Source organism: Vicugna pacos, unplaced genomic scaffold (assembly GCF_048564905.1).
Source record: "Vicugna pacos unplaced genomic scaffold, VicPac4 scaffold_13, whole genome shotgun sequence".
In the NCBI taxonomy this organism is placed as follows: domain Eukaryota; kingdom Metazoa; phylum Chordata; class Mammalia; order Artiodactyla; family Camelidae; genus Vicugna; species Vicugna pacos.
Window position 1 is genome coordinate 4,426,632 of NW_027328734.1, and position 71,893 is coordinate 4,498,524.

Below are 71,893 nucleotides of genomic sequence, written 5' to 3' on the forward strand. Positions count from 1 at the left end.
TCCTCCAACTGACGGCAGCACCTGGGATCTAATAGAATCTCTTGGATTGACATCCCTGATTGTTTCCTTTGGCCGCGATATGAGTTAAGGTGGGGTTGGGCACTAAACCAAAGTAATAGCGAGCGCCTCTCTATGAGCAGTGGAAGTGTTTACCTACATCCCCAACCTGGGAACATCTGTGATCCAATAAATAAACGTGGACTTTGTTTCCCCACCTCCAGGACACACATGAAGAACTTTTCTGGTATCGTGAGTGAGGGGAGGCTCCTCCAACTGTCAGCAGAAGCTGGGATCTAATAGAAACACTTGGCTTGACTTCCCTGAGTGTTTCCATAGGCCGGGCTGTGAGCGAAGGTGTGGTTGAACACTAAACCAAAGTAATAGCGAGTGCCTCTCTATGAGCAGTGGAAGTGTTTAACTACATCCCCAACCTGGGAACACCTGTGCCCCCAGAAAGATGCGTGGACTCTGTTTCCCTCCTCCAGCACACACACGGCATTGGGTTCAGATGTCTTGAGTGTGGCGAGGTTCTTCCCACTAACAGCAGCGCCTGGGTTCTAATACAATACCTTAACTTGTCTTCCATGATGGATTGAAAAGGCCGGTGTGTGGGGGAAATTTGGGATTTGGCTCTAAACCAAGTATTAGCAAGAGCTTATCCATGGGATGAGGGTGTCTGACCTACAACCCACAACCGTGGAATAACTGTGCCCCCTGAAAAATGCGTGTGCTATGTTTCCCCACCTCCAGCACACACAGGAAGAAGTGTTCTGGGGTTCTGAGTGTGGGGAGGTTCCTCCAACAGACAGCAGCACCTGGCTTTTTATAGAATCCCTTAGTTTGACTTCCCTAAGTGTTTTCTTAGGCCTAGCAGTAAGCGATGGTGGAGGAAGGGCTCTAAAGCCAAGTATTAGCGAGTGCATCTCTGTGGGCTGTGGAGGGTTTTAAAATACTTCCCCAACCTTGGAACACATGTGCCCCATAAAGATGCGTGGAATCTGTTTCCCCACCTCCAGCACACACACGGAGACGTGCTCAGGTATCCTGATTGTGGGGAGGCTCCTCCAAATGACAGCAGCGCCTGGGTTCTAATAGAATCCATTAGCTTGGCTTCCCTGATGGCATGCCTAAGCTGGAGAGAGTGGGAAAGAGGGGGTTGGGCTCTACACCAAGAATTAGCGAGAGCCTATCCATGGGATGTGGGTTTTTAACCTGCAACCGACAACCATGGTATAAATGTGCCCCCTTAAAGATGCTTTGACTCTTTCCCTACATCCAGCACACACTCGAAGAAATGTTCTGGTATTCTGAGTGTGGGGAGGTTCCTCAAACTGACAGCAGCACCTGGGTTGTATTAGTACCCCTTAGCTTCTGTTCCCTGAGTGTTCCTTTAGGCCAGGCCATGAGGGAAAGCTGGGGGTTGGGCTTGGAGACCAAGTAGCAATGAGTGCCCCCTGATCCACTGAGGAAGTACTTAGAGGACTTCTCCCTAAACGGAACACCTTTTCCTCCATTCATCTGGGTGGAGTGGGGCTGCACATCTCTCCCACACCTAAGAATGTGTTCTGGAATTCTGAGTGCAGGGAAGTTCCTCCAACTGACAGCAGCGCCTGGGTTCTAATTGAATCCCTTTGCTTGTCTTCCCTGATGGAAAGCCTAGGCGGGAGTGCGGGGGATAGTGTGGTTTGGGCTCCGAAACCAAGTATTTGCGATGACCTCTCTATGGTTTGTGGAGGTGTTTAAACTACATCCCTAACCTGGGAACACCTGTGCCCCCATATAGATCCGTGGAGTCTGTTTCCACACCTCCATCACACACACGAACACTTGCACAGTTATCCTGAGAGTGGGCAGCCTCCTCCAACTGAGAGCAGGGCCTTGGTTCTTATATAATCGCTTAACTTGTCTACCCTGTTTGGTTGCCTGATACGGAGTGCTGGGGAAAGGGTGGGTTGGGCTCTAAATCCAAGTATTAGCGAGTGCTTCTCCATGGGATTTGGAGTTTATTAACCAAAAACCCACAACATGGGAATACCTGTGCTCCTTGAAAATAGCATTGACTCGGTATCCCCACCACCAGAACACACATGAAGAAGTTTTCTGCTATCCTGAGTGTGGGCTGGCAATTTCAGGTGACAGAAGCGGCTGGGTTCTAATAGAATCCCTTAGCTTGTAATCCCTGAGTGTTTCCCTAGGACTGACTCTGAGAGAAACCTGGGGGTTGGGCTTTGAGGCCAAATAGTAGCGAGTGTCCCCGATGGACTGAGGAAGTATTTAGATGAATTCTCCATAAAGGGAAACACCTGAGCACCCATTCATCTGCGTGGAGTGGGGCTTCAAATCTCCCCACCACACAAGGTTGGGTTCCAGTATCCTGAAGGTGGGGTAGTTCCTCCAACTGACATCAGCGTCTTGGTTTTAATAGAATCCCTTTGCTTGTCTTCCCTGATGGTTGGCCTAGGCCAGTGTGTGGTTGAAAGTGGGATTTGGAATCTAAAACTAAGTATCAGCGTGTGCCTCTCCATGGGTAGTGGAGATGTTTAAACTACAACCCACAACTTGGGAATTACTGTGACCCCTGAAAAATGCGTGTGCTCTGTTTCCCCACGTCCAGCCCACACAGGAAGAAGTGTTCTGGGGTTCTGAGTGTGGGGAGGTTCCTCCAACAGACAGCAGCACCTGGGTTTTAATAGAATCCCTTAGCTTGACTTCCCTATGTGTTTTCCTAAGCCTAGCAGAAAGCGATGGTGGGGGATGGGCTCTAAAGCCAAGTATTAGCGAGTGCATCTCCGTGGGTAGAGGAGGGTTTTATACTACATCCACAACCTTGGAACACCCGTGCCCCATAAAGATGCGTGGAATCTGTTTCCCCACTTCCAGCACACACACGGAGACGTGCTCAGGTATCCTGATTGTGGGGAGGCTCCTCCAAATGACAGCAGCACCTGGGTTCTTAAAGTATCCCTTAGCTTGTAGTCCCTGATGGCATACCTACGCTGGAGAGTGGGGGAAAGTGGGGGTTGGGCCCTAAACCAAGTATTAGCGAGAGCCTATCAATGGGTTGTGGGATTTTAACCTACAACCCAAAACCATGAAGTAAATGTGCCGCCTGAAAGATGCTTTGACTGTTTCCCTACAACCAGCACACACACGAAGATGTGTTCTGGTATTCTGAGTGTGGGGAAGTTCCTCAAACTGACAGCAGCACCTGGATTCTATTAGTATCCCTTAGCTTCTGTTCCCTGAGTGTTCTTTTAGGCCAGGCCATGAGGGAAACCTGGGGGTTGGGCTTGGAGGCCACGTAGCAGTGATTGCCCCCCTGATCCATTGAGGAAGTACTTAGAGGACTTCTCCCTAAACGGAAAACCTTTTCCTCCATTCATCTGGGTGCAGTGGGGCTGCACATCTCTCCCACACCTAAGAATGTGTTCTGGAATTCTGAGTGCAGGGAAGTTCCTCCAACTGACAGCAGCGCCTGGGTTCTAATTGAATCCCTCTGCTTGTCTTCCCTGATGGAAAGCCTAGGCGGGAGTGCGCGGGACAGTGTGGTTTGGGCTCCGAAACCAAGTATTTGCGATGACCTCTCGATGGTTTGTGGAGGTGTTTAAACTACATCCCTAACCTGGGAACACCTGTGCCCCCATAAATATCCGTGGAGTCTGTTTCCACACCTCAAGCACACACAAGATCACTTGCACAGTTATCCTGAGAGTGGGCAGCATCCTCCAACTGAGAGCTGGGCCTTGGTTCTTATAAAATCGCTTAACTTGTCTACCCTTTTTGGTTGCCTGATACGGAGTGCTGGGGAAAGGGTGGGTTGGGCTCTAAATCCAAGTATTAGCGAGTGCTTCTCCATGAGATTTGGAGGTTATTAACCAAAAACCCACAACATAGGAATACCTGTGCTCCTTGAAAAAAGCGTGGACTCTGTATCCCCACCACCAGAACACACATGAAGAAGTTTTCTGCTATCCTGGGTGTGGGCTGGCAATTTCAGGTGACAGAAGCGGCTGGGTTCTAATAGACTCCCTTAGATTGTAATCCCTGAGTGTTTCCCTAGGACTGACTCTGAGAGAAACCTGGGGGTTGGGCTTTGAGGCCAAATAGAAGCGAGTGTCCCCGATGGACTGAGGAAGTATTTAGATGAATTCTCCATAAAGGGAAACACCTGAGCACCCATTCATCTGCGTGGAGTAGGGCTTCAAACCACCCCACCACACAAGGTTGGGTTCCAGTATCCTGAGGGTGGGGTAGTTCCTCCGACTGACATCAGCGTCTTGGTTTTTATAGAATCCCTTTGCTTGTCTTCCCTGATGGTTTGCCTAGGCCAGTGTGTGGTTGAAAGTGGGATTTCGGCTGTATAACTAAGTACTAGCGTGTGCCTCTCCATGGGTAGTGGAGATGTTTAAACTACAACCCACAACTTGGGAATTACTGTGACCCCTGAAAAATGCGTGTGCTCTGTTTCCCCACATCAAGCACACACACGAAGAAGTGTTCTGGGGTTCTGAGTGTGCGGAGGTTCCTCCAACAGTCAGCAGCACCTGGGTTTTAATAGAATCCTTTAGCTTGACTTCCCTAAGTGTATTCCTAGGCCTAGCAGTAAGCGATGGTGGGGGATGGGCTCTAAAGCCAAGTATTAGCGAGTGCATCTCCGTGGGTAGTGGAGGGTTTTAAACTACATCCCCAAACTTGGAACACCCGTGCCCCATAAATATGCGTGGAATCTGTTTCCCCACCTCCAGCACACACGGAGACGTGCTCAGGTATCCTGATTGTGGGGAGGCTCCTCCAAATTACAGCAGCACCTGGGTTCTAAAAGAATCCCTTAGCTTGTATTCCCTGATGGCATGCCTAGGCTGGAGAGTGGGGGAAAGTGGGGGTTGGACCCTAAACCAAGTATTAGCGAGAGCCTATCCATGGGATGTGGGTTTTTAACCTACAACCCACAACCATGGAGTAAATGTGCCGCCTGAAATATGCTTTGACTGTTTCCCTACATCCAGCACACACACGAAGATGTTTTCTGGTATTCTGAGTGTGGGGAAGTTCCTCAAACTGACAGCAGCACCTGGATTCTATTAGTATCCCTTAGCTTCTGTTCCCTGAGTGTTCTTTAAGGCCAGGACATGAGGGAAACCTGGGGGTTGGGCTTGGAGGCCACGTAGCAGTGATTGCCCCCTGATCCATTGAGGAAGTACTTAGAGGACTTCTCCCTAAACGGAACACATTTTCCTCCATTCTTCTGGGTGCAGTGGGGCTGCACAACTCTCCCACACCTAAGAATGTGTTCTGGAATTCTGAGTGCAGGGAAGTTCCTCCAACTGACTGCAGCGCCTGGGTTCTAATTGAATCCCTCTGCTTGTCTTCCCTGATGGAAAGCCTAGGCGGGAGTGCACGGGACAGTGTGGTTTGGGCTCCGAAACCAAGTATTTGCGATGACCTCTCTATGGTTTGTTGAGATGTTTAAACTACATCCCTAACCTGGGAACACCTGTGCCCCCATATAGATCCGTGGAGTCTGTTTCCACACCTCCAGCACACACACGAACACTTGCACAGTTATCCTGAGTGTGGGCAGCCTCCTCCAACTGAGAGCAGGGCCTTAGTTCTTATAAAGTCGCTTATCTTGTCTACACTGTTTGGTTGCCTGTTACGGAATGCTGGGGAAAGGGTGGGTTGTGCTCTAAATCCAAGTATTAGCGAGTGCATTTCCATGGGATTTGGAGGTTATTAACCAAAAACCCACAACATGGGAATACCTCTGCTCCTTGAAAAAAGCGTGGACTCTGTATCCCCACCACCAGAACACACATGAAGAAGTTTTCTGCTATCCTGAGTGTGGGCTGGCAATTTCAGGTGACAGACGCTGCTGCGTTCTAATAGAATCCCTTAGCTTGTAATCCCTGAGTGTTTCCCTAGGACTGACTCTGAGAGAAACCTGGGGGTTGGGCTTGGAGGCCAAATAGTAGCGAGTGTCCCCGATGGACTGAGGAAGTATTTAGATGAATTCTCCATAAAGGGAAACACCTGAGCCCCCATTCATCTGCGTGGAATGGGGCTACAAATCTCCCCACCACACAAGGTTGGGTTCCAGGATCCTGAGGGTGGGGTAGTTCCTCCAACTGACATCAGCGTCTTGGTTTTAATAGAATCCCTTTGCTTGTCTTCCCTGATGGTTTGCATAGGCCAGTTTGTGGTTGAAAGTGGGATTTGGGGTCTAAAACTCAGTATTAGCATGTGCCTCTCCATGGGCATTGGAGATGTTTAAACTACAACCCACAACTTGGGAATTACTGTGACCCCTGAAAAATGCGTGTGCTATGTTTCCCCACGTCCAGCACACACAGGAAGAAGTGTTCTGGGGTTCTGAGTGTGGGGAGGTTCCTCCAACAGACAGCAGCACCTGGGTTTTAATAGAATCCCTTAGCTTGACTTCCCTAAGTGTTTTCCTAGGCCTAGCAGAAAGCGATGGTGGGGGATGGGCTCTAAAGCCAAGTATTAGCGAGTGCCTCTTTGTGGGTAGTGGAGGTTATAAACTACTTCCCCAAACTTGGAACACCTGTGCCCCATAAAGATGCGTGGAATCTGTTTCCCCACCTCCAGCACACACATGGAGACTTGCTCAGATATCCTGATTGTGGGGAGGCTCCTCCAAATGACAGCAGCGCCTGGGTTCTAAAAGAATCACTTAGCTTGTCTTCCCTGATGGCATGCTTAGGCTGGAGATTTGGGGAAAGTGGGGGTTGGGCTCTAAACCATGTATTAGCGAGAGCCTATCCATGGGATGTGGGTTTTTAACCTACAACCCAAATACATGGAATAAATGTGCCCCCTGAAAGATGCTTTGACTGTTTCCCTACATCCAACACACACACGAAAAAGTTTTCTGGTATTCTGAGTGTGGGGAAGTTACTCAAACTAACAGCAGCACATGGATTCTATTAGTATCCCTATGCTTCTGTTCCCTGAGTGTCCCTTTAGGCCAGGCCATGAGGGAAAACTGGGGGTTGCGCTTGGAAGCCAAGTAGCAGTGATTGCCCCCTGATCCACTGAGGAAGTACTTAGAGGACTTCTCCCTAAACGGAACACCTTTTCCTCCATTCATCTGGGTGCAGTGGGGCTGCACATCTCTCCCACACCTAAGAATGTGTTCTGGATTTCTGAGTGCAGGGAAGTTCCTCCAACTGACAGCTGCGCCTGGGTTCTAATTGAATCCCTCTGCTTGTCTTCCCTGATGGAAAGACTAGGCGGGAGTGCGCGGGACAGTGTGGTTTGGGCTCCGAATCCAAGTATTTGCGATGGCCTCTCTATGTTTTGTGAAGTTGTTTAAACTACATCCCTAACCTGGGAACACCTGTACCCCCATAAAGAACCGTGGAGTCTGTTTCCACACCTCCAGCACACACACGAACACTTGCACAGTTATCCTGAGAGTGGGCAGCCTCCTCCAACTGAGAGCAGGGCCTTGTTTCTTATAAAATCGCTTAAATTGTCTACCCTGTTTGGTTGCCTAATACGGAGTGCTGGGGAAAGGGTGGGTTGGGCTCTAAATCCAAGTATTAGCGAGTGCTTCTCCATGGGATTTGTAGGTTATTAACCAAAAACCCACAACATGGGAATACCTGTGCTCCTTGAAAAAAGCGTGGACTCTGTATCACCACCACCAGTACACACATGAAGAAGTTTACTGCTATCCTGAGTGTGGGCTGGCACTTTCAGGTGACAGAAGCAGCTCGGTTCTCATAGAATCCCTTAGCTTGTAATCCCTGAGTATTTCCCAAGGACTGACTCTGAGAGAAACCTGGGGGTTGGGCTTTGAGGCCAAATAGTAGCGAGTGTCCCCGATGGACTGAGGAAGTATTTAGATGAATTCTCCATAAAGTGAAACACCTGAGCACCCATTCGTCTGCGTGGACTGGGGTTTAAAATCTCCCCATCACACAAGGTTGGGTTCCAGTATCCTGAGGGTGGGGTAGTTCCTCCAACTGACATCAGCGTCTTGGTTTAATAGAATCCCTTTGCTTGTCTTCCCTGATGGTTTGCCTAGGCCAGTGTGTGGTAGAAAGTGGGATTTTGGATCTAAAACTTAGTATTAGCGTGTGCCTCTCCATGGGTAGTGGAGATGTTTAAACTACAACCCACATCTTGGGAATTACTGTGACCCCTGAAAAATGCGTGTGCTATGTTTCCCCATGTCCAGCACACACAGGAAGTAGTGTTCTGGGTTTCTGAGTGTGGGGAGGTTCCTTCAACAGACAGCAGCACCTGGGTTTTAATAGAATCACTTAGCTTGAATTCCCTAAGTGTTTTCCAAGGCCTAGCAGTAAGCGATGGTGGGGGATGGGCTCTAAAGCCAAGTATTAGCGATTGCATCTCTGTGGGTAGTGGAGAGTTTTAAACTACTTCCCCAAACTTGGAACACCTGTGCCCCATAACGATGCGTGGAATCTGTTTCCCACCTCCAGCACACACACGGAGACGTGCTCAGGTATCCTGATTTTGGGGAGGCTCCTCCAAATGACAGCAGCGCCTGAGTTCTAATAGAATCCGTTAGCTTGCCTTCCCTGATGGCATGCCTCGGCTGGAGAGTGGGGGAAAGTGGGGGTTGGGCTCTAAACCAAGTATTAGCGAGTGCCTATCCATGGGATGTGGGTTTTTAACCTACAACCCACAACCATGGAATATATGTGCCCCCTGAAAGATGCTTTGACACTTTCCCTACATCCAGCAAACACGCGAAGAAGTGTTCTGTTATTCTGAGTGTGGGGAGTTTCCTCAAACTGGCAGCAGCACCTGGGTTGTATTAGTATCCCTTAGCTTCTGTTCCCTGAGTGTTCTTTTAGGCTAGGCCATGAGGGAAAGCTGGGGGTTGGGCTTGGAAGCCAAGTAGCAGTGAGTGCCCCCTGATCCACTGAGGAAGTTGTTAGAGGACTTCTCCCTAAACGGAACACTTTTCCTCCATTCATCTGGGTGCAGTGGGGCTGCACATCTCTCCCACACCTAAGAATGTGTTCTGGAATTCTGAGTGCAGGGAAGTTCCTCCAACTGACAGCAGCGCCTGGGTTCTAATTGAATCCCTTTGCTTGTCTTCCCTGATGGAAAGCCTAGGCGGGAGTGCGGGGACAGTGTAGTTTGGGCTCCGAAAACAAGTATTTGCGATGACCTCTCTATTGTGTGTGGAGGTGTTTAAACTACATCCCTAACCTGGGAACACCTGTGCTCACATAAAGATCCGTGGAGTCTGTTTCCACACCTCCAGCACACACAAGAACACTTGCACAGATATCCTGAGAGTTGGCAGCCTCCTCCAACTGAGAGCAGGGCCTTGGTTCTTATAAAATCGCTTAACTTGTCTACCCTTTTTGGTTGCCTGATACGGAGTGCTGGGGAAAGTGTGGGTTGGGCTCTAAATCCAAGTATTAGCGAGTGCTTCTCCATGGGATTTGGAGGTTATTAACCAAAAACCCACAACATGGGAATACCTGTGCTACTTGAAAAAAGCGTGGACTCTGTATCCCCACCACCAGAAAACACATGAAGAAATTTTCTGCTATCCTTAGTGTAGGCTGGCAATTTCAGGTGACAGAAGTGGCTGGGTTCTAATAGAATCCCTTAGCTTGTAATCCCTGAGTGTTTCCCTAGGACTGAATCTGAGAGAAATCTGGGGGTTGGGCTTTGAGGCCAAATAGTAGCGAGTGTCCCCGATGGACTGAGGAAGTATTTAGATGAATTCTCCATAAAGGGAAACACCTGAGCATCTATTCATCTGCGTGGAGTGGGGCTTCAAATCTCCCCACCACACAAGGTTGGGTTCCAGTATCCTGAGGGTGGGGTAGTTCCTCCAACTGACATCAGCGTCTTGGTTTTAATAGAATCACTTTGCTTGTCTTCCCTGATGGTTTGCCTAGGCCAGTGTGTGGTTGAAAGTGGGATTTGGGATCTAAAACTAAGTATTAGCGTGTGCCTCTCCATGGGCAGTGGAGATGTTTAAACTACAACCCACAACTTGGGAATTACTGTGACTGCTGAAAAATGCGTGTGCTCTTTCCCCACGCCCAGCACTCACAGGAAGAAGTGTTCTGGGGTTCTGAGTGTGGGGATGTTCCTCCAACAGACAGCAGCACCTGGGTTTTAATAGAATCCCTTACCTTGACTTCCCTAAGTGTATTCCTAGGCCTAGCAGTAAGCGATGGTGGGGGATGGGCTCTAAAGCCAAGTATTAGGGAGTGCATCTCTGTGGGCAGTGGAGGGTTTTAAACTACTTCCCCAACCTTGGAACACCTGTGCCCCATAAAGATGCATGGAATCTGTTTCCCCACCTCCAGCACACACACGGAGACGTGCTCAGGTATCCTGATTGTGGGGAGGCTCCTCCAAATGACAGCAGCGCCTGGGTTCTAATAGAATCCCTTAGCTTGTCTTCCCTGATTGCATGCCTAGGCTGGAGAGTGGGGGAAAGTGGGGGTTGGGCTCTAAACCATGTATTAGCGAGAGCCTATCCATGGGATATGGGTTTTTAACATACAACCCACAACCATGGAATAACTGTGCCCCCTGAAAGATGCTTTGACTGTTTCCCTACATTCAGCACACACATGAAGAAGTGTTCTGGTATTCTGAGTGTGGGGATGTTCCTCAAACTGACAGCAGCACCTGGATTCTATTAGTATCCCTTAGCTTCTGTTCCCTGAGTCTCCCTTTAGGCCAGGTCAATAGGGAAAGCTGGGGGTAGGGCTTGGAGTCCAAGAAGCAGTTAGTGCCCCCTGATCCATTGAGGAAATACTTAGAGGACTTCTCCCTAAACGGAACACATTTTCCTCCATTCATCTCGGTGCAGTGGGGCTGCACATCTCTCCCACACCTAAGAATGTGCTCTGGAATTCTGAGTGCAGGGAAGTTCCTCCAACTGACAGCAGCGCCTGGGTTCTAATTGAATCCTTTTGCTTGTCTTCCCTGATGGAAAGCCTAGGCGGGAGTGCGGGGGACAGTGTGGTTTGGACTCCGAAACCAAGTATTTGCGATGACCTCTCAATGGTGTGTGGAGGTGTTTAAACTACATCCCTAACCTGGGAACACCTGTGCCCCATAAAGATCCGTGGAGTCTGTTTCCACACCTCCAGCACACACACGAACACTTGCAGAGTTATCCTGAATGTGGGCAGCCTCCTCCAACTGAGAGCAGGGCCATGGTTCTTATAAAATCGCTTAAGTTGTCTACCCTGTTTGGTTGCCTGATACGGAGTGCTGGGGAAAGTGTGGCTTGGGTTCTAAATCCAAGTATTAGCGAGTGCTTCACCATGGGATTTGGAGGTTATTAACCAAAAACCCACAACATGGGAATACCTGTGCTCCTTGAAAATAGCGTGGACCCTGAATCCCCACCACCAGAACAAACATGAGGAAGTTTTCTGCTATCCTGAGTGTAGGCTGGCAATTTCAGGTGACAGAATCGGCTGGGTTCTAATAGAATCACTTAGCTTGTAATCCCTGAGTGTTTCCCTAGGACTGACTCTGAGACAATCCTGGGGGTTGGGCTTTGAAGGCAAATAGTAGCGAGTGTCCCTGATGGACTGAGGAAGTATTTAGATGAATTCCCCATAAAGGGAAACACCTGAGCACCCATTCATCTGCGCGGAGTGGGGCTTCAAATCTCCCCACCACACAAGGTTGGGTTCCAGTATCCTGAGGGTGGGGTAGTTCCTCCAACTGAAATCAGCTTCTTGGTTTTAATAGAATCCCTTTGCTTGTCTTCCCTGATGGTTTGCCTAGGCCAGTGTGTGGTTGAAAGTGGGATTTGGGATCTAAAACTAAGTATTAGCGTGTGTCTCTCCATGGGCAGTGGAGAAGTTTAAACAACAACCCACAACTTGGGAATTACTGTGACCCCTGAAAAATGCGTGTGCTCTTTCCCCACGCACAGCACACACAGGAAGAAATGTTCTGGGGTTCTGAGTGTGGGGAGGTTCCTCCAACAGACAGCAGCACCTGGGTTTTAATAGAATCCCTTAGCTTGACTTCCCTAAGTGTTTTCCTAGGCCTAGCAGTAAGCGATGGTGGGGGATGGGCTCTAAAGCCAAGTATTAGCGAGTGCATCTCTGTGGTTAGTGGAGGGTTTTAAAATTCTTCCCCAACCTTGGAACACCTGTGCCCCATAAAGATGCGCGGAATCTGTTTCCCCACCTCCAGCACACACACGGAGACGTGCTCAGGGATCCTGACTGTGGGGAGGCTCCTCCAAATGACAGTAGCGCCTGGGTTCTAATAGAATCCCTTAGCTTGTCTTCCCTGATTGTATGCCTAGGCTGGAGTGTGGGGGAAAGTGGGGGTTGGGCTCTAAACCAAGTATTAAAGAGAGCCTATCCATGGGATGCGGGTTTTTAAGCTTCAACCCACAACAATGGAATAAATGTGCCCCCTGAAAGATGCTTTGACTGTTTCCCTACATCCAGAACACACGCGAAGAAGTGTTCTGGTATTCTGAGTGTGGGGAGGTTCCTCAAACTGACAGCAGCACCTGGGTTCTATTAGTATCCCTTAGCTTCTCTTCCCTGACTGTTCGTTTAGGCCAGGCCATGAGGGAAAGCTGGGGGTTGGGCTTGGAGGCAAAGTAGCAGTGAGTGCCCCCTGATCCACTGAGGAAGTACTTATAGGAATTCTCCCTAAACGGAACACTTTTTCCTCCATTCATCTGGGTGCAGTCGGGCTGCACAACTCTCCCACACCTAACAATGTGCTCTGGAATTCTGAGTGCAGGGAAGTTCCTCCAACTGACAGCAGCGCCTGGGTTCTAATTGAATCCCTTTGCTTGTCTTCCCTGATGGAATGCCTAGGCGGGAGTGCGAGGGACAGTGTGGTTTGGGCTCCGAAACCAAGTATTTGCGATGACCTCTCTATGGTGTGTGGAGGTGTTTAAACTACATCCCTAACCTGGGAACACCTGTGCCCCCATAAAGATCCGTGGAGTCTGTTTCCACACCTCCAGCACACACACGAACACTTGCACAGTTATCCTGAGAGTGGGCAGCCTCCTCCAACTGAGAGCAGGGCCATGATTCTTATAAAATCGCTTAACGTGTCTACATTTTATGGTTGCCTGATACGAAGTGCTGGGGAAAGTGTGGCTTGGGCTCCAAATCCAAGTATTAGCGAGTGCTTCTCCATGGGATTTGGAGGTTATTAACCAAAAACCCACAACATGGGAATACCTGTGCTCCTTGAAAATGGCGTGGACCCTGAATCCCGACCACCAGAACAAACATGAAGAAGTTTTCTGCTATCCTGAGTGTAGACTGGCAATTTCAGGTGACAGAATCGGCTGGGTTCTAATAGAATCCCTCAGCTTTTAATCCCTGAGTGTTTCCCTAGGACTGATTCTGAGAGAAACCTGGGGGTTGGGCTTTGAGGCCAAATAGTAGCGAGTGTCCCCGATGGACTGAGGAAGTATTCAGTTGAATTCCCCATAAAGGGAAACACCTGAGCACCCATTCATCTGCGCGGAGTGGGGCTTCAAATCTCCCCACCACACAAGGTTGTGTTCCAGTATCCTGAGGGTGGGGAAGTTCCTCCAACTGACATCAGCGTCTTGGTTTTAATAGAATCCATTTGCTTGTCTTCCCTGATGGTTTGCCTAGGCCAGTGTGTGGTTGAAAGTGGGATTTGGGATCTAAAACTAATTATTAGCGTGTGCCTCTCCATGGGCAGTGGAGATGTTTAAACTACAACCCACAACTTAGGAATTACTGTGACCCCTGAAAAATGCGTGTGCTCTTTCCCCACGCCCAACACGCACAGGAAGAATTGTTCTGGGGTTCTGAGTGTGGGGAGGTTCTTCCAACAGACAGCAGCACCTGGGTTTTAATAGAATCCCTTAGCTTAACTTCCCTAAGTGTTTTCCTAGGCCTCAAGGTAAGCGATGGTGGGGGATGGGCTCTAAAGCCAAGTATTAGCGAGTGCATCTCTGTGGGTAGTGGAGGGTTTTAAAATACTTCCCCAACTTTGGAACACCTGTGCCCCATAAAGATGCGTGGAATCTGTTTCCCCACCTCCAGCACACACCCGGAGACGTGCTCAGGGATCCTGATTGTGGGGAGGCTCCTCCAAATGACAGCAGCGCCTGGGTTCTAATAGAATCCCTTAGCTTGTCTTCCCTGATGGCATGCCTAGGCTGAAGATTGGGGGAAAGTGGGGGTTGGGCTCTAAACCAAGTATTAGCGAGAGCCTATCCATGGGATGTGTGTTTTTAACTTACAACCCACAACCATGGAATAAATGTGCCCCCTGAAAGATGCTTTGACTGTTTCCTTACATCCAGCACACACGCGAAGAAGTGTTCTGGTATTCTGAGTGTTTTTATGTTCCTCAAACTGACAGCAGCACCTGGATTCTATTATTATCCCTTAGCTTCTGTTCCCTGAGTGTTCCTTTAGGCCAGGCCATGAGGGAAATCTGGGGGTAGGTCTTGGAGGCCAAGTAGCAGTCAGTGCCCCCTGATCAATTGAGGAATTACTTAGAGGACTTCTCCCTAAACGGAACACCTTTTCCTCCATTCATCTGGGTGCAGTGGGGCTGCACATCTCTCCCACACCTAAGAATGTGTTCTGGAATTCTGAGTGCAGGGAAGATCCTCCAACTGACAGCAGCGCCTGGGTTCTAATTCAATCTCTTTGCTTGTCTTCCGTGATGGAAAGCCTCGGTTGGGAGTGCGGGGGAAATTGTGGTTTGGGCACCGAAACCAAGTAATTGCGATGACCTCTCTATGGTTTGTGGGGGTGTTTAAACTACATCCCTAACCTGGGAACACCTGTGCCCCCATAAAGATCCGTGGAGTCTGTTTCCACACCTCCAGGACACACACAAACACTTGCACAGTTATCCTGAATGTGGGCAGCCTCCTCCAACTGAGAGCAGGGCCTTGGTTCTTATAAAATCGTTTAACTTGTCTACACTGTTTGGTTGCCTGATACGGAGTGCTGGAGAAAGTGTTGGTTGGGCTCTAAATCCAAGTATTAGCGAGTGCTTCTCCATGGGATTTGGAGTTTATTAACCAAAAACCCACAACATGGGAATAGCTGTGCTCCTTGAAAAAAGCGTGGACTCTGTATCCCCACCACCAGAACACACATGAAGAAGTTTTCTGCTATCCTGAGTGTGGGCTGGCAATTTCAGGTGACAGAAGCGGCTGGGTTCTAATAGAATCCCTTAGCTTGTAATCCATGTGTGTTTCCCTAGGACTGACTCTGAGAGAAACCTGGGGGTGGGGCTTTGAGGCCAAATAGTAGCGAGTGTCCCCAATGGAATGAGGAAGTTTTAAGATGAATTCTCCATAAAGGGAAACACCTGAGTACTCATTCATCTGCATAGAGTGGGGCTTCAAATCTCCCCAACACACAAAAATGGTTTCCAGTATCCTGAGGGTGGGGTAGTTCCTCCAACTGACATCAGAGTCTTGGTTTTAATAGAATACCTTTGCTTGTCTTCCCTGATGGTTTGCCAAGGCCAGTGTGTGGTTGAAAGTGGGATTTGGGATCTAAAACTAAGTATTAGCGTGTGCCTCTCCATGGGCAGTGGAGAGGTTTAAATTACAACCCACAACTTGGGAATTACTGTGACCCCTGAAAAATGCGTGTGCTCTTTCCCCACGCACAGCACACACAAGAAGAAGTGTTCTGGGGTTCTGAGTGTGGGGAGGTTCCTCCAACAGACAGCAGCACCTGGGTTTTAATAGAATCCCTTAGCTTGACTTCCCTAAGTGTTTTCCTAGGCCTGAAGGTAAGCGATGGTGGGGGATGGGCTCTAAAGCCAAGTATTAGCGAGTGCATCTCTGTGGGTAGTGGAGGGCTTTGAAATAATTCCCCAACATTGGAACACCTGTGCCCCATAAAGATGCGTGGAATCTGTTTCCCCACCTCCAGCACACACACGGAGACGTACTCAGGTATCCTGATTGTGGGGAGGCTCCTCCAAATGACAGCAGCGCCTGGGTTATAAAAGAATCCCTTAGCTTGTATTCCCTGATGGCATGCCTATGCTGGAGAGTGGGGGAAAGTGGGGGTTGGGCTCTAAACCAAGTATTAGCGACAGCCTATATATGGGATGTGGGTTTTTAACCTACAACCCACAACCATGGTATAAATGTGCCCCCTGAAAGATGCTTTGACGGTTTCCCTACATCCAGCACACACGCGAAGAAGTGTTCTGGTATTCTGAGTGTGGGGAGGTTCCTCAAACTGACAGCAGCACCTGGGTTCCATTATTATCCCTTAGCTTCTGTTCCCTGAGTGTTCCTTAAGGCCAGGCCATGAGGGAAAGCTGGGGGTTGGGCTTGGAGGCCAAGTAGCAGTGAGTGCCCTCTGATCCACTGAGGAAGTACTTAGAGGACTTCTCTCAAAAAGGAACACCTTTTCCTCCATTCATCTGGGTGGAGTGGGGCTGCACATCTCTCCCACACCTAAGAATGTGTTCTGGAATTCTGAGTGCAGGGAAGTTCCTCCAACTGACAGCAGCGCCTGGGTTCTAATTGAATCCCTTTGCTTGTCTTCCCTGATGGAAAGCCTAGGCGGGAGTGCGGGGGACAGTGTGGTTTGGGCTCTGAAACCAAGTATTTGCGATGACCTCTCTATGGTTTCTGGAGGTGTTTAAACTACATCCCTAACCTGGGAACACCTGTGCCTCCATAAAGATCCGTGGAGTCTTTTTCCACACCTCCAGCACACACACGAACACTTGCACAGTTATCCTGTGAGTGGACAGCCTCCTCCAACTGAGAGCAGGGTCTTGGTTTTTATATTATCCCTTAACTTGTTTAAACTCTTTGGTTGCCTGATTCGGAGTGCTGGAGAAAGGTGGGTTGGGTTCTTATTCCAAGTATTAGCGAGTGATTCTCAATGGGATTTGGAGGTTATTAATCAAAAACCCACAAAATGGGAATACCTGTGCTCCTTGAAAAAATCGTGGACTCTGTATTCCCACCACCAGAACACACATGAAGAAGTTTTCTGTTATACTGAGTGTGGGCTGGCAATTTTAGGTGACCGAAGCGGCTGGGTTCTAATATAATCACTTAGCTTGTAATACCTGAGTGATTCCCTAAGACTGACTCTGAGAGAAACCTGGGGGTTCGGCTTTGAGGCCAAATATTAGCGAGTGTCCCCGATGGACTGAGGAAGTATTTAGATGAATTATCCATAAAGGGAAACACCTGAGCACCCATTCATCTGCGTGGAGTGGGGCTTCAAATCTCCCCACCACACAAGGTTGGGTTCCAGTATCCTGAGGGTGGGGTAGTTCCTCCAACTGACATCAGCGTCTTGGATTTAATGGAATCCCTTTGCTTGTCTTCCCTGATGGTTTGCCTAGGCCACTGTGTGGTTGAAATTGGGATTTGGGATCTAAAACTAAGTATTAGCGTGTGCCTCTCCATGGGTAGTGGAGATGTTTAACTAAAACCCACAACTTGGGAATTACTGTGACTCCTGAAAAATGCGTGTGCTAGGTTTCCACACGTCCAGCACACACAGGAAGGATTGTTCTCGGGTTCTGAGTGTGTTGAAGTTCCTCCAACAGACAGCAGCATCTGGGTTTTAATAGAATCCCTTAGCTTGACTTCCCTATGTGTTTTCCTAGGCCTAGCAGTAAGCGATGGTGGGGGATGGGCTCTAAAGCCAAGTATTAGCGAGTGCATCTCTGTGGGTAGTGGAGGATTTTAAACAACTTCCCCAACCTTGGAACACCTGTGCCCCATAAAGATGCGTGGAATCTGTTTCCCCACCTCCAGCACACACACGGAGACGTGCTCAGGTATCCTGATTGTGGGGAGGCTCCTCCAAATGACAGCAGCGCCTGGGTTCTAATAGAATCCCTTAGCTTGTCTTCCCTGATGGCATGCCTAGGCTGGAGAGTGGGGGAAAGTGGGGGTTGGGCTCTAAACCAAGTATTAGCGAGAGCCTATCCATGGGATATGGGATTTAACCTACAACCCACAACCATGGAATATATGTGCCCCCTGAAAAATGCTTTGACTGTTTCCCTACATCCAGCACACACGCGAATAAGTGTTCTGGTATTCTGAGTGTGGGGAGGTTCCTCAAACTGACAGCAGCACCTGGGTTCTATTAGTATCCCTTAGCTTCTGTTCCCTGAGTGTTCCTTTAGGCCAGGCCATGAGGGAAAGATGGGGGTTGGGCTTGGAGGCCAAGTAGCAGTGAGTGCCCCCTGATCCACTGAGGAATTACTTAGAGGACTTCTCCCAAAACGGAACACCTTTTCCTCCATTCATCTGGGTGGAGTGGGGCTGCACATCTCTCCCACACCTAAGAATGTGTTCTGGAATTCTGAGTGAAGGGAAGTTCCTCCAACTGACAACAGAGCCTGGGTTCTAATTGAATCCCTTTGCTTGTCTTCCCTGATGGAAAGCCTAGGCGGGAGTACGGGGGACAGTGTGGTTTGGGCTCCGAAACCAAGTATTTGCGATGACCTCTCTATGGTTTGTGGAGGTATTTAAACTACATCCCTAACCTGGGAACACCTGTGCCCACATAAAGATCCGTGGAGTCTGTTTCCACACCTCCAGCACACACACGAACACTTGCACAGTTATCCTGAGAGTGGGCAGCCTCCTCCAACTGAGAGCGGGGCCTTGGTTCTTATAAAATCGCTTTACTTGTCTACCCTGTTTGGTTGCCTGATACGGAGTGCTGGAGAAAGGGTGGTTGGGCTCTAAATCCAAGTATTAGCGAGTGCTTCTCCATGGGATTTGGAGGTTATTAACCAAAACCCCACAACATGGGAATACCTCTGCTCCTTGAAAAAAGCGTGGACTCTGTATCCCCACCACCAGAACACACATGAAGAAGTTTTCTGCTATCCTGAGTGTGGGCTGGCAATTTCAGGTGACAGAAGCGGCTGGGTTCTAATAGAATCCCTTAGCTTGTAATCCCTGAGTGTTTCATTAGGAATGACTCTGAGAGAAACCTGGGGGTTGGGCTTTGAGGCCAAATAGTAGCGAGTGTCCCCGATGGACTGAGGAAGTATTTAGATGAATTCTCCATAAAGGGAAACACCTGAGCACCCATTCATCGGCGTGGAGTGGGGCTTCAAATCTCCCCACCACACAAGGTTGGGTTCCAGTATCCTGAGGGTGGGGTAGTTCCTCCAACTGACATCAGCGTCTTGGTTTTAATAGAATTACTTTGCTTGTCTTCCCTGATGGTTTGCCTAGGCCAGTGTGTGGTTGAAAGTGGAATTTGGGATCTAAAACTAAGTATTAGCGTGTGCCTCTCCATGGGTAGTGGAGATGTTTAAACTACAACCCACAACTTGGGAATTACTGTGACCCCTGAAAAATGCGTGTGCTATGTTTCCCCATGTCCAGCACACACAGGGAGAAGTTTTCTGGGGTTCTGAGTGTGGGGAGGTTCCTCCAACAGACAGCAGCACCTGGGTTTTAATAGAATCCCTTAGCTTGACTTCCCTAAGTGTTTTCCTAGGCCTAGCAGTAAGCGATGGTGGGGGATGGGCTCTAAAGCCACGTATTAGCGAGTGCATCTCTGTGGGTAGTGGAGGGTTTTAAACTACTTCCCCAAACTTGGAACACCTGTGCCCCATAAAGATGCGTGGAATCTATTTCCCACCTCCAGCACACACACGGAGACGTGCTCAGGTATCCTGATTGTGGGGAGGCTCCTCCAAATGACAGCAGCGCCTGGATACTAATAGAATCCCTTAGCTTGTCTTCCCTGATGGCATGCCTAGGCTGGAGAGTGGGGGAAAGTGGGGGTTGGTCTCTAAACCAAGTATTAGCGAGAGCCTATCGATGGGATATGGGTTTTTAACCTACAACCCACAACCATGGAATAAATGTGCCCCCTGAAAAATGCTTTGATTATTTCCCTACATCCAGCACACACGCGAAGAAGTGTTCTGGTATTCTGAGTGTGGGGAGGTTCCTCAAACTGACAGCAGCAACTGGGTTCTATTAGTATCCCTTAGCATCTGTTCCCTGAGTGTTCCTTTAGGCCAGGCCATGAGGGAAAGCTGGGGGTTGGGCTTAGAGCACAAGTAGCTGTGAGTGCCCCCTGATCCATTGAGGAATTACTTAGAGGACTTCTCCCTAAACGGAACACCTTTTCCTCCATTCATCTGGGTGGAGTGGGGCTGCACATCTCTCCCACACCTAAGAATGTGTTCTGGAATTCTGAGTGCAGGGAAGTTCCTCCAACTGACAGCAGCGCCTGGGTTCTAATTGAATCCCTTTGCTTGTCTTCCCTGATGGAAAGCCTAGGCGGGAGTGCGGGGGAAGTGTGGTTTGGGCTCCGAAAACAAGTATTTGCGATGACCTCTCTATGGCTTGTTGAGGTGTTTAACTACATCACTAACCTGGGAACACCTGTGCCCCCATAAATATCCTTGGAGTCTGTTTCCACACCTCCAGCACACACACGAACACTTGCACAGTTATCCTGAGAGTGGGCAGCATCCTCCAACTGAGAACAGGGCCTTGGTTCTCATAAAATCGCTTAACTTGTCTACCCTGTTTGGTTGCCTGAAACGGAATGCTGGAGAAAGGGTGGGTTGGGCTCTAAAACCAAGTATTAGCGAGTGCTTCTCCATGGGATTTGGAGGTTATTAACCAAAACCCCACAACATGGGAATACCTGTGCTCCTTCAAAAAAGCATTGTCTCTGTATCCCCACCACCAGAACACACATGAAGAAGTTTTCTGCTATCCTGAGTGTGGGCTGGCAATTTCAGGTGACAGAAGCTGCTGGGTTCTAATATAATCACTTAGCTTGTAATCCCTGAGTGTTTCCCTAGGACTGACTCTGAGAGAACCCTGGGGGTTGGGCTTTGAGGCCAAAGAGTAGCGAGTGTCCCCGATGGACTGAGAAAGTATTTAGATGAATTCTCCATAAAGGGAAACACCTGAGCACCCATTTATCTGCGTGGAGTGGGGCTTCAAAGCTCCCCAACACACAAGGTTTGGTTCCAGTGTCCTGAGGGTGGGGTAGCTCCTCCAACTGACATCAGCGTCTTGGTTTTAATAGAATCCCTTTGCTTGTCTTCCCTGATGGTTTGCGTAGGCCAGTGTGTGGTTGAAAGTGGGATTTGGGATGTAAAACAAAGTATTAGAGTGTGCCTCTCCATGGTCAGTGGAGAGGTTTAAACTACAACCCACAACTTGGGAATTACTGTGACCCCAGAAAAATGCATGTGCTATGTTTCCCCACGTCCAGCACACACAGGAAGAAGTGTTCTGCTGTTCTGAGTGTGGGGAGGTTCCTCCAACAGACAGCAGCACCTGGGTTTTAATAGAATCCCTTAGCTTGACTTCCCTAAGTGTTTTCCTAGGCCTCAAGGTAAGCGATGGTGGGGGATGGGCTCTAAAGCCAAGTATTAGCGAGTGCAACTCTGGGGGTAGTGGAGGGTTTTAAACTACTTCCCCAACCTTGGAACACCTGTGCCCCATAAAGATGCGTGGAATCTGTTTCCCCACCTCCAGCACACACACGGAGACGTGCTCAGGTATCCTGATTGTGGGGAGGCTCCTCCAAATGACAGCAGCTCCTGGGTTCTAATAGAATCCCTTAGCTTGTCTTCCCTGATGGCATGCCTAGGCTGGAGAGTTGGGGAAAGAGGGGGTTGGGCTCTAAACCAAGTTTTAGCAAGAGCCTTTCCATGGGATGTGGGTTTTTAACCTACAACCCACAACCATGGAATAAATGTGCCCCCTGAAAAATGCTTTGACTGTTTCCCTACATCCAGCACACACACGAAGAAATGTTCTGGTATTCTGAGTGTGGGGAGGTTCCTCAAACTGACAGAAGTACCTGGGTTCTAGTAGTATCCCTTAGCTTCTGTTCCCTGAGTGTTCCTTTCGGCCAGGCCATGAGGGAAATCTTGGGTTAGGCTTAGAAGCCAAGTAGCTGTGAGTGCCCCCTGATCCATTGAGGAAGTACTTTGACGGCTTCTCCCTAAACGGAACACCTTTTCCTCCATTCATCTGGGTGGAGTGGGGCTGCACATCTCTCCCACACCTAAGAATGTGTTCTGGAATTCTGAGTGCAGGGAAATTCCTCCAACTGACAGCAGCGCCTGGGTTGTAATTGAATCCCTTTGCTTGTCTTCCCTGATGGAAAGCCTAGGCGGGAGTGCGGGGGAAAGTGTGGTTTTGGCTCCGAAACCAAGTATTTGTGATGACCTCTCTATGCTTTGTTGAGGTGTTTAACTACATCCCTAACCTGGGAACACTTATGCCCCCATAAAGATCCGTGGAGTCTGCTTCCACACCTCCAGGACACACACGAACACTTGCACAGTTATCCTGAGAGTGGGCAGCCTCCTCCAACTGAGAGCAGGGCCTTGGTTCTTATAAAATCGCTTAACTTGTCTACGCTGTTTGGTTGCCTGATACGGAGTGCTGGAGAAAGGGTGGGTTGGGCTCTAAATCCAAGTATTAGCGAGTGCTTCTCCATGGGATTTGGAGGTTATTAACCAAAAACCCACAACATGGGAATACCTGTGCTCCTTGAAAAAAGCATGGACTCTGTATCCCCACCACCAGAACACATATGAAGAAATTTTCTGCTATCCTGAGTGTGGGCTGGCAATTTCAGGTGACAGATGCGGCTGGGTTCTAATAGAATCCCTTAGCTTGTAATCCCTGAGTGTTTCCCTAGGACTGACTCTGAGAGGACAGTGGGGGTTGGGCTTTGAAGACAAATAGTAGCGAGTGTCCCCGATGGACTGAGGAAGTATTTAGATGAATTCTCCGTAAAGGGAAACACCTGAGCACCCATTCATCTGCGTGGAGTGGGGCTTCAAATCTCCCCACCACACAAGGTTTGGTTCCAGTATCCTGAGGGTGGGGTAGTTCCTCCAACTGATATCAGCGTCTTAGTTTTAATAGTATTCTTTGCTTGTCTTCCCTGATGGTTTGCCTAGGCCAGTGTGTGGTTGAAAGTGGGATTTGGGATCTAAAACTAAGTATTAGCGTGTGCCTCTCCATGGGTAGTGGAGATGTTTAAACTACAACCCACATCTTGGGAATTACTGTGACCCCTGAAAAATGCATGTGCTATGTTTCCCCACGTCCAGCACACACAGGAAGAAGTGTTCTGGGGTTCTGAGTGTGGGGAGGTTCCTCCAACAGACAGCAGCACCTGGGTTTTAATAGAATCCCTTAGCTTGACTTCCCTAAGTGTTTTCCTAGGCCTAGCAGTAAGCGATGGTGGGGGATGGGCTCTAAAGCCAAGTATTAGTGAGTGCAACTCTGTGGGTAGTGGAGGGTTTTAAACTACTTCCCCAACCGTGGAACACCTGTGCCCCATAAAGATGCGTGGAATCTGTTTCCCCACCTCCAGCACACACACGGAGACGTGCTCAGGTATCCTGATTGTGGGGAGGCTCCTCCAAATGACAGCAGCGCCTGGGTTCTAATAGAATCTCTTTGCTTGTCTTCCCTGATGGAAAGCCTAGGCGGGAGTGCGGGGGAAAGTGTGTTTTGGGCTCCGAAAACAAGTATTTACAATGACCTCTCTATGGTTTGTTGAGGTGTTTAACTACATCCCTAACCTGGGAACACCTGTGCCCGCATAATGATCCGTGGAGTCTGTTTCCACACCTCCAGCACACACACGAACACTTGCACAGTTATCCTGAGAGTGGGCAGCCTCCTCCAACTGAGAGCGGGGCCTTGGTTCTTATAAAATCGCTTTACTTGTCTACCCTGTTTGGTTGCCTGATACGGAGTGCTGGAGAAAGGGTGGTTGGGCTCTAAATCCAAGTATACGCGAGTGCTTCTCCATGGGATTTGGAGGTTATTAACCAAAACCCCACAACATGGGAATACCTGTGCTCCTTGAAAAAAGCGTGGACTCTGTATCCCCACAACCAGAACACACATGAAGAAGTTTTCTGCTATCCTGAGTGTGGGATGGCAATTTCAGGTGACAGAAGCGGCTGGCTTCTAATAGAATCCCTTAGCTTGTAATCCCTGAGTGTTTCCCTAGACTGACTCTGAGAGAAACCTGGGGGTTGGGCTTGGAGGCCAAATAGTAGCGAGTGTCCCCGATGGACTGAGGAAGTGTTTAGATGTATTCTCCATAAAGTGAAACACCTGAGCACCCATTCATCTGCGTGGACTGAGGTTCAAATCTCCCCACCACACAAGGTTGGGTTCCAGTATCCTGAGGGTGGGGTAGTTCCTCCAACTGACATCAGCGTCTTGGTTTTAATAGAATCCCTTTGCTTGTCTTCCCTGATGGTTTGCCTAGGCCAGTGTGTGGTTGAATGTGGGATTTGGGATGTAAAACTAAGTATTAGCGTGTGCCTCTCCATGGGCAGTGGAGAGGTTTAAACTACAACCCACAACTTGGGAATTACTGTGACCCCTGAAAATTGCGTGTGCTATGTTTCCCCACGTCCAGCACACACAGGAAGAAGTGTTCTGGGGTTCTGAGTGTGGGGAGGTTCCTCCAACAGACAGCAGCACCTGGGTTTTAATAGAATCCCTTAGCTTGACTTCCCTAAGTGTTTTCCTAGGCCTAGCAGTAAGCGATGGTGGGGGATGGGCTCTAAAGCCAAGTATTAGCGAGTGCATCTCTGTGGGTAGTGGAGGGTTTTAAACTACTTCCCCAACCTTGGAACACCTGTGCCCCATAAAGATGCGTGGAATCTGTTTCCCCACCTCCAACACACACACGGAGACGTGCTCAGGTATCCTGATTGTGGGGAGGCTCCTCCAAATGACAGCAGCGCCTGGGTTCTAATAGAATCCCTTAGCTTGTCTTCCCTGATGGCATGCCTAGGCTGGAGAGTGGGGGAAAGTGGGGGTTGGGCTCTAAACCAAGTATTAGCGAGAGCCTATCCATGGGATGTGGGTTTTTAACCTACAACCCACAACCATGGAATATATGTGCCCCCTGAAAGATGCTTTGACTGTTTCCCTACATCCAGCACACACGCGAAGAATTGTTCTGGTATTCTGAGTGTGGGGAGGTTCCTCAAACTGACAGAAGCAACTGGGATCTATTAGTATCCCTTAGCATCTGTTCCCTGAGTGTTCCTTTAGGCCAGGCCATGATGGAAAGCTTGGGGTTGGGCTTAGAGGCCAAGTAGCTGTGAGTGCCCCCTGATCTATTGAGGAATTACTTAGAGGAATTCTCCCTAAACGGAACACCTTTTCCTCCATTCATCTGGGTGGAGTGGGGCTGCACATCTCTCCCACACCTAAGAATGTTTTCTGGAATTCTGAGTGCAGGGAAGTTCCTCCAACTGACAGCAGCGCCTGGGTTCTAATTGAATCCCTTTGCTTGTCTTCCCTGATGGAAAGCCTAGGCGGGAGTGCGGGGGAAAGTGTGGTTTGGGCTCCGAAACCAAGTATTTGTGATGATCTCTCTATGGTTTGTTGAGGTGTTTAACTACATCCCTAACCTGGGAACACTTGTGCCCCCATAAAGATCCGTGGAGTCTGCTTCCACACCTCCAGCACACACACGAACACTTGCACAGTTATCCTGAGAGTGGGCAGCCTCCTCCAACTGAGAGCAGGGACTTGGTTCTTATAAAATCGCTTAACTTGTCTACCTTGTTTGGTTGCCTGATACGGAGTGCTGGAGAAAGGGTGGGTTGGGCTGTATATCCAAGTATTAGCGAGTGCTTCTCCATGGGATTTAGAGGTTATTAACCAAAACCCCACAACATGGGAATACCTGTGCTCCTTGAAAAAAGCATGGACTCTGTATCCCCACCACCAGAACACACATGAAGAAGTTTTCTGCTATCCTGAGTGTGGGCTGGCAATATCAGGTGACAGAAGCGGCTGGGTTCTAATAGAATCCCTTAGCTTGTAATCCCTGAGTGTTTCCCTAGGACTGACTCTGAGAGAAACCTGGGGGTTGGGCTTTGAGTCCAAATAGTAGCGAGTGTCCCCGATGGACTGAGGAAGTGTTTAGATGTATTCTCCATAAAGGGAAACACCTGAGCACCCATTCATCTGCATGGAGTGGGGCTTCAAATCTCCCCACCACACAAGGTTGGTTTCAAGTATCCTGAGGGTGGGGTAGTTCCTCCAACTGACATCAGCGTCTTGGTTTTAATAGAATCCCTTTGCTTGTCTTCCCTGATGGTTTGCCTAGGCCAGTGTGTGTTTGAATGTGGGATTTGGGATGTAAAACTAAGTATTAGCGTGTGCCACTCCATGGGCAGTGGAGAGGTTTAAACTACAACCCACAATTTGGGAATTACTGTGACCCCTGAAAATTGCCTGTGCTATGTTTCCCCACGTCCAGCACACACAGGAAGAAGTGTTCTGGGGTTCTGAGTGTGGGGAGGTCCCTCCAACAGACAGCAGCACCTGGGTTTTAATAGAATCCCTTAGCTTGACTTCCCTAAGTGATTCCCTAGGCCTAGCAGTAAGCGATGGTGGGGGATGGGCTCTAAAGCCAAGTATTAGCGAGTGCATCTCTGTGGGTAGTGGAGGGTTTTAAGCAACTTCCCCAACCTTGGAACACCTGTGCCCCATAAAGATGCGTGGAATCTGTTTCCCCACCTCCAGCACACACACGGAGACATGCTCAGGTATCCTGATTGTGGGGAGGCTCCTCCTAATGACAGCAGGGCCTGGGATCTAATAGAATCCCTTAGCTTGTCTTCCCTGATGGCATGCCTAGGCTGGAGAATGGGGAAAAGTGGGGGTTGGGCTCTAAACCAAGTATTAGCGAGAGCCTATCCATGGGATGTGGGTTTTTAACCTACAACCAACAACCGTGGAATAAATGTGCCCTCTGAAAGATGCTTTGACTGTTTCCCTACATTAAGCACACACACGAAGATGTGTTCTGGTATTCTGAGTGTGGGGAAGTTCCTCAAACTAACAGCAGCAACTTGATTCTTTTAGAATCCCTTAGCTTCTGTTCCCTGAGTGTTCTTTTAGGCCAGGGCATGAGGGAAAGCTGGGGGTTGGGCTTGGAGGCCACGAAGCAGTGAGTGCCCCCTGATCCATTGAGGAAGTACTTAGAGGACTTCTCCCTAAACGGAACACCTTTTCCTCCATTCATCTGGGTGGAGTGGGGCTGCACATCTCTCCCACACCTAAGAATGTGTTCTGGAATTCTGAGTGCAGGGAAGTTCCTCCAACTGACAGCAGCGCCTGGGTTCTAATTGAATCCCTTTGCTTGTCTTCCCTGATGGAAAGCCTAGGCGGGAGTGCGGGGGAAAGTGTGGTTTGGGCTCCGAAACCAAGTATTTGCAATGACCTCTCTATGGTGTGTGGAGATGTTTAAACTACATCCCTAACCTGGGAACACCTGTGCCCCCATAAAGAACCGTGGAGTCTGTTTCTACACCTCCAGCACACACACGAACACTTGCACAGTTATCCTGAGAGTGGGCAGCCTCCTCCAACTGAGAGCAGGGCCTTGGTTCTTATAAAATCGCTTAACTTGTCTACCCTATTTGGTTGCCTGATACGGAGTGCTGGAGAAAGGGTGGGTTGGGCTCTAAATCCAAGTATTAGCGAGTGCTTCTCCATGGGATTTGGAGGTTATTAACCAAAACCCCACAACATGGGAATACCTGTGCTCCTTGAAAAAAGCATGGACTCTGTATCCCCACCACCAGAACACACATGAAGAAGTTTTCTGCTATCCTGGTGTGGGCTGGCAATTTCAGGTGACAGAAGCGGCTGGGTTCTAATAGAATCCCTTAGCTTGTAATCCCTGAGTGTTTCCCTAGGACTGACTCTGAGAGAATCCTGGGGGTTGGGCTTTGAGGCCAAATAGTAGCGAGTGTCCCCGATGGACTGAGGAAGTATTTAGATGAATTCTCCATAAAGGGAAACACCTGAGCACCCATTCATCTGCGTGGAGTGGGGCTTCAAATCTCCCCACCACACAAGGTTGGGTTCCAGTATCCTGAGGGTGGGGTAGTTCCTCCAACTGACATCAGCGTCTTGGTTTTAATAGAATCCCTTTGCTTGTCTTCCCTGATGGTTTGCCTAGGCCACTGTGTGGTTGAAAGTGGGATTTGGGATCTAAAACTAAGTATTAGCGTGTGCCTCTCCATGGGCAGTGAAGAGGTTTAAACTACAACCCACAACTTGGGAATTACTGTGACCCCTGAAAAATGCGTGTGCTATGTTTCCCCACGTCCAGCACACACAGGAAGAAGTTTTCTGGGGTTCTGAGTGTGGGGAGGTTCCCCCAACACACAGCAGCACCTGGGTTTTAATAGAATCCCTTAGCTTGACTTCCCTAAGTGTTTTCCTAGGCCTAGCAGTAAGAGATGGTGGGGGATGGGCTCTAAAGCCAAGTATTAGCGAGTGCATCTCTGTGGGTAGTGGAGGGTTTTAAACTACTTCCCCAACCTTGGAACACCTGTGCCCCATAAGGATGCGTGGAATCTGTTTCCCCACCACCAGCACACACACGGAGTCGTGCTCAGGTATCCTGATTGTGGGGAGGCTCCTCCAAATGACAGCAGCGCCTGGGTTTAAAAGAATCCCTTAGCTTGTCTTCCTTGATGGCATGCCTAGGCTGGAGAGTGGCGTAAAGTGGGGGTTGGGCTCTAAACCAAGTATTAGCCAGAACCTATCCATGGGATTTGGGTTTTTAACCTACAACCCACAACCATGGAATAAATGTGCCCCCTGAAAGATGCTTTGACTGTTTCCCAACATCCAGCACACACACGAAGAAATGTTCTGGTATTCTGAGTGTGGGGAGGTTCCTCAAACTGACAAAAGCACCTGGGTTCTAGTAGTATCCCTTAGCTTCTGTTCCCTGAGTGTTCCTTTAGGCCAGGCCATGAGGGAAAGCTGGGGGTTGGGCTTGGAGGCCAAGTAGCAGTGAGTGTCCCCTGATCCACTGAGGAAGTACTTAGAGGACTTCTCCCTAAACGGAACACCTTTTCCTCCATTCATCTGGGTGCAGTGGGGCTGCACATCTCTCCCACACCTAAGAATGTGTTCTGGAATTCTGAGTGCAGGGAAGTTCCTCCAACTGACAGCAGCGCCTGGGTTCTAATTGAATCCCTTTGCTTGTCTTCCCTGATGGAAAGCCTAGGCGGGAGTGCGGGGGAAAGTGTGGTTTGGGCTCTGAAATCATGTATTTGCGATGACCTCTCTATGGTGTGTGGAGGTGTTTAAACTACATCCCTAACCTGGGAACACCTATGCCCCCATAAAAACCCGTGGAGTCAGTTTCCACACCTCCAGCACACACACGAACACTTGCACAGTTATTCTGAGAGTGGGCAACCTCCTCCAACTGAGAGCAGGGCCTTGGTTCATATAAAATCGCTTAACTTGTCTACCCTGTTTGGTTGCCTGATACGGAGTGCTGGAGAAAGGGTGGGTTGGGCTCTAAATCCAAGTATTAGCGAGTGCTTCTCCATGGGATTTGGAGGTTATTAACCAAAACCCCACAACATGGGAATACCTGTGCTCCTTGAAAAAAGCATGGACTCTGTATCCCCAACACCAGAACACACATGAAGGAGTTTTCTGCTATCCTGGGTGTGGGCTGGCAATTTCAAGTGACAGAAGCGGCTGGGTTCTAATAGAATCCCTTAGCTTGTAATCCCTGAGTGTTTCCCTAGGACTGACTCTGAGAGAAACCTGGGGGTTGGTCTTTGAGGCCAAATAGTAGCGAGTGTCCCCGATGGACTGAGGAAGTGTTTAGATGTATTCTCCATAAAGTGAAACACCTGAGCACCCATTCATCTGCGTGGACTGAGGTTCAAATCTCCCCACCACACAAGGTTGGGTTCCAGTATCCTGAGGGTGGGGTAGTTCCTCCAACTGACATCAGCGTCTTGGTTTTAATAGAATCCCTTTGCTTGTCTTCCCTGATGGTTTGCCTAGGCCAGTGTGTGGTTGAATGTGGGATTTGGGATGTAAAACTAAGTATTAGCGTGTGCCTCTCCATGGGCAGTGGAGAGGTTTAAACTACAACCCACAACTTGGGAATAACTGTGACCCCTGAAAATTGCGTGTGCTATGTTTCCCCACGTCCAGCACACACAGGAAGAAGTGTTCTGGGGTTCTGAGGGTGGGGAGGTTCCTCCAACAGACAGCAGCAGCTGGGTTTTAATAGAATCCCTTAGCTTGACTTCCCTAAGTGTTTTCCTAGGCCTAGCAGTAAGCGATGGTGGGGGATGGGTTCTAAAGCCAAGTATTAGCGAGTGCATCTCTGTGGGTAGTGGAGGGTTTTAAACTACTTCCCCAACCTTGGAACACCTGTGCCCCATAAAGATGCGTGGAATCTGTTTCCCCACCTCCAGCACACACACGGAGACGTGCTCAGGAATCCTGATTTTGGGGAGACTCCTCCAAATGACAGCAGCGCCTGGGTTCTAAAAGAATCTCTTAGCTTGTCTTCCCTGATGGCATGCCTAGGCTGGAGAGTGGGGGAAAGTGAGGGTTGGGCTCTAAACCAAGTATTAGCGAGAGCCTATCCATGGGATGTGGGTTTTTAACCTACAACCCACAACCATGGAATAAATGTGCCCCCTGAAAGATGCTTTTACTCTTTCCCTCCATCCAGCACACACGCGAAGAAGTGTTCTGGTATTCTGAGTGTGGGGAGATTCCTCAAACTGACAGCAGCACCTGGGTTCTATTAGTATTCCTTAGCTTCTGTTCCCTGAGAGCTCTTTAGGCCAGGCCAGGAGGGAAAGCTGGGGGTTGGGCTTGGAGGCCAAGTAGCAGTGAGTGCCCCCTGATCCACTGAGAAAGTACTTAGAGGACTTCTCCCTAAACGGAACACCTTTTCCTCCATTCATCTGGGTGGAGTGGGGCTGCACATCTCTCCCACACCTTAGAATGTGTTCTGGAATTCTGAGAGCAGGGAAGTTCCTCCAACTGACAGCAGCGCCTGGGTTCTAATTGAATCCCTTTGCTTGTCTTCCCTGATGGAAAGCCTAGGCGGGAGTGCGGGGGAATGTGTGGTTTGGGCTCCGAAACCAAGAATTTGCAATGAACTCTCTATGGTGTGTGGAGATGTTTAAACTACATCCCTAACCTGGGAACACCTGTGCCCCCATGAAGATCCGTGGAGTCTGTTTCCACACCTCCAGCACACACAGGAACACTTGCACAGTTACCCTGAAAGTGGGCATCCTCCTCCAACTGAGAGCAGGGCCTTGGTTCTTATAAAATCGCTTAACTTGTCTACACTGTTTGGTTGCCTGATACGGAGTGCTGGAGTAAGTGTGGGTTGGGCTCTAAATCCAAGTATTAGCGAGTGCTTCTCCATGGGATTTGGAGGTTATTAAACAAAACCCCACAACATGGGAATACCTGTGCTCCTTGAAAAAAGCATGGACTCTGTATCCCCAACACCAGAACACACATGAAGGAGTTTTCTGCTATCCTGGGTGTGGGCTGGCAATTTCATGTGACAGAAGCGGCTGGGTTCTAATAGAATCCCTTAGCTTGTAATCCCTGAGTGTTTCCCTAGGACTGACTCTGAGAGAAACCTGGGGGTTGGGCTTTGAGGCCAAAGAGTAGCGAGTGTCCCCGATGGACTGAGGAAGTATTTAGATGAATTCTCCATAAAGGGAAACCCCTGAGCACCCATTCATCTGCGTGGAGTGGGGCTTCAAATCTCCCCACCACACAAGGTTGGGTTCCAGTATCCTGAGGGTGGGGTAGTTCCTCCAACTGACATCAGCATCTTGGTTTTAATAGAATCCCTTTGCTTGTCTTCCCTGATGGTTTGCCTAGGCCAGTGTGTGGTTGAAAGTGGGATTTGGGATCTAAAACTAAGTATTAGCGTGTGCCTCTCCATGGGCAGTGGAGAGGTTTAAACTCCAACCCACAACTTGGGAATTACTGTGACCCCTGAAAAATGCGTGTGCTATGTTTCCCCACGTCCAGCACACACAGGAAGAAGTGTTCTGGGGTTCTGAGGGTGGGGAGGTTCCTCCAACAGACAGCAGCACCTGGGTTTTAATAGAATCCCTTAGCTTGACTTCCCTAAGTGTTTTCTTAGGCCTAGCAGTAAGCGATGGTGGGGGATGGGCTCTAAAGCCAAGTAATAGCGAGAGCATCTCTGTGGGTAGTGGAGGGTTTTAAACTACTTCCCCAACCTTGGAACACCAGTGCCCCATAAAGATGCGTGGAATCTGTTTCCCCACCTCCAGCACACACACGGAGACGTGCTCAGGTATCCTGATTGTGGGGAGGCTCCTCCAAATGACAGCAGCGCCTGGGTTCTAACAGAATCCCTTAGCTTGTCTTCCCTGATGGCATGCCTAGGCTGGAGAGTGGGGGAAAGTGGGGGTTGGGCTCTAAACCAAGTATTAGCGAGAGCCTATCGATGGGATGTGGGTTTTTAACCTACAACCCACAACCATGGAATAAATGTGCCCCATGAAAGATGCTTTGACTGTTTCCTACATCCAGCACACACACGAAGAAATGTTCTGGTATTCTGAGTGTGGGGAGGTTCCTCAAACTGACAGCAGCACCTTGGTTCTAGTAGTATCCCTTAGCTTCTGTTCCCTGAGTGTTCCTTTAGGCCAGGCCATGAGGGAAAGCTGGGGGTTGGGCTTGGAAGACAAGTAGCAGTGAGTGCCCCCTGATCCACTGAGGAAGTACTTAGAGGACTTCTCCCTAAACGGAACACCTTTTACTCCATTCATATGGGTGCAGTGGGGCTGCACATCTCTCCCACACCTAAGAATGTGTTCTGGAATTCTGAGTGCAGGGAAGTTCCTCCAACTGACAGCAGCGCCTGGGTTCTAATCGAATCCCATTGCTTGTTTTCCCTGATGGGAAGCCTAGGCGGGAGTGCGGGGGAAAGTGTGGTTTGGGCTCTGAAACCAAGTATTTGCGATGACCTCTCTATGGTGTGTACAGGTGTTTAAACTACATCCCTAACCTGGGAACACCTGTGCCCCCATAAAGATCCGTGGAGTCTGCTTCCACACCTCCAGCACACACACGAACACTTGCACAGTTACCCTGAATGTGGGAAGCCTCCTCCAACTGAGAGCAGGGCCTTGGTTTTTATAAAATCGCTTAACTTGTCTACACTGTTTGGTTGCCTGATACGGAGTGCTGGAGAAAGGGTGGGTTGGGCTCTAAATCCAAGTATTAGCGAGTGCTTCTCCATGGGATTTGGAGGTTATTAACCAAAACCCCACAACATGGGAATACCTGTGCTCCTTGAAAAAAGCATTGTCTCTGTATCCCCACCACCAGAACACACATGAAGAAGTTTTCTGCTATCCTGAGTGTGGGCTGGCAATTTCAGGTGACAGAAGCGGCTGGGTTCTAATAGAATCCCTTAGCTTGTAATCCCTGAGTGTTTCCCTAGGACTGACTCTGAGAGAATCCTGGGGGTTGGGCTTTGAGGCCAAATAGTAGCGAGTGTCCCCGATGGACTGAGGAAGTATTTAGATGAATACTCCATAAAGGGAAACACCTGAGCACCCATTCATCTGCGTGGAGTGGGGCTTCAAATCTCCCCACCACAGAAGGTTGGGTTCCAGTATCCTGAGGGTGGGGTAGTTCCTCCAACTGACATCAGCGTCTTGGTTTTAATAGAATCCCTTTGCTTGTCTTCCCTGATGGTTTGCATAGGCCACTGTGTGGTTGAAAGTGGGATTTGGGATCTAAAACTAAGTATTAGCGTGTGCCTCTCCATGGGCAGTGAAGAGGTTTAAACTACAACCCACAACTTGGGAATTACTGTGACCCCTGAAAAATGCGTGTGCTATGTTTCCCCACGTCCAGCACACACAGGAAGAAGTTTTCTGGGGTTCTGAGTGTGGGGAGGTTCCCCCAACACACAGCAGCACCTGGGTTTTAATAGAATTCCTTAGCTTGACTTCCCTAAGTGTTTTCCTAGGCCTAGCAGTAAGAGATGGTGGGGGATGGGCTCTAAAGCCAAGTATTAACGAGTGCATCTCTGTGGGTAGTGGAGGGTTTTAAACTACTTCCCCAACCTTGGAACACCTGTACCCCATAAGGATGCGTGGAATCTGTTTCCCCACCACCAGCACACACACGGAGTCGTGCTCAGGTATCCTGATTGTGGGGAGGCTCCTCCAAATGACAGCAGTGCCTGGGTTTAAAAGAATCCCTTAGCTTGTCTTCCTTGATGGCATGCCTAGGCTGGAGAGTGGCGGAAAGTGGGGGTTGGGCTCTAAACCAAGTATTAGCCAGAACCTATCCATGGGATTTGGGTTTTTAACCTACAACCCACAACCATGGAATAAATGTGCCCCCTGAAAGATGCTTTGACTGTTTCCCAACATCCAGCACACACACGAAGAAATGTTCTGGTATTCTGAGTGTGGGGAGGTTCCTCAAACTGACAAAAGCACCTGGGTTCTAGTAGTATCCCTTAGCTTCTGTTCCCAGAGTGTTCCTTTAGGCCAGGCCATGAGGGAAAGCTGGGGGTTGGGCTTGGAGGCCAAGTAGCAGTGAGTGTCCCCTGATCCACTGAGGAAGTACTTAGAGGACTTCTCCCTAAACGGAACACCTTTTCCTCCATTCATCTGGGTGGAGTGGGGCTGCACATCTCTCCCACACCTAAGAATGTGTTCTGGAATTCTGAGTGCAGGGAAGTTCCTCCAACTGACAGCAGCGCCTGGGTTCTAATTGAATCCCTTTGCTTGTCTTCCCTGATGGAAAGCCTAGGCGGGAGTGCGGGGGAAAGTGTGGTTTGGGCTCTGAAATCATGTATTTGCGATGACTTCTCTATGGTGTGTGGAGGTGTTTAAACTACATCCCTAACCTGGGAACACCTATGCCCCCATAAAAATCCGTGGAGTCTGTTTCCACACCTCCAGCACACACACGAACACTTGCACAGTTATTCTGAGAGTGGGAAATCTCCTCCAACTGAGAGCAGGGCCTTGGTTCTTATAAAATCGCTTTACTTGTCTACCCTGTTTGGTTGCCTGATACGGAGTGCTGGAGAAAGGGTGGGTTGGGCTCTAAATCCAAGTATTAGCGAGTGCTTCTCCATGGGATTTGGAGGTTATTAACCAAAACCCCACAACATGGGAATAACTGTGCTCCTTGAAAAAAGCATGGACTCTGTATCCCCAACACCAGAACACACATGAAGGAGTTTTCTGCTATCCTGGGTGTGGGCTGGCAATTTCAAGTGACAGAAGCGGCTGGGTTCTAATAGAATCCCTTAGCTTGTAATCCCTGAGTGTTTCCCTAGGACTGACTCTGAGAGAAACCTGGGGGTTGGGCTTTGAGGCCAAATAGTAGTGAGTGTCCCCGATTGACTGAGGAAGTATTTACATGAATTCTCCATAAAGGGAAACACCTGAGCACCCATTCATCTGCGTGGAGTGGGGCTTCAAATCTCCCCACCACACAAGGTTGTGTTCCAGTATCCTGAGGGTGGGGTAGTTCCTCCAACTGACATCAGCGTCTTGGTTTTAATAGAATCCTTTGCTTGTCTTCCCTGATGGTTTGCCTAGGCCAGTGTGTGGTTGAATGTGGGATTTGGGATGTAAAACTATGTATTAGCGTGTGCCTCTCCATGGGCAGTGGAGAAGTTTAAACTACAACCCACAACTTGGGAATTACTGTGACCCCTGAAAATTGCGTGTGCTATGTTTCCCCACGTCCAGCACACACAGGAAGAAGTGTTCTGGGGTTCTGAGTGTGGGGAGGTTCCTCCAACAGACAGCAGCACCTGGGTTTTAATAGAATCCCTTAGCTTGACTTCCCTAAGTGTTTTCCTAGGCCTAGCAGTAAGCGATGGTGGGGGATGGGCTCTAAAGCCAAGTATTAGCGAGTGCATCTCTGTGGGTAGTGGAGGGTTTTAAACTACTTCCCCAACCTTGGAACACCTGTGCCCCATAAAGATGCGTGGAATCTGTTTCCCCACCCCCAGCACACACACGGAGACGTGCTCAGGAATCCTGATTTTGGGGAGACTCCTCCAAATGACAGCAGCGCCTGGGTTCTAAAAGAATCCCTTAGCTTGACTTCCCTGATGGCATGCCTAGGCTGGAGAGTGGGGGAAAGTGAGGGTTGGGCTCTAAACCAAGTATTATCGAGAGCCTATCCATGGGATGTGGGTTTTTAACCTACAACCCACAACCATGGAATAAATGTGCCCCCTGAAAGATGCTTTGACTCTTTCCCTCCATCCAGCACACACGCGAAGAAGTGTTCTGGTATTCTGAGTGTGGGGAGGTTCCTCAAACTGACAGCAGCACCTGGGTTCTATTAGTATTCCTTAGCTTCTGTTCCCTGAGAGTTCTTTAGGCCAGGCCAGGAGGGAAAGTTGGGGGTTGGGCTTGGAGGCCATGTAGCAGTGAGTGCCCCCTGATCCACTGAGAAAGTACTTAGAGGACTTCTCCCTAAACGGAACACCTTTTCCTCCATTCATCTGGGTGGAGTGGGGCTGCACATCTCTCCCACACCTAAGAATGTGTTCTGGAATTCTGAGAGCAGGGAAGTTCCTCCAACTGACAGCAGCGCCTGGGTTCTAATTGAATCCCTTTGCTTGTCTTCCCTGATGGAAAGCCTAGGCGGGAGTGCGGGGGAATGTGTGGTTTGGGCTCCGAAACCAAGTATTTGCAATGAACTCTCTATGGTGTGTGGAGATGTTTAAACTACATCCCTAACCTGGGAACACCTGTGCCCCCATAAAGATCCGTGGAGTCTTTTTCCACACCTCCAGCACACACACGAACACTTGCACAGTTATCCTGAGAGTGGGCAGCCTCCTCCAACTGAGAGCAGGGCCTTGGTTCTTATAAAATCGCTTAACTTGTCTACCCTGTTTGTTTGCCTGAAACGGAGTGCTGGAGAAAGTGTGGGTTGGGCTCTATATCCAAGTATTAGCGAGTGTTTCTCCATGGGATTTGGAGGTTTTTAACCAAAAACCCACAACATGGGAATACCTGTGCTCCTTGAAAAAGCATGGACTCTGTATCCCCACCACCAGAACACACATGAAGAAGTTTTCTGCTATCCTGAGTGTGGGCTGGCAATTTCAGGTGACAGAAGCGGCTGGGTTCTCATAGATTAACTTATTTTGTAATCCCTGAGTGTTTCCCTAGGACTGACTCTGAGAGAAACCTGGGGGTTGGGCTTTGTGGCCAAATAGTAGCGAGTGTCCCCGATGGACTGAGGAAGTGTTTAGATGTATTCTCCATAAACGGAAACACCTGAGCACCCATTCATCTGCGTGGACTGAGGTTCAAATCTCCCCACCACACAAGGTTGGGTTCCAGTATCCTGAGGGTGGGGTAGTTCCTCCAACTGACATCAGCGTCTTGGTTTTAATAGAATCCCTTTGCTTGTATTCCCTGATGGTTTGCCTAGGCCAGTGTGTGGTTGAATGAGGGATTTGGGATGTAAAACTAAGTATTAGCGTGTGCCTCTCCATGGGCAGTGGAGAGGTTTAAACTACAACCCACAACTTGGGAATTACTGTGACCCCTGAAAATTGCGTGTGCTATGTTTCCCCACGTCCAGCACACACAGGAAGAAGTGTTCTGGGGTTCTGAGTGTGGGGAGGTTCCTCCAACAGACAGCAGCACCTGGGTTTTAATAGAATCCCTTAGCTTGACTTCCCTAAGTGTTTTCCTAGGCCTAGCAGTAAGCGATGGTGGGGGATGGGCTCTAAAGCCAAGTATTAGCGAGTGCATCTCTGTGGGTAGTGGAGGGTTTTAAGCAACTTCCCCAACCTTGGAACACCTGTGCCCCATAAAGATGCGTGGAATCTGTTTCCCCACCTCCAGCACACACACGGAGACGTGCTCAGGTATCCTGATTGTGGGGAGGCTCCTCCAAATGACAGCAGCGCCTGGGTTCTAATAGAATCCCTTAGCTTGTCTTCCCTGATGGCATGCCTAGGCCGGAGAGTGGGGGAAAGTGGGGGTTGGGCTCTAAACCAAGTATTAGCGAGAGCCTATCCATGGGATGTGGGTTTTTAACCTACAACCCACAACCATGGAATAAATGTGCCCCCTGAAAGATGATTTGACTGTTTCCCTACCTCCAGCACACACACGAAGAATTGTTCTGGTATTCTGAGTGTGGGGAGGTTCCTCAAACTGACAGAAGCACCTGGGTTCTAGTAGTATCCCTTAGCTTCTGTTCCCTGAGTGTTCTTTAGGCCAGGCCATGAGGGAAAGCTTGGGGTTGGGCTTAGAGGCCAAGTAGAAGTGAGTGCCCCCTTATCCATTGAGGAAGTACTAAGAGGACTTCTCCCTAATCGGAACACTTTTTCCTCCATTTATCTGGGTGGAGTGGGGCTGCACATCTCTCCCACACCTATGAATGTGTTCTGGAATTCTGAGTGCAGGGAAGTTCCTCCAACTGACAGCAGCGCCTGGGTTCTAATTGAATCCCTTTGCTTGTCTTCACTGATGGAAAGCCTAGGCGGGAGTGCGGGGGACAGTGTGGTTTAGGCTCCGAAACCAAGTATTTGCGATGACCTCTCTATGGTTTGTGGAGGTGTTTAAACTACAACCCTAACCTGGGAACAACTGTGCCCCCATAAAGATCCGTGGAGTCTGCTTCCACACCTCCAGCACACACACGAACACTTGCACAGTTATCCTGAGAGTGGGCAGCCTCCTCCAACTGAGAGCAGGGCCTTGGTTCTTATAAAATCGCTTAACTTGTCTACCCTGTTTGGTTGCCTGATACGGAGTGCTGGAGAAAGGGTGGGTTGGGCTCTAAATCCAAGTATTAGCGAGTGCTTCTCCATGGGATTTGGAGGTTATTAACCAAAACCCCACAACATGGGAATACCTGTGATCCTTGAAAAAAGCATGGACTCTGTATCCCCACCACCAGAACACACATGAAGAAGTTTTCTGCTATCCTGAGTGTGGGCTGGCAATTTCAGGTGACAGAAGCGGCTGGGTTCTAATAGAATCCCTTAGCTTGTAATCCCTGAGTGTTTCCCTAGGACTGACTCTGAGAGAAACCTGGGGGTTGGGCTTTGAGGCCAAATAGTAGCGAGTGTCCCCGATGGACTGAGGAAGTATTTAGATGAATTCTCCATAAAGGGAAACACCTGAGCACCCATTCATCTGCGTGGAGTGGGGCTTCAAATCTCCCCACCACACAAGTTTTGGTTCCAGTATCCTGAGGGTGGGGTTGTTCCTCCAACTGACATCAGCGTCTTAGTTTTAATAGAATCCTTTGCTTGTCTTCCCTGATGGTTTGCCTAGGCCAGTGTGTGGTTGAAAGTGGGATTTGGGATCTAAAACTAAGTATTAGCGTGTGCCTTTCCATGGGTAGTGGAGATGTTTAAACTACAACCCACAACTTGGGAATTACTGTGACCCCTGAAAAATGAATGTGCTATGTTTCCCCACGTCCAGCACACACAGGAAGAAGTGTTCTGGGGTTCTGAGTGTGGGGAGGTTCCTCCAACAGACAGCAGCACCTGGGTTTTAATAGAATCCCTTAGCTTGACTTCCCTAAGTGTTTTCCTAGGCCTAGCAGTAAGCGATGGTGGGGGATGGGCTCTAAAGCCAAGTATTAGCGAGTGCATCTCTGTGGGTAGTGGAGGGTTTTAAACTACTTCCCCAACCTTGGAACACCTGTGCCCCATAAAGATGCGTGGAATCTGTTTCCCCACCTCCAGCACACACACGGAGACGTGCTCAGGTATCCTGATTGTGGGGAGGCTCCTCCAAATGACAGCAGCGCCTGGGTTCTAAAAGAATCTCTTAGCTTGTCTTCCCTGATGGCATGCCTAGGCTGGAGAGTGGGGGAAAGTGGGGGTTGGGCTCTAAACCAAGTATTAGCGAGAGCCTATCCATGGGATGTGGGATTTTAACCTACAACCCACAACCGTGGTATATATGTGCCCTCTGAAAGATTCTTTGACTGTTTCCCTACATTAAGCACACACACGAAGATGTGTTCTGGAATTCTGAGTGTGGGGAAGTTCCTCAAACTAACAGCAGCAACTTGATTCTTTTAGAATCCCTTAGCTTCTGTGCCCTGTGTGTTCTTTTAGGCCAGGTCATGAGGGAAAGCTGGGGGTTGGGCTTGGAGGCCACGTAGCAGTGAGTGCCCCCTGATCCATTGAGGAAGTACTTAGAGGACTTCTCCCTAAACGGAACACCTTTTCCTCTATTCATCTGGGTGGAGTGGGGCTGCACATCTCTCCCACACCTAAGAATGTGTTCTGGAATTCTGAGTGCAGGGAAGTTCTTCCAACTGACAGCAGCGCCTGGGTTCTAATTGAATCCCTTTGCTTGTCTTCCATGATGGAAAGCCTAGGCGGGAGTGCGGGGGAAAGTGTGGTTTGGGCTCCGAAACCAAGTATTTGCGATGACCTCTCTATGGTGTGTGGAGGTGTTTAAACTACATCCCTAACCTGGGAACACCTGTGCCCCCATAAAGATCCGTGGAGTCTGTTTCCACACCTCCAGCACACACACGAACACTTGCACAATTATCCTGAGAGTGGGCAGCCTCCTCCAACTGAGAGCAGGGCCTTGGTTCTTATAAAATCTCTTAACATGTCTACCCTGTTTGGTTGCCTTATACGGAGTGCTGGAGAAAGGGTGGGTTGGACTCAAAATCCAAGTATTAGCGAGTGCTTCTCCATGGGATTTGGAGGTTATTAACCAAAAACCAACAACATGGGAATACCTGTGCTCCTTGAAGAAAGCATGGACTCTGTATCCCCAATACCAGAACACACATGAAGAAGTTTTCTGCTATCCTGAGTGTGGGCTGGCAATTTCAAATGACAGAAGCGGCTGGGTTCTAATAGAATCCCTTAGCTTGTAATACCTGAGTGCTTCCCAAGGACTGACTCTGAGAGAAACCTGAGGGTTGGGCTTTGAGGCCAAATAGTAGCGAGTGTCCCCGATGGACTGAGGAAGTATTTAGATGAATTCTCCATAAAGGGAAACACCTGAGCACCCATTCATCTGCGTGGAGTGGGGCTTCAAATCTCCCCACCACACAAGGTTGGGTTCCAGTATCCTGAGGGTGGGGTAGTTCCTCCAACTGACATCAGCGTCTTGGTTTTAATAGAATCCCTTTGCTTGTCTTCCCTGATGGTTTGCCTAGGCCAGTGTGTGGTTGAAAGTGGGATTTGGGATCTAAAACTAAGTATTAGCGTGTGCCTCTCCATGGGCAGTGGAGAGGTTTAAACTACAACCCACAACTTGGGAATTACTGTGAACCCTGAAAAATGCGTGTGCTATGTTTCCCCACGTCCAGCACACACAGGAAGAATTGTTCTGGGGTTCTGAGTGTGGGGAGGTTCCTCCAACAGACAGCATCACCTGGGTTTTAATAGAATCCTTTAGCTTGACTTCCCTAAGTGTTTTCCTAGGCCTAGCAGTAAGCGATGGTGGGGGATGGGCTCTAAAGCCAAGTATTAGCGAGTGCATCTCTGTGGGTAGTGGAGGGTTTTAAACTACTTCCCCAACCTTGGAACACCTGTGCCCCATAAAGATGCGTGGAATCTGTTTCCCCACCTCCAGCACACACACCTAGACGTGCTCAGGTATCCTGATTGTGGGGAGGCTCCTCCAAATGACAGCAGCTCCTGGGTTCTAATAGAATCTCTTAGGTTGTTTTCCCTGATGCCATGCCTAGGCTGGAGAGTGGGGGAAAGTGGGGGTTGGGCTCTAAACCAAGTATTAGCGAGAGCCTATCCATGGGATGTGGGTTTTTAACCTACAACCCACAACCATGGAATAAATGTGCCCCCTGAATGATGTTTGACTGTTTCCCTACATCCAGCACACACACGAAGAAATGTTCTGGTATTCTGAGTTTGGGGAGGTTCCTCAAACTGACAGAAGCACCTGGGTTCTAGTAGTATCCCTTAGCTTCTGTTCCCTGAGTGTTCCTTTAGGCCAGGCCATGAGGGACAGCTGGGGGTTGGGCTTGGCGGCCAAGTAGCAGTGAGTGCCCCCTGATCCACTGAGGAAGTACTTAGAGGACTTCTCCCTAAACGGAACACCTTTTCCTCCATTCATCTGGGTGCAGTGGGGCTGCACATCTCTCCCACACCTAAGAATGTGTTCTGGAATTCTGAGTGCAGGGAAGTTCCTCCAACTGACAGCAGCGCCTGGATTCTAATTGAATCCCTTTGCTTCTCTTCCCTGATGGAAATCCTAGGCGGGAGTGCGGGGGAAAGTGTGGTTTGGGCTCCGAAACCAAGTATATGCGATGACCTCTCTATGGTGTGTGGAGGTGTTTAAACTACATCCATAACCTGGGAACACCTGTGCCCCCATGAAGATCCGTGGAGTCTGTTTCCACACCTCCAGCACACACACGAACACTTGCACAGTTACCCTGAAAGTGGGCATCTTCCTCCAACTGAGAGCAGGGCCTTGGTTCTTATAAAATCGCTTAACTTGTCTACCCTGTTTGGTTGCCTGATACGGAGTGCTGGAGAAAGGGTGGGTTGGGCTCTAAATCCAAGTATTAGCGAGTGCTTCTCCATGGGATTTGGAGGTTATTAACCAAAACCCCACAACATGGGAATACCTGTGCTCCTTGAAATAAGCATGGACTCAGTATCCCCACCATCAGAACACACATGAAGAAGTTTTCTGCTATCCTGAGTGTGGGCTGGCAATTTCAGGTGACAGAAGCGGCTGGGTTCTAATAGAATCCCTTAGCTTGTAATCCCTGAGTGTTTCCCTAGGACTGACTCTGAGAGAAACCTGGGGGTTGGGCTTTGAGGCCAAATAGTAGCGAGTGTCCCCGATGGACTGAGGAAGTGTTTAGATGTATTCTCCATAAAGTGAAACACCTGAGCACCCATTCATCTGCGTGGACTGAGGTTCAAATCTCCCCACCACACAAGGTTGGGTTCCAGTATCCTGAGGGTGGGGTAGTTCCTCCAACTGACATCAGCGTCTTGGTTTTAATAGAATACTTTGCTTGTCTTCCCTGATGGTTTGCCTAGGCCAGTGTGTGGTTGAATGTGGGATTTGGGATGTAAAACTAAGTATTAGCGTGTGCCTCTCCATGGGCAGTGGAGAGGTTTAAACTACAACCCACAACTTGGGAATTACTGTGACCCCTGAAAATTGCGTGTGCTATGTTTCCCCACGTCCAGCACACACAGGAAGAAGTGTTCTGGGGTTCTGAGTGTGGGGAGGTTCCTCCAACAGACAGCAGCACCTGGGTTTTAATAGAATCCCTTAGCTTGACTTCCCTAAGTGTTTTCCTAGGCCTAGCAGTAAGCGATGGTGGGGGATGGGCTCTAAAGCCAAGTATTAGCGAGTGCATCTCTGTGGGTAGTGGAGGGTTTTAAACTACTTCCCCAACCTTGGAACACCTGTGCCCCATAAAGATGCGTGGAATCTGTTTCCCCACCTCCAGCACACACACGGAGACGTGCTCAGGTATCCTGATTGTGGGGAGGCTCCTCCAAATGACAGCAGCGCCTGGGTTCTAATAGAATCCCTTAGCTTGTCTTCCCTGATGGCATGCCTAGGCCGGAGAGTGGGGGAAAGTGGGGGTTGGGCTCTAAACCAAGTATTAGCGAGAGCCTATCCATGGGATGTGGGTTTTGAACCTACAACCCACAACCATGGGATAAATGTGCCCCCTGAAAGATGATTTGACTGTTTCCCTACCTCCAGCACACACACGAAGAATTGTTCTGGTATTCTGAGTGTGGGGAGGTTCCTCAAACTGACAGAAGCACCTGGGTTCTAGTAGTATCCCTTAGCTTCTGTTCCCTGAGTGTTCTTTAGGCCAGGCCATGAGGGAAAGCTTGGGGTTGGGCTTAGAGGCCAAGTAGAAGTGAGTGCCCCCTTATCCATTGAGGAAGTACTAAGAGGACTTCTCCCTAATCAGAACACTTTTCCTCCATTTATCTGGGTGGAGTGGGGCTGCACATCTCTCCCACACCTATGAATGTGTTCTGGAATTCTGAGTGCAGGGAAGTTCCTCCAACTGACAGCAGCGCCTGGGTTCTAATTGAATCCCTTTGCTTGTCTTCACTGATGGAAAGCCTAGGCGGGAGTGCGGGGGACAGTGTGGTTTAGGCTCCGAAACCAAGTATTTGCGATGACCTCTCTATGGTTTGTGGAGGTGTTTAAACTACATCCCTAACCTGGGAACACCTGTGCCCCCATAAAGATCCGTGGAGTCTGCTTCCACACATCCAGCACACACACGAACACTTGCACAGTTATCCTGAGAGTGGGCAGCCTCCTCCAACTGAGAGCAGGGCCTTGGTTCTTATAAAATCACTTAACTTGTCTACCCTGTTTGGTTGCCTGATACGGAGTGCTGGAGAAAGGGTGGGTTGGGCTCTAAATCCAAGTATTAGCGAGTGCTTCTCCATGGGATTTGGAGGTTATTAACCAAAACCCCACAACATGGGAATACCTGTGATCCTTGAAAAAAGCATGGACTCTGTATCCCCACCACCAGAACACACATGAAGAAGTTTTCTGCTATCCTGAGTGTGGGCTGGCAATTTCAGGTTACAGAAGCGGCTGGGTTCTAATAGAATCCCTTAGCTTGTAATCCCTGAGTGTTTCCCTAGGACTGACTCTGAGAGAAACCTGGGGGTTGGGCTTTGAGGCCAAATAGTAGCGAGTGTCCCCGATGGACTGAGGAAGTATTTAGATGAATTCTCCATAAAGGGAAACACCTGAGCACCCATTCATCTGCGTGGAGTGGGGCTTCAAATCTCCCCACCACACAAGTTTTGGTTCCAGTATCCTGAGGGTGGGGTTGTTCCTCCAACTGACATCAGCGTCTTAGTTTTAATAGAATCCTTTGCTTGTCTTCCCTGATGGTTTGCCTAGGCCAGTGTGTGGTTGAAAGTGGGATTTGGGATCTAAAACTAAGTATTAGCGTGTGCCTTTCCATGGGTAGTGGAGATGTTTAAACTACAACCCACAACTTGGGAATTACTGTGACCCCTGAAAAATGAATGTGCTATGTTTCCCCACGTCCAGCACACACAGGAAGAAGTGTTCTGGGGTTCTGAGTGTGGGGAGGTTCCTCCAACAGACAGCAGCACCTGGGTTTTAATAGAATCCCTTAGCTTGACTTCCCTAAGTGTTTTCCTAGGCCTAGCAGTAAGCGATGGTGGGGGATGGGCTCTAAAGCCAAGTATTAGCGAGTGCATATCTGTGGGTAGTGGAGGGTTTTAAACTACTTCCCCAACCTTGGAACACCTGTGCCCCATAAAGTTGCGTGGAATCTGTTTCCCCACCTCCAGCACACACACGGAGACGTGCTCAGGTATCCTGTTTGTGGGGAAGCTCCTCCAAATGACAGCAGCGCCTGGGTTCTAAAAGAATCTCTTAGCTTGTCTTCCCTGATGGCATGCCTAGGCTGGAGAGTGGGGGAAAGTGGGGGTTGGGCTCTAAACCAAGTATTAGCGAGAGCCTATCCATGGGATGTGGGATTTTAACCTACAACCCACAACCGTGGTATAAATGTGCCCTCTGAAAGATGCTTTGACTGTTTCCCTACATTAAGCACACACACGAAGATGTGTTCTGGAATTCTGAGTGTGGGGAAGTTCCTCAAACTAACAGCAGCAACTTGATTCTTTTAGAATCCCTTAGCTTCTGTGCCCTGTGTGTTCTTTTAGGCCAGGGCATGAGGGAAAGCTGGGGGTTGGGCTTGGATGCCACGTAGCAGTGAGTGCCCCCTGATCCATTGAGGAAGTACTTAGAGGACTTCTCCCTAAACGGAACACCTTTTCCTCCATTCATCTGGGTGGAGTGGGGCTGCACATCTCTCCCACACCTAAGAATGTGTTCTGGAATTCTGAGTGCAGGGAAGTTCCTCCAACTGACAGCAGCGCCTGGGTTCTAATTGAATCCCTTTGCTTGTCTTCCATGATGGAAAGCCTAGGCGGGAGTGCGGGGGAAAGTGTGGTTTGGGCTCCGAAACCAAGTATTTGCGATGACCTCTCTATGGTGTGTGGAGGTGTTTAAACTACATCCCTAACCTGGGAACACCTGTGCCCCCATAAAGATCCGTGGAGTCTGTTTCCACACCTCCAGCACACACACGAACACTTGCACAATTATCCTGAGAGTGGGCAGCCTCCTCCAACTGAGAGCAGGGCCTTGGTTCTTATAAAATCTCTTAACATGTCTACCCTGTTTGGTTGCCTTATACGGAGTGCTGGAGAAAGGGTGGGTTGGACTCAAAATCCAAGTATTAGCGAGTGCTTCTCCATGGGATTTGGAGGTTATTAACCAAAAACCAACAACATGGGAATACCTGTGCTCCTTGAAGAAAGCATGGACTCTGTGTCCCCAATACCAGAACACACATGAAGAAGTTTTCTGCTATCCTGAGTGTGGGCTGGCAATTTCAAATGACAGAAGCGGCTGGGTTCTAATAGAATCCCTTAGCTTGTAATACCTGAGTGCTTCCCAAGGACTGACTCTGAGAGAAACCTGAGGGTTGGGCTTTGAGGCCAAATAGTAGCGAGTGTCCCCGATGGACTGAGGAAGTATTTAGATGAATTCTCCATAAAGGGAAACACCTGAGCACCCATTCATCTGCGTGGAGTGGGGCTTCAAATCTCCCCACCACACAAGGTTGGGTTCCAGTATCCTGAGGGTGGGGTAGTTCCTCCAACTGACATCAGCGTCTTGGTTTTAATAGAATCCCTTTGCTTGTCTTCCCTGATGGTTTGCCTAGGCCAGTGTGTGGTTGAAAGTGGGATTTGGGATCTAAAACTAAGTATTAGCGTGTGCCTCTCCATGGGCAGTGGAGAGGTTTAAACTACAACCCACAACTTGGGAATTACTGTGAACCCTGAAAAATGCGTGTGCTATGTTTCCCCACGTCCAGCACACACAGGAAGAATTGTTCTGGGGTTCTGAGTGTGGGGAGGTTCCTCCAACAGACAGCATCACCTGGGTTTTAATAGAATCCTTTAGCTTGACTTCCCTAAGTGTTTTCCTAGGCCTAGCAGTAAGCGATGGTGGGGGATGGGCTCTAAAGCCAAGTATTAGCGAGTGCATCTCTGTGGGTAGTGGAGGGTTTTAAACTACTTCCCCAACCTTGGAACACCTGTGCCCCATAAAGATGCGTGGAATCTGTTTCCCCACCTCCAGCACACACACCTAGACGTGCTCAGGTATCCTGATTGTGGGGAGGCTCCTCCAAATGACAGCAGCTCCTGGGTTCTAATAGAATCTCTTAGGTTGTTTTCCCTGATGCCATGCCTAGGCTGGAGAGTGGGGGAAAGTGGGGGTTGGGCTCTAAACCAAGTATTAGCGAGAGCCTATCCATGGGATGTGGGTTTTTAACCTACAACCCACAACCATGGAATAAATGTGCCCCCTGAATGATGTTTGACTGTTTCCCTACATCCAGCACACACACGAAGAAATGTTCTGGTATTCTGAGTTTGGGGAGGTTCCTCAAACTGACAGAAGCACCTGGGTTCTAGTAGTATCCCTTAGCTTCTGTTCCCTGAGTGTTCCTTTAGGCCAGGCCATGAGGGACAGCTGGGGGTTGGGCTTGGCGGCCAAGTAGCAGTGAGTGCCCCCTGATCCACTGAGGAAGTACTTAGAGGACTTCTCCCTAAACGGAACACCTTTTCCTCCATTCATCTGGGTGCAGTGGGGCTGCACATCTCTCCCACACCTAAGAATGTGTTCTGGAATTCTGAGTGCAGGGAAGTTCCTCCAACTGACAGCAGCGCCTGGATTCTAATTGAATCCCTTTGCTTCTCTTCCCTGATGGAAATCCTAGGCGGGAGTGCGGGGGAAAGTGTGGTTTGGGCTCCGAAACCAAGTATATGCGATGACCTCTCTATGGTGTGTGGAGGTGTTTAAACTACATCCATAACCTGGGAACACCTGTGCCCCCATGAAGATCCGTGGAGTCTGTTTCCACACCTCCAGCACACACACGAACACTTGCACAGTTACCCTGAAAGTGGGCATCTTCCTCCAACTGAGAGCAGGGCCTTGGTTCTTATAAAATCGCTTAACTTGTCTACCCTGTTTGGTTGCCTGATACGGAGTGCTGGAGAAAGGGTGGGTTGGGCTCTAAATCCAAGTATTAGCGAGTGCTTCTCCATGGGATTTGGAGGTTATTAACCAAAACCCCACAACATGGGAATACCTGTGCTCCTTGAAATAAGCATGGACTCAGTATCCCCACCATCAGAACACACATGAAGAAGTTTTCTGCTATCCTGAGTGTGGGCTGGCAATTTCAGGTGACAGAAGCGGCTGGGTTCTAATAGAATCCCTTAGCTTGTAATCCCTGAGTGTTTCCCTAGGACTGACTCTGAGAGAAACCTGGGGGTTGGGCTTTGAGGCCAAATAGTAGCGAGTGTCCCCGATGGACTGAGGAAGTGTTTAGATGTATTCTCCATAAAGTGAAACACCTGAGCACCCATTCATCTGCGTGGACTGAGGTTCAAATCTCCCCACCACACAAGGTTGGGTTCCAGTATCCTGAGGGTGGGGTAGTTCCTCCAACTGACATCAGCGTCTTGGTTTTAATAGAATACTTTGCTTGTCTTCCCTGATGGTTTGCCTAGGCCAGTGTGTGGTTGAATGTGGGATTTGGGATGTAAAACTAAGTATTAGCGTGTGCCTCTCCATGGGCAGTGGAGAGGTTTAAACTACAACCCACAACTTGGGAATTACTGTGACCCCTGAAAATTGCGTGTGCTATGTTTCCCCACGTCCAGCACACACAGGAAGAAGTGTTCTGGGGTTCTGAGTGTGGGGAGGTTCCTCCAACAGACAGCAGCACCTGGGTTTTAATAGAATCCCTTAGCTTGACTTCCCTAAGTGTTTTCCTAGGCCTAGCAGTAAGCGATGGTGGGGGATGGGCTCTAAAGCCAAGTATTAGCGAGTGCATCTCTGTGGGTAGTGGAGGGTTTTAAACTACTTCCCCAACCTTGGAACACCTGTGCCCCATAAAGATGCGTGGAATCTGTTTCCCCACCTCCAGCACACACACGGAGACGTGCTCAGGTATCCTGATTGTGGGGAGGCTCCTCCAAATGACAGCAGCGCCTGGGTTCTAATAGAATCCCTTAGCTTGTCTTCCCTGATGGCATGCCTAGGCCGGAGAGTGGGGGAAAGTGGGGGTTGGGCTCTAAACCAAGTATTAGCGAGAGCCTATCCATGGGATGTGGGATTTTAACCTACAACCCACAACCGTGGTATAAATGTGCCCTCTGAAAGATGCTTTGACTGTTTCCCTACATTAAGCACACACACGAAGATGTGTTCTGGAATTCTGAGTGTGGGGAAGTTCCTCAAACTAACAGCAGCAACTTGATTCTTTTAGAATCCCTTAGCTTCTGTGCCCTGTGTGTTCTTTTAGGCCAGGGCATGAGGGAAAGCTGGGGGTTGGGCTTGGATGCCACGTAGCAGTGAGTGCCCCCTGATCCATTGAGGAAGTACTTAGAGGACTTCTCCCTAAACGGAACACCTTTTCCTCCATTCATCTGGGTGGAGTGGGGCTGCACATCTCTCCCACACCTAAGAATGTGTTCTGGAATTCTGAGTGCAGGGAAGTTCCTCCAACTGACAGCAGCGCCTGGGTTCTAATTGAATCCCTTTGCTTGTCTTCCATGATGGAAAGCCTAGGCGGGAGTGCGGGGGAAAGTGTGGTTTGGGCTCCGAAACCAAGTATTTGCGATGACCTCTCTACGGTGTGTGGAGGTGTTTAAAATACATCCCTAACCTGGGAACACCTGTGCCCCCATAAAGATCCGTGGAGTCTGTTTCCACACCTCCAGCACACACACGAACACTTGCACAATTATCCTGAGAGTGGGCAGCCTCCTCCAACTGAGAGCAGGGCCTTGGTTCTTATAAAATCTCTTAACATGTCTACCGTGTTTGGTTGCCTGATACGGAGTGCTGGAGAAAGGGTGGGTTGGACTCAAAATCCAAGTATTAGCGAGTGCTTCTCCATGGGATTTGGAGGTTATTAACCAAAAACCAACAACATGGGAATACCTGTGCTCCTTGAAGAAAGCATGGACTCTGTATCCCCAATACCAGAACACACATGAAGAAGTTTTCTGCTATCCTGAGTGTGGGCTGGCAATTTCAAATGACAGAAGCGGCTGGGTTCTAATAGAATCTCTTAGCTTGTAATACCTGAGTGCTTCCCAAGAACTGACTCTGAGAGAAACCTGAGGGTTGGGCTTTGAGGCCAAATAGTAGCGAGTGTCCCCGATGGACTGAGGAAGTATTTAGATGAATTCTCCATAAAGGGAAACACCTGAGCACCCATTCATCTGCGTGGAGTGGGGCTTCAAATCTCCCCACCACACAAGGTTGCGTTCCAGTATCCTGAGGGTGGGGTAGTTCCTCCAACTGACATCAGCGTCTTGGTTTTAATAGAATCCCTTTGCTTGTCTTCCCTGATGGTTTGCCTAGGCCAGTGTGTGGTTGAAAGTGGGATTTGGGATCTAAAACTAAGTATTAGCGTGTGCCTCTCCATGGGCAGTGGAGAGGTTTAAACTACAACCCACAACTTGGGAATTACTGTGACCCCTGAAAAATGCGTGTGCTATGTTTCCCCACGTCCAGCACACACAGGAAGAATTGTTCTGGGGTTCTGAGTGTGGGGAGGTTCCTCCAACAGACAGCAGCACCTGGGTTTTAATAGAATCCCTTAGCTTGACTTCCCTAAGTGTTTTCCTAGGCCTAGCAGTAAGCGATGGTGGGGGATGGGCTCTAAAGCCAAGTATTAGCGAGTGCATCTCTGTGGGTAGTGGAGGGTTTTAAACTACTTCCCCAACCTTGGAACACCTGTGCCCCATAAAGATGCGTGGAATCTGTTTCCCCACCTCCAGCACACACACGGAGACGTGCTCAGGTATCCTGATTGTGGGGAGGCTCCTCCAAATGACAGCAGCTCCTGGGTTCTAATAGAATCTCTTAGGTTGTTTTCCCTGATGCCATGCCTAGGCTGGAGAGTGGGGGAAAGTGGGGGTTGGGCTCTAAACCAAGTATTAGCGAGAGCCTATCCATGGGATGTGGGTTTTTAACCTACAACCCACAACCATGGAATAAATGTGCCCCCTGAATGATGTTTGACTGTTTCCCTACATCCAGCACACACACGAAGAAATGTTCTGGTATTCTGAGTTTGGGGAGGTTCCTCAAACTGACAGAAGCACCTGGGTTCTAGTAGTATCCCTTAGCTTCTGTTCCCTGAGTGTTCCTTTAGGCCAGGCCATGAGGGACAGCTGGGGGTTGGGCTTGGAGGCCAAGTAGCAGTGAGTGCCCCCTGATCCACTGAGGAAGTACTTAGAGGACTTCTCCCTAAACGGAACACCTTTTCCTCCATTCATCTGGGTGCAGTGGGGCTGCACATCTCTCCCACACCTAAGAATGTGTTCTGGAATTCTGAGTGCAGGGAAGTTCCTCCAACTGACAGCAGCGCCTGGATTCTAATTGAATCCCTTTGCTTCTCTTCCCTGATGGAAATCCTAGGCGGGAGTGCGGGGGAAAGTGTGGTTTGGGCTCCGAAACCAAGTATATGCGATGACATCTCTATGGTGTGTGGAGGTGTTTAAACTACATCCATAACCTGGGAACACCTGTGCCCCCATGAAGATCCGTGGAGTCTGTTTCCACACCTCCAGCACACACACGAACACTTGCACAGTTACCCTGAAAGTGGGCATCCTCCTCCAACTGAGAGCAGGGCCTTGGTTCTTATAAAATCGCTTAACTTGTCTACACTGTTTGGTTGCCTGATACGGAGTGCTGGAGAAAGTGTGGGTTGGGATCTAAATCCAAGTATTAGCGAGTGCTTCTCCATGGGATTTGGAGGTTATTAAACAAAACCCCACAACATGGGAATACCTGTGATCCTTGAAAAAAGCATGGACTCTGTATCCCCACCACCAGAACACACATGAAGAAGTTTTCTGCTATCCTGAGTGTGGGCTGGCAATTTCAGGTGACAGAAGCGGCTGGGTTCTAATAGAATCCCTTAGCTTGTAATCCCTGAGTGTTTCCCTAGGACTGACTCTGAGAGAAACCTGGGGGTTGGGCTTTGAGGCCAAATAGTAGCGAGTGTCCCCGATGGACTGAGGAAGTATTTAGATGAATTCTCCATAAAGGGAAACACCTGAGCACCCATTCATCTGCGTGGAGTGGGGCTTCAAATCTCCCCACCACACAAGTTTTGGTTCCAGTATCCTGAGGGTGGGGTTGTTCCTCCAACTGACATCAGCGTCTTAGTTTTAATAGAATCCTTTGCTTGTCTTCCCTGATGGTTTGCCTAGGCCAGTGTGTGGTTGAAAGTGGGATTTGGGATCTAAAACTAAGTATTAGCGTGTGCCTTTCCATGGGTAGTGGAGATGTTTAAACTACAACCCACAACTTGGGAATTACTGTGACCCCTGAAAAATGAATGTGCTATGTTTCCCCACGTAAAGCACACACAGGAAGAAGTGTTCTGGGGTTCTGAGTGTGGGGAGGTTCCTCCAACAGACAGCAGCACCTGGGTTTTAATAGAATCCCTTAGCTTGACTTCCCTAAGTGTTTTCCTAGGCCTAGCAGTAAGCGATGGTGGGGGATGGGCTCTAAAGCCAAGTATTAGCGAGTGCATATCTGTGGGTAGTGGAGGGTTTTAAACTACTTCCCCAACCTTGGAACACCTGTGCCCCATAAAGATGCGTGGAATCTGTTTCCCCACCTCCAGCACACACACGGAGACGTGCTCAGGTATCCTGTTTGTGGGGAAGCTCCTCCAAATGACAGCAGCGCCTGGGTTCTAAAAGAATCTCTTAGCTTGTCTTCCCTGATGGCATGCCTAGGCTGGAGAGTGGGGGAAAGTGGGGGTTGGGCTCTAAACCAAGTATTAGCGAGAGCCTATCCATGGGATGTGGGATTTTAACCTACAACCCACAACCGTGGTATAAATGTGCCCTCTGAAAGATGCTTTGACTGTTTCCCTACATTAAGCACACACACGAAGATGTGTTCTGGAATTCTGAGTGTGGGGAAGTTCCTCAAACTAACAGCAGCAACTTGATTCTTTTAGAATCCCTTAGCTTCTGTGCCCTGTGTGTTCTTTTAGGCCAGGGCATGAGGGAAAGCTGGGGGTTGGGCTTGGATGCCACGTAGCAGTGAGTGCCCCCTGATCCATTGAGGAAGTACTTAGAGGACTTCTCCCTAAACGGAACACCTTTTCCTCCATTCATCTGGGTGGAGTGGGGCTGCACATCTCTCCCACACCTAAGAATGTGTTCTGGAATTCTGAGTGCAGGGAAGTTCCTCCAACTGACAGCAGCGCCTGGGTTCTAATTGAATCCCTTTGCTTGTCTTCCATGATGGAAAGCCTAGGCGGGAGTGCGGGGGAAAGTGTGGTTTGGGCTCCGAAACCAAGTATTTGCGATGACCTCTCTACGGTGTGTGGAGGTGTTTAAACTACATCCCTAACCTGGGAACACCTGTGCCCCCATAAAGATCCGTGGAGTCTGTTTCCACACCTCCAGCACACACACGAACACTTGCACAATTATCCTGAGAGTGGGCAGCCTCCTCCAACTGAGAGCAGGGCCTTGGTTCTTATAAAATCTCTTAACATGTCTACCGTGTTTGGTTGCCTGATACGGAGTGCTGGAGAAAGGGTGGGTTGGACTCAAAATCCAAGTATTAGCGAGTGCTTCTCCATGGGATTTGGAGGTTATTAACCAAAAACCAACAACATGGGAATACCTGTGCTCCTTGAAGAAAGCATGGACTCTGTATCCCCAATACCAGAACACACATGAAGAAGTTTTCTGCTATCCTGAGTGTGGGCTGGCAATTTCAAATGACAGAAGCGGCTGGGTTCTAATAGAATCCCTTAGCTTGTAATACCTGAGTGCTTCCCAAGAACTGACTCTGAGAGAAACCTGAGGGTTGGGCTTTGAGGCCAAATAGTAGCGAGTGTCCCCGATGGACTGAGGAAGTATTTAGATGAATTCTCCATAAAGGGAAACACCTGAGCACCCATTCATCTGCGTGGAGTGGGGCTTCAAATCTCCCCACCACACAAGGTTGCGTTCCAGTATCCTGAGGGTGGGGTAGTTCCTCCAACTGACATCAGCGTCTTGGTTTTAATAGAATCCCTTTGCTTGTCTTCCCTGATGGTTTGCCTAGGCCAGTGTGTGGTTGAAAGTGGGATTTGGGATCTAAAACTAAGTATTAGCGTGTGCCTCTCCATGGGCAGTGGAGAGGTTTAAACTACAACCCACAACTTGGGAATTACTGTGACCCCTGAAAAATGCGTGTGCTATGTTTCCCCACGTCCAGCACACACAGGAAGAATTGTTCTGGGGTTCTGAGTGTGGGGAGGTTCCTCCAACAGACAGCAGCACCTGGGTTTTAATAGAATCCCTTAGCTTGACTTCCCTAAGTGTTTTCCTAGGCCTAGCAGTAAGCGATGGTGGGGGATGGGCTCTAAAGCCAAGTATTAGCGAGTGCATCTCTGTGGGTAGTGGAGGGTTTTAAACTACTTCCCCAACCTTGGAACACCTGTGCCCCATAAAGATGCGTGGAATCTGTTTCCCCACCTCCAGCACACACACGGAGACGTGCTCAGGTATCCTGATTGTGGGGAGGCTCCTCCAAATGACAGCAGCGCCTGGGTTTAAAAGAAACAATTAGCTTGTCTTCCCTGATGGCATGCCAAGGCTGGAGAGTGGGGGAAAGTGTGGGTTGGGCTCTAAACCAAGTATTAGCGAGAGCCTATCCATGGGATGTGGGTTTTTAACCTACAACCCACAACCATGGAATAAATGTGCCCCCTGAAAGATGCTTTGACTGTTTCCCTACATCCTGCACACACACGAATATATGTTCTGGTATTCTGAGTGTGGGGAGGTTCCTCAAACTGACAAAAGCACCTGGGTTCCAGTAGTATCCCTTAGCTTCTGTTCCCTGAGTGTTCCTTTAGGCCAGGCCATGAGGGAAAGCTGGGGGTTGGGCTTGGAGGCCAAGTAGCAGTGAGTGTCCCCTGATCCACTGAGGAATTACTTAGAGGACTTCTTCCTAAACGGAACAACTTTTCCTCCATTCATCTGGGTGGAGTGGGGCTGCACATTTCTCCCACACCTAAGAATGTGTTCTGGAATTCTGAGTGCAGGGAAGTTCCTCCAACTGACAGCAGCGCCTGGGTTCTAATTGAATCCCTTTGCTTGTCTTCCCTGATGGAAAGCCTAGGCGGGAGTGCGGGGGAAAGTGTGGTTTGGGCTCTGAAACCATGTATTTGCGATGACCTCTCTATGGTGTGTGGAGTTGTTTAAACTACATCCCTAACCTGGGAACACCTATGCCCCCATAAAGATCCGTGGAGTCTGTTTCCACACCTCCAGCACACACACGAACACTTGCACAGTTACCCTGAAAGTGGGCAGCCTCCTCCAACTGAGAGCAGGGCCTTGGTTCTTATAAAATCGCTTAACTTGTCTAAACTGTTTGGTTGCCTGATACGGAGTGCTGGAGAAAGGGTGGGTGGGGCTCTAAATCCAAGTATTAGCGAGTGCTTCTCCATGGGATTTGGAGGTTATTAACCAAAACTCCACAACATGGGAATACCTGTGCTCCTTGAAAAAAGCATGGACTCTGTATCCCCACCACCAGAACACACATGAAGATTTTTTCTGCTATCCTGAGTGTGGGCTGGCAATTTCAGTTGACAGAAGCGGCTGGGTTCTAATAGAATCCCTTAGCTTGTAATCCCTGAGTGTTTCCCTAGGACTGACTCTGAGAGAATCCTGGGGGTTGGGCTTTGAGGCCAAATAGTAGCGAGTGTCCCCGATGGACTGAGGAAGTATTTAGATGAATTCTCCATAAAGGGAAACACCTGAGCACCCATTCATCTGCGTGGAGTGGGGCTTCAAATCTCCCCACCACACAAGGTTGGGTTCCAGTATCCTGAGGGTGGGGTAGTTCCTCCAACTGACATCAGCGTCTTGGTTTTAATAGAATCCTTTGCTTGTCTTCCCTGATGGTTTGCCTAGGCCAGTGTGTGGTTGAAAGTGGGATTTGTGATCTAAAACTAAGTATAAGCGTGTGCATCTCCATGGGCAGTGGAGAGGTTTAAACTACAACCCACAACTTGGGAATTACTGTGACCCCTGAAAAATGCGTGTGCTATGTTTCCCCACGTCCAGCACACCCAGGAAGAAATTTTCTGGGGTTCTGAGTGTGGGGAGGTTCCTCCAACAGACAGCAGAACCTGGGTTTTAATAGAATCCCTTAGCTTGACTTCCCTAAGTGTTTTCCTAGGCCTAGCAGTAAGCGATGGTGGGGGATGGGCTCTAAAGCCAAGTATTAGCGAGTGCATCTCTGTGGGTAGTGGAGGGTTTTAAACTACTTCCCCAACCTTGGAACACCTGTGCCCCTTAAAGATGCGTGGAATCTGTTTCCCCACCTCCAGCACACACACGGAGACGTGCTCAGGTTTCCTGATTGTGGGGAGGCTCCTCCAAATGACAGCAGCACCTGGGTTTAAAAGAATCCCTTAGCTTGTCTTCCCTGATGGCATGCCTAGGCTGGAGAGTGGGGGAAAGTGGGGGTTGGGCTCTAAACCAAGTATTAGAGAGAGCCTATCCATGGGATGTGGGTTTTTAAACTACAACCCACAACCATGGAATAAATGTGCCCCCTGAAAAATGCTTTGACTGTTTCCCTGCTTCCAGCACACACACGAAGAAATGTTCTGGTATTCTGAGTGTGGGGAGGTTCCTCAAACTGACAGAAGCACCTGGGTTCTAGTAGTATCCCTTAGCTTTTGTTCCCTGAGTGTTCCTTTACGCCAGGCCATGAGGGAAAGCTGGGGGTTGGGCTTGGAGGCCAAGTAACAGTGAGTGCCCCCTGATCCACTGAGGAAGTACTTAGAGGACTTCTCCCTAAACGGAAAACCTTTTCCTCCATTCATCTGGGTGGAGTGGGGCTGCACATCTCTCCCACACCTAAGAATGTGTTCTGGAATTCTGAGTGCAGGGAAGTTCCTCCAACTGACAGCAGCGCCTGGGTTCTAATTGAATCCCTTTGCTTGTCTTCCCTGATGGAAAGTCTAGGCGGGAGTGCGGGGGAAAGTGTGGTTTGGGCTCCGAAACCAAGTATTTGCGATGACCTTACTATGGTGTGTGGAGGTGTTTAAACTACATCCCTAACCTGGGAACAACTGTGCCCCCATAAAGATCCGTGGAGTCTGTTTCAACACCTCCAGCACACACACGAACACTTGCACAGTTACCCTGAAAGTGGGCAGCATCCTCCAACTGAGAGCAGGGCCTTGGTTCTTATAAAATCGCTTTACTTGTCTACACTGTATTGTTGCCTGATACGGAGTGCTGGAGAAAGTGTGGGTGGGGCTCTAAATCCAAGTATTAGCTAGTGCTTCTCCATGGGATTTGGAGGTTATTAACCAAAACCCCACAACATGGGAATACCTGTGCTCCTTGAAAAAAGCATTGACTCTGTATCCCCACCACCAGAACACACATGAAGAAGTTTTCTGCTATCCTGAGTGTGGGCTGGCAATTTCAGGTGACAGAAGCGGCTGGGTTCTAATAGAATCCCTTAGCTTGTAATCACTGAGTGTTTCCCTAGGACTGACTCTGAGAGAATCCTGGGGGTTGGGCTTTGAGGCCAAATAGTAGCGAGTGTCCCCGATGGACTGAGGAAGTATTTAGATGAATTCTCCATAAAGGGAAACACCTGAGCACCCATTCATCTGCGTGGAGTGGGGCTACAAATCTCCCCACCACACAAGGTTGGGTTCCAGTATCCTGAGGGTGGGGTAGTTCCTCCAACTGACATCAGCGTCTTGGTTTTAATAGAATCCCTTTGCTTGTCTTCCCTGATGGTTTGCCTAGGCCAGTGTGTGGTTGAAAGTGGGATTTGGGATCTAAAACTAAGTATTAGCGTGTGCCTCTCCATGGGCAGTGGAGAGGTTTAAACTACAACCCACAACTTGGGAATTACTGTGGCCCCTGAAAAATGCGTGTGCTATGTTTCCCCACGTCCAGCACACACAGGAAGAAGTGTTCTGGGGTTCTGAGTGTGGGGAGGTTCCTCCAACAGACAGCAGCACCTGGGTTTTAATAGAATCCCTTAGCTTGACTTCCCTAAGTGTTTTCCTAGGCCTAGCAGTAAGCGATGGTGGGGGATGGGCTCTAAAGCCAAGTATTAGCGAGTGCATCTCTGTGGGTAGTGGAGGGTTTTAAACTACTTCCCCAACCTTGGAACACCTGTGCCCCATAAAGATGCGTGGAATCTGTTTCCCCACCTCCAGCACACACACGGAGACGTGCTCAGGTATCCTGATAGTGGGGAGGCTCCTCCAAATGACAGCAGAGCCTGGGTTTAAAAGAATCCCTTAGCTTGTCTTCCCTGATGGCATGCCTAGGCTGGAGAGTGGGGGAAAGTGGGGGTTGGGCTCTAAACCAAGTTTTAGCGAGAGCCTATCCATGGGATTTGGGTTGTTAACCTACAACCCACAACCATGGAATAAATGTGCCCCCTGAAAGATGCTTTGACTGTTTCCCTACATCCAGCACACACACGAAGAAATGTTCTGGTATTCTGAGTGTGGGGAGGTTCCTCAAACTGACAGAAGCACCTGGATTCTAGAAGTATCCCTTAGCTTCTGTTCCCTGAGTGTTCCTTTAGGCCAGGCCGTGAAGGAAAGCTGGGGGTTGGGCTTGGAGGCCAAGTAGCAGTGAGTGCCCCCTGATCCACTGAGGAAGTACTTAGAGGACTTCTCCCAAAACGGAACACCTTTTCCTCCATTCATCTGGGTGGAGTGGGGCTGCACATCTCTCACACACCTAAGAATGTGTTCTGGAATTCTGAGTGCAGGGAAGTTCCTCCAACTGACAGCAGCGCCTGGGTTCTAATTGAATCCCTTTGCTTGTCTTCCCTGATGGAAAGCCTAGGCGGGAGTGCGGGGGAAAGTGTGGTTTGGGCTCCGAAACCAAGTATTTGCGATGACCTCTCTATGGTGTGTGGAGGTGTTTAAACTACATCCCTAACCTGGGAACACCTGTGCCCCCATAAAGATCCGTGGAGTCTGTTTCCACACATCCAGCACACACACGAACACTTGCACAGTTACCCTGAAAGTGGGCAGCCTCCTCCAACTGAGAGCAGGGCCATGGTTCTTATAAAATCGCTTAACTTGTCTACAGTGTTTAGTTGCCTGATACGGAGTGCTGGAGAAAGATTGGGTTGGGCTCTAAATCCAAGTATTAGCGAGTGCTTCTCCATGGGATTTGGAGGTTATTAACCAAAACCCCACAACATGGGAATACCTGTGCTCCTTGAAAAAAGCATTGTCTCTGTATCCCCACCACCAGAACACACATGAAGAAGTTTTCTGCTATCCTGAGTGTGGGCTGGCAATTTCAGGTGACAGAAGCGGCTGGGTTCTAATAGAATCCCTTAGCTTGTAATCCCTGAGTGTTTCCCTAGGACTGACTCTGAGAGAATCCTGGGGGTTGTGCTTTGAGGCCAAATAGTAGCGAGTGTCCCCGATGGACTGAGGAAGTATTTAGATGAATTCTCCATAAAGGGAAACACCTGAGCACCCATTCATCTGCGTGGAGTTGGGCTTCAAATCTCCCCACCACACAAGGTTGGGTTCCAGTATCCTGAGGGTGGGGTACTTCCTCCACCTGACATCAGCGTCTTGGTTTTAATAGAATCCTTTTGCTTGTCTTCCCTGAAGGTTTGCTTAGGCCAGTGTGTGGTTGAAAGCGGGATTTGGGATCTAAAACTGAGTATTAGCGTGTGCCCATCCATGGACAGTGGAGAGGTTTAAACTACAACCCACAACTTGGGAATTACTGTGACCCATGAAAAATGCGTGTGCTATGTTTCCCCACGTCCAGCACACACAGGAAGAAGTGTTCTGGGGTTCTGAGTGTGGGGAGGTTCCTCCAACAGACAGCAGCACCTGGGTTTTAATAGAATCCCTTAGCTTGACTTCCCTTAGTGTTTTCCTAGGCCTAGCAGTAAGCGATGGTGGGGGATGGGCTCTAAAGCCAAGTATTAGCAAGTTCATCTCTGTGGGTAGTGGAGGGTTTTTAACTACTTCCCCAACCTTGGAACACCTGTGCCCCATAAAGATGCGTGGAATCTGTTTCCCCACATCCAGCACACACACGGAGACGTGCTCACGTATCCTGATTGTGGGGAGGCCCCTGCAAATGACAGCAGCGCCTGGGTTTAAAAGAATCCCTTAGCTTGTTTCCCTGATGGCATGCCTAGGCTGGAGAGTGGGGGAAATTGGGGGTTGGGCTCTAAACCAAGTATTAGCGAGAGCCTATCCATGGGATGTGGGTTTTTAACCTACAACCCACAACCATGGAATAAATGTGCCCCCTGAAAGATGCTTTGACTGTTTCCCTACATCCAGCACACACACGAAGAAATGTTCTGGTATTCTGAGTGTGGGGAGGTTCCTCAAACTGACAGAAGCTCCTGGGTTCTAGTAGTTTCCCTTAGCTTCTGTTCCCTGAGTGTTCCTTTAGGCCAGGCCATGAGGGAAAGCTGGGGGTTGGGCTTGGAGGCCAAGTAGCAGTGAGTGCCCCCTGATCCACTGAGGAAGTACTTAGAGGACTTCTCCCTAAACGGAACACCTTTTCCTCCATTCATCTGGGTGGAGTGGGGCTGCACAACTCTCCCACACCTAAGAATGTGTTATGGAATTCTGAGTGCAGGGAAGTTCCTCCATATGACAGCAGCGCCTGGGTTCTAATTGAATCCCTTTGCTTGTCTTCCCTGATGGAAAGCCTAGGCGGGAGTGCGGGGGAAAGTGTGGTTTGGGCTCCGAAACCAAGTATTTGCGATGACCACTCTATGGTGTGTGGAGGTGTTTAAACTACATCCCTAACCTGGGAACACCTGTGCCCCCATAAAGATCCGTGGAGTCTGTTTCCACACCTCCAGCACACACACGAACACTTGCACAGTTACCCTGAAAGTGGGCAGCCTCCTCCAACTGAGAGCAGGGCCTTGGTTCTTATAAAATCGCTTAACTTGTCTACACTGTTTGGTTGCCTGATACGGAGTGCTGGAGAAAGGGTGGGTGGGGCTCTAAATCCAAGTATTAGCTAGTGCTTCTCCATGGGATTTGGAGGTTATTAAACAAAATCCCACAACATGGGAATACCTGTGCTCCTTGAAAAAAGCATTGTCTCTGTATCCCCACCACCAGAACACACATGAAGGAGTTTTCTGCTATCCTGAGTGTGGGCTGGCAATTTCAGGTGACAGAAGCGGCTGGGTTCTAATAGAATCCCTTAGCTTGTAATCCCTGAGTGTTTCCCTAGGACTGACTCTGAGAGAATCCTGGGGGTTGGGCTTTGAGGCCAAATAGTAGCGAGTGTCCCCGATGGACTGAGGAAGTATTTAGATGAATTCTCCATAAAGGGAAACACCTGAGCACCCATTCATCTGCGTGGAGTGGGGCTTCAAATCTCCCCACCACACAAGGTTGGGTTCCAGTATCCTGAGGGTGGGGTAGTTCCTCCAACTGACATCAGCGTCTTGGTTTTAATAGAATCCGTTTGCTTGTCTTCCCTGATAGTTTGCCTAGGCCAGTGTGTGGTTGAAAGTGGGATTTGGGATCTAAAACTAAGTATTAGCGTGTGCCTCTCCATGGGCAGTGGAGAGGTTTAAACTACAACCCACAAATTGGGAATTACTGTGACCCCTGAAAAATGCGTGTGCTATGTTTCCCCACGTCCAGGACACACAGGAAGAAGTGTTCTGGTGTTCTGAGTGTGGGGAGGTTCCTCCAACAGACAGCAGCACCTGGGTTTTAATAGAATCCCTTAGCTTGACTTCCCTAAGTGTTTTCCTAGGCCTAGCAGTAAGCGATGGTGGGGGATGGGCTCTAAAGCCAAGTATTAGCGAGTGCATCTCTGTGGGTAGTGGAGGGTTTTAAACTACTTCCCCAACCTTGGAACACCTGTGCCCCATAAATATGCGTGGAATCTGTTTCCCCACCTACAGCACACACACGGAGACGTGCTCAGGTATCCTGATTGTGGGGAGGCTCCTCCAAATGACAGCAGCGCCTGGGTTCTAATAGAATCCCTTAGCTTGTCTTCCCTGATGGCATGCCTAGGCTGGAGAGTGGGGGAAAGTGGGGGTTGGGCTCTAAACCAAGTATTAGCGAGAGCCTATCCATGGGATGTGGGTTTTTAACCTACAACCCACAACCATGGAATAAATGTGCACCCTGAAAGATGCTTTGACTGTTTCCCTACATCCAGCACACACACGAAGAAATGTTCTGGTATTCTGAGTGTGGGGAGGTTCCTCAAACTGACAGAAGCACCTGGGTTCTAGTAGTATCCCTTAGCTTCTGTTCCCTGAGTGTTCCTTTTGGCCAGGCCATGAGGGAAAGCTGGGGGTTGGGCTTGGAGGCCAAGTAGCAGTGAGTGCCCCCTGATCCCCTGAGGAAGTACTTTGAGGACTTCTCCCTAAACGGAACACCTTTTCCTCCATTCATCTGGGTGGAGTGGGGCTGCACATCTCTCCCACACCTAAGAATGTGTTCTGGAATTCTGAGTGCAGGGAAGTTCCTCCAACTGACAGCAGCGCCTGGGTTCTAATTGAATCCCTTTGCTTGTCTTCCCTGATGGAAAGCCTAGGCGGGAGTGCGGGGGAAAGTGTGGTTTGGGCTCCGAAACCAAGTATTTGCGATGACCTCTCTATGGTGTGTGGAGGTGTTTAAACTACATCCCTAACCTGGGAACACCTGTGCACCCATAAAGATCCGTGGAGTCTGTTTCCACACCTCCAGCACACACACGAACACTTGCACAGTTACCCTGAAAGTGGGCAGCCTCCTCCAACTGATAGCAGGGCCTTGGTACATATAAAATAGTTTAACTTGTCTACACTGTTTGGTTGCCTGATTCGGAGTGCTGGAGAAAGGGTGGGTTGGGCTCTAAATCCAAGTATTAGCTAGTGCTTCTCCATGGGATTTGGAGGTTATTAACCAAAACCCCACAACATGGGAATACCTGTGCTCCTTGAAAAAAGCATTGTCTCTGTATCCCCACCACCAGAACACACATGAAGAAGTTTTCTGCTATCCTGAGTGTGGGCTGGCAATTTCAGGTGACAGAAGCGGCTGGGTTCTAATAGAATCCCTTAGCTTGTAATCCCTGAGTGGTTCCCTAGGACTGACTCTGAGAGAATACTGGGGGTTGGGCTTTGAGGCCAAATAGTAGCGAGTGTCCCCGATGGACTGAGGAAGTATTTAGATGAATTCTCCATAAAGGGAAACACCTGAGCACCCATTCATCTGCGTGGAGTGGGGCTTCAAATCTCCCCACCACAGAAGGTTGGGTTCCAGTATCCTGAGGGTGGGGTAGTTCCTCCAACTGACATCAGCGTCTTGGTTTTAATAGGATCCCTTTGCTTGTCTACCGTGATGCTTTGCCTAGGCCAGTGTGTGGTTGAAAGTGGGATTTGGGATCTAAAACTAAGTATTAGCGTGTGCCTCTCCATGGGCAGTGAAGAGGTTTAAACTACAACCCACAACTTGGGAATTACTGTGACCCCTGAAAAATGCGTGTGCTATGTTTCCCCACGTCCAGCACACACAGGAAGAAGTGTTCTGGGGTTCTGAGTGTGGGGAGGTTCCTCCAACAGACAGCAGCACCTGGGTTTTAATAGAATCCCTTAGCTTGACTTCCCTAAGTGTTTTCCTAGGCCTAGCAGTAAGCGATGGTGGGGGATGGGCTCTAAAGCCAAGTATTAGCGAGTGCATCTCTGTGGGTAGTGGAGGGTTTTAAACTACTTCCCCAACCTTGGAACACCTGTGCCCCATAAAGATGCGTGGAATCTGTTTCCCCACATCCAGCACACACACGGAGACGTGCTCAGGTATCCTGATTGTGGGGAGGCCCCTGCAAATGACAGCAGCGCCTGGGTTTAAAAGAATCCCTTAGCTTGTTTCCCTGATGGCATGCCTAGGCTGGAGAGTGGGGGAAAGTGGGGGTTGGGCTCTAAACCAAGTATTAGCGAGAGCCTATCCATGGGATGTGGGTTTTTAAACTACAACCCACTACCATGGAATAAATGTGCCCCCTGAAAGATGCTTTGACTTTTTCCCTACATCCAGCACACACACGAAGAAATGTTCTGGTATTCTGAGTGTGGGGAGGTTACTCAAACTGACAGAAGCAACTTTGTTCTAGTAGTATCCCTTAGCTTCTGTTCCCTGAGTGTTCCTTTAGGCCAGGCCATGAGGGAAAGCTGGGGGTTGGCCTTGGAGGCCAAGTAGCAGTGAGTGCCCCCTGATCCACTGAGGAAGTACTTAGAGGACTTCTCCCTAAACGGAACACCTTTTCCTCCATTCATCTGGGTGGAGTGGGGCTGCACATCTCTCCCACACCTAAGAATGTGTTCTGGAATTCTGAGTGCAGGGAAGTTCCTCCAACTGACAGCAGCGCCTGGGTTCTAATTGAATCCCTTTGCTTGTCTTCCCTGATGGAAAGCCTATGCGGGAGTGCGGGGGAAAGTGTGGTTTGGGCTCCGAAACCAAGTATTTGCGATGACCTCTCTATGGTGTGTGGAGGTGTTTAAACTACATCCCTAACCTGGGAACACCTGTGCCCCCATAAAGATCCGTGGAGTCTGTTTCCACACCTCCTGCACACACACGAACACTTGCACAGTTATCCTGAGAGGGGGCAGCCTCCTCCAACTGAGAGCATGTCCTTGGATCTTATAAAATCGCTTAAATTGTCTACCCTGTTTGGTTGCCTGATACGGAGTGCTGGAGAAAGGGTGGGTTGGGCTCTATATCCAAGTAATAACGAGTGCTACTCCATGGGATTTGGAGGTTATTAACCAAAACCCACAACTTGGGAAAACCTGTGCTCCTTGAAAAAACATGGACTAAGTATCCCCACCACCATAACACACATGAAGAAGTTTTCTGCTATCCTGAGTGTGGGCTGGCAATTTCAGGTGACAGAAGCGGCTGGGTTCTAATAGAATCCCTTAGCTTGTAATCCCTGAGTGGTTCCCTAGGACTGACTCTGAGAGAATCCTGGGGGTTGGGCTTTGAGGCCAAATAGTAGCGAGTGTCCCCGATGGACTGAGGAAGTATTTAGATGAATTCTCCATAAAGGGAAACACCTGAGCACCCATTCATCTGCGTGGAGTGGGGCTTCAAATCTCCCCACCACAGAAGGTTGGGTTCCAGTATCCTGAGGGTGGGGTAGTTCCTCCAACTGACATCAGCGTCTTGGTTTTAATAGGATCCATTTGCTTGTCTACCGTGATGGTTTGCCTAGGCCAGTGTGTGGTTGAAAGTGGGATTTGGGATCTAAAACTAAGTATTAGCGTGTGCCTCTCCATGGGCAGTGGAGAGGTTTAAACTACAACCCACAACTTGGGAATTACTGTGACCCCTGAAAAATGCGTGTGCTATGTTTCCCCACGTCCAGCACACACAGGAAGAATTGTTCTGGGGTTCTGAGTGTGGGGAGGTTCCTCCAACAGACAGCAGCACCTGGGTTTTAATAGAATCCCTTAGCTTGACTTCCCTAAGTGTTTTCCTAGGCCTAGCAGTAAGCGATGGTGGGGGATGGGCTCTAAAGCCAAGTATTAGCGAGTGCATCTCTGTGGGTAGTGGAGGGTTTTAAACTACTTCCCCAACCTTGGAACACCTGTGCCCCATAAAGATGCGTGGAATCTGTTTCCCCACATCCAGCACACACACGGAGACGTGCTCAGGTATCCTGAATGTGGGGAGGCCCCTGCAAATGACAGCAGCGCCTGGGTTTAAAAGAATCCCTTAGCTTGTTTCCCTGATGGCATGCCTAGGCTGGAGAGTGGGGGAAAGTGGGGGTTGGGCTCTAAACCAAGTATTAGCGAGAGCCTATCCATGGGATGTGGGTTTTTAACCTACAACCCACAACCATGGTATAAATGTGCCCCCTGAAAGATGCTTTGACTTTTTCCCTACATCCAGCACACACACGAAGAAATGTTCTGGTATTCTGAGTGTGGGGAGGTTCCTCAAACTGACAGAAGCTCCTGGGTTCTAGTAGTATCCCTTAGCTTCTGTTCCCTGAGTGTTCCTTTAGGCCAGGCCATGAGGGAAAGCTGGGGGTTGGGCTTGGAGGCCAAGTAGCAGTGAGTGCCCCCTGATCCACTGAGGAAGTACTTAGAGGACTTCTCCCTAAACGGAACACCTTTTCCTCCATTCATCTGGGTGGAGTGGGGCTGCACACCTCTCCCACACCTAAGAATGTGTTATGGAATTCTGAGTGCAGGGAAGTTCCTCCAACTGACAGCAGCGCCTGGGTTCTAATTGAATCCCTTTGCTTGTCTTCCCTGATGGAAAGCCTAGGCGGGAGTGCGGGGGAAAGTGTGGTTTGGGCTCCAAAACCAAGTATTTGCGATGACCACTCTATGGTGTGTGGAGGTGTTTAAACTACATCCCTAACCTGGGAACACCTGTGCCCCCATAAAGATCCGTGGAGTCTGTTTCCACACCTCCAGCACACACACGAACACTTGCACAGTTACCCTGAAAGTGGGCAGCCTCCTCCAACTGAGAGCACGGCCTTGGTTCTTATAAAATCGCTTAACTTGTCTACACTGTTTGGTTGCCTGATACGGAGTGCTGGAGAAAGGGTGGGTGGGGCTCTAAATCCAAGTATTAGCTAGTGCTTCTCCATGGGATTTGGAGGTTATTAACCAAAATCCCACAACATGGGAATACCTGTGCTCCTTGAAAAAAGCATTGTCTCTGTATCCCCACCACCAGAACACACATGAAGAAGTTTTCTGCTATCCTGAGTGTGGGCTGGCAATTTCAGGTGACAGAAGCGGCCGGGTTCTAATAGAATCCCTTAGCTTGTAATCCCTGAGTGTTTCCCTAGGACTGACTCTGAGAGAATCCTGGGGGTTGGGCTTTGAGGCCAAATAGTAGCGAGTGTCCCCGATGGACTGAGGAAGTATTTAGATGAATTCTCCATAAAGGGAAACACCTGAGCACCCATTCATCTGCGTGGAGTGGGGCTTCAAATTTCCCCACCACACAAGGTTGGGTTCAAGTATCCTGAGGGTGGGGTAGTTCCTCCAACTGACATCAGCGTCTTGGTTTTAATAGAATCCCTTTGCTTGTCTTCCCTGATGGTTTGCCTAGGCCAGTGTGTGGTTGAAAGTGGGATTAGGGATCTAAAACTAAGTATAAGCGTGTGCCTCTCCATGGGCAGTGGAGAGGTTTAAACTACAACGCACAACTTGGGAATTACTGTGACCCCTGAAAAATGCGTGTGCTATGTTTCCCCACGTCCAGCACACACAGGAAGAAGTGTTCTGGGGTTCTGAGTGTGGGGAGGTTCCTCCAACAGACAGCAGAACCTGGGTTTTAATAGAATCCCTTAGCTTGACTTCCCTAAGTGTTTTCCTAGGCCTAGCAGTAAGCGATGGTGAGGATGGGCTCTAAAGCCAAGTATAAGCGAGTGCATCTCTGTGGGTAGTGGAGGGTTTTAAACTACTTCCCCAACCTTGGAACACCTGTGCCCCATAAAGATGCGTGGAATCTGTTTCCCCACCTCCAGCACACACACGGAGACGTGCTCAGGTATCCTGATTGTGGGGAGGCTCCTCCAAATGACAGCAGCGCCTGGGTTCTAATAGAATCCCTTAGCTTGTCTTCCCTGATGGCATGCCTATGCTGGAGAGTGGGGGAAAGTGGGGTTTGGGCTCTAAACCAAGTATTAGCGAGAGCCTATCCATGGGATGTGGGTTTTTAACCTACAACCCACAACCATTTAATAAATGTGCCCCCTGAAAGATGCTTTGACTGTTTCCCTACATCCAGTACACACACGAAGAAATGTTCTGGTATTCTGAGTGTGGGGAGCTTCCTCAAACTGACAGAATCACCTGGGTTCTAGTAGTATCCATTAGCTTCTGTTCCCTGTGTGTTATTTAGGCCAGGCCATGAGGGAAAGCTGGGGGTTGGGCTTGGAGGCCAAGTAGCAGTAAGTGTCCCCTGATCCACTGAGGAAGTACTTAGAGGACTTCTCCCTAAACGGAACACCTTTTCCTCCATTCATCTGGGTGGAGTGGGGCTGCACATCTCTCCCACACCTAAGAATGTGTTCTGGAATTCTGAGTGCAGGGAAGTTCCTCCAACTGACAGCAGCGCCTGGGTTCTAATTGAATCCCTTTGCTTGTCTTCCCTGATGGAAAGCCTAGGCGGGAGTGCGGGGGAAAGTGTGGTTTGGGCTCCGAAACCAAGTATTTGCGATGACCTCTCTATGGTGTGTGGAGGTGTTTAAAATACATCCCTAACCTGGGAACACCTGTGCCCCCATAAAGATCCGTGGAGTCTGTTTCCACACCTCCAGCACACACACGAACACTTGCACAGTTACCCTGAAAGTGGGCAGCCTCCTCCAACTGAGAGCAGGGCCTTGGTTCTTATAAAATCGCTTAACTTGTCTACCCTGTTTGGTTGCCTGATACGGAGTGCTGGAGAAAGTGTGGGTTGGGCTCTAAATCCAAGTATTAGCAAGTGCTTCTCCATGGGATTTGGAGGTTATTAACCAAAACCCCACAACATGGGAATACCTGTGCTCCTTGAAAAAAGCATTGTCTCTGTATCCCCACCACCAGAACACACATGAAGAAGTTTTCTGCTATCCTGAGTGTGGGCTGGCAATTTCAGGTGACAGAAGCGGCTGGGTTCTAATAGAATCCCTTAGCTTGTAATCCCTGAGTGTTTCCCTAGGACTGACTCTGAGAGAATCCTGGGGGTTGGGCTTTGAGCCCAAATAGTAGCGAGTGTCCCCGATGGACTGAGGAAGTATTTAGATGAATTCTCCATAAAGGGAAACACCTGAGCACCCATTCATCTGCGTGGAGTGGAGCTTCAAATCTCCCCACCACACAAGTTTGGGTTCCAGTATCCTGAGGGTGGGGTAGTTCCTCCAACTGACATCAGCGTCTTGGTTTTAATAGAATCCCTTTGCTTGTCTTCCCTGATGGTTTGCCTAGGACAGTGTGTGGTTGAAATTGGGATTTGGGATCTAAAACTAAGTATTAGCGTGTGCCTCTCCATGGGCAGTGGAGAGGTTTAAACTACAACCCACAACTTGGGAATTACTGTGACCCCTGAAAAATGCGTGTGCTATGATTCCCCACGTCCAGCACACACAGGAAGAAGTTTTCTGGGGTTCTGAGTGTGGAGAGGTTCCTCCAACAGACAGCAGCACCTGGGTTTTAATAGAATCCCTTAGCTTGACTTCCCTAAGTATTTTCCTATGCCTAGCAGAAAGCGATGGTGGGGGATGGGCTCTAAAGCCAAGTATTAGCGAGTGCATCTCTGTGGGTAGTGGAGGGTTTTAAACTACTTCCCCAACCTTGGAACACCTGTGCCCCATAAAGATGCGTGGAATCTGTTTCCCCACCGCCAGCACACACACGGAGACACTCAGGTATCCTGATTGTGAGGAGGCTCCTCCAAATGACAGCAGCGCCTGGGTTCTAATAGAATCCCTTAGCTTGTCTTCCCTGATGGCATGCCTAGGCTGGAGGGTGGGGGAAAGTGGGGGTTGGGCTCTAAACCAAGTATTAGCGAGAGCCTATCCATGGGATGTGGGTTTTTAACCTACAACCCACAACCATGGAATAAATGTGCCCCCTGAAAGATGCTTTGACTGTTTCCCTACATCCAGCAAACACGCGAAGAAGTGTTCTGGTATTCTGAGTGTGGGGAGGTTCCTCAAACTGACAGCAGCACCTGGGTTCTATTAGTATCCCTTAGCTTCTGTTCCCTGAGTGTTCCTTTAGGCCAGGCCATGAGGGAAAGCTGGGGGTTGGGCTTGGAGGCCAAGTAGCAGTGAGTGCCCCCTGATTCACTGAGGAAGTACTTAGAGGACTTCTCCCTAAACGGATCACCTTTTCCTCCATTCATCTGGGTGGAGTGGGGCTGCACATCTCTCCCACACTTAAGAAAGTGTTCTGGAATTCTGAGTGCAGGGAAGTTCCTCCAACTGACAGCAGCGCCTGGGTTCTAATTGAATCCCTTTGCTTGTCTTCCCTGATGGAAAGCCTAGGCGGGAGTGCGGGGGAAAGTGTGGTTTGGGCTCCGAAACCAAGTATTTGCGATGACCTCTCTATGGTGTGTGGAGGTGTTTAAACTACATCCCTAACCTGGGAACACCTGTGCCCCCATAAAGATCCGTGGAGTCTGTTTCCACACCTCCTGCACACACACGAACACTTGCACAGTTATCCTGAGAGGGGGCAGCCTCCTCCAACTGAGAGCATGTCCTTGGATCTTATAAAATCGCTTAAATTGTCTACCCTGTTTGGTTGCCTGATACGGAGTGCTGGAGAAAGGGTGGGTTGGGCTCTATATCCAAGTAATAACGAGTGCTACTCCATGGGATTTGGAGGTTATTAACCAAAACCCACAACTTGGGAAAACCTGTGCTCCTTGAAAAAACATGGACTAAGTATCCCCACCACCATAACACACATGAAGAAGTTTTCTGCTATCCTGAGTGTGGGCTGGCAATTTCAGGTGACAGAAGCGGCTGGGTTCTAATAGAATCCCTTAGCTTGTAATCCCTGAGTGGTTCCCTAGGACTGACTCTGAGAGAATCCTGGGGGTTGGGCTTTGAGGCCAAATAGTAGCGAGTGTCCCCGATGGACTGAGGAAGTATTTAGATGAATTCTCCATAAAGGGAAACACCTGAGCACCCATTCATCTGCGTGGAGTGGGGCTTCAAATCTCCCCACCACAGAAGGTTGGGTTCCAGTATCCTGAGGGTGGGGTAGTTCCTCCAACTGACATCAGCGTCTTGGTTTTAATAGGATCCATTTGCTTGTCTACCGTGATGGTTTGCCTAGGCCAGTGTGTGGTTGAAAGTGGGATTTGGGATCTAAAACTAAGTATTAGCGTGTGCCTCTCCATGGGCAGTGGAGAGGTTTAAACTACAACCCACAACTTGGGAATTACTGTGACCCCTGAAAAATGCGTGTGCTATGTTTCCCCACGTCCAGCACACACAGGAAGAATTGTTCTGGGGTTCTGAGTGTGGGGAGGTTCCTCCAACAGACAGCAGCACCTGGGTTTTAATAGAATCCCTTAGCTTGACTTCCCTAAGTGTTTTCCTAGGCCTAGCAGTAAGCGATGGTGGGGGATGGGCTCTAAAGCCAAGTATTAGCGAGTGCATCTCTGTGGGTAGTGGAGGGTTTTAAACTACTTCCCCAACCTTGGAACACCTGTGCCCCATAAAGATGCGTGGAATCTGTTTCCCCACATCCAGCACACACACGGAGACGTGCTCAGGTATCCTGAATGTGGGGAGGCCCCTGCAAATGACAGCAGCGCCTGGGTTTAAAAGAATCCCTTAGCTTGTTTCCCTGATGGCATGCCTAGGCTGGAGAGTGGGGGAAAGTGGGGGTTGGGCTCTAAACCAAGTATTAGCGAGAGCCTATCCATGGGATGTGGGTTTTTAACCTACAACCCACAACCATGGTATAAATGTGCCCCCTGAAAGATGCTTTGACTTTTTCCCTACATCCAGCACACACACGAAGAAATGTTCTGGTATTCTGAGTGTGGGGAGGTTCCTCAAACTGACAGAAGCTCCTGGGTTCTAGTAGTATCCCTTAGCTTCTGTTCCCTGAGTGTTCCTTTAGGCCAGGCCATGAGGGAAAGCTGGGGGTTGGGCTTGGAGGCCAAGTAGCAGTGAGTGCCCCCTGATCCACTGAGGAAGTACTTAGAGGACTTCTCCCTAAACGGAACACCTTTTCCTCCATTCATCTGGGTGGAGTGGGGCTGCACACCTCTCCCACACCTAAGAATGTGTTATGGAATTCTGAGTGCAGGGAAGTTCCTCCAACTGACAGCAGCGCCTGGGTTCTAATTGAATCCCTTTGCTTGTCTTCCCTGATGGAAAGCCTAGGC